Here is a 72,089-nt window from a genome sequence, read left to right on the forward strand (position 1 = left end):
ATCAGTTCTCAGATTCCACAAAAACATTGCTAGCAAATGGCTCCACGAAATGCACGTGTAATTCAGTGAGCTGAAGTCACACATCACAAAGCAGTTTCTCAGAGAGCTTCTTTCTTTTTTTTATCTGAGGATCTTTCCTTTGTAACCGTAGGCTTCATTGCACTAAGATGTATCTGATGGCAGATTTCAAGAAAAGTCTATCAGCAAACTGATCAATGAAGAGGAAAGTGTATCTCTGTTAGTTGCCTTCACACATCACAATGCAGTTTCCCAAAATGCATCTTTTCAGTTTTTATCTGTGGATATTTCCTCAATGAGCTCCCAAATATCACTTACAGATTCCACAAAAAGAGTGTTGGCAAACTGCTAAGAGAAGGGAAAGGAGAATCTCTGTGTGATGAATTCACACATCTGAAAACAAGTTCTCAGAAAGCTTCTTTCTAGTTGTAATCTGAGGATACTTCTTTTTTTTACCATAGGCCTCAATGCGCTCCCAAATATCACTTTGCAGATTCCACGAAAACAGGTAGCAAACTACTTCATGAAGACTAAGTTGGAACTCTGTGAGATGAATTCACTAATCACAAAGAAGTTTCTCAGAAAGCTTCTTTCACGTTTTTATCTGGATATTTCCTTTGTCCTTATATTCTTGAAAGCGATCTGAAAAATCAGTTCTCAGATACTACAGAAAAACGGCTAGCAAACGGCTCCATGAAATACAGGTGTAACTCAGTGAATTGAAATCACACATCACAAAGCATTTTCTCAGAAAGCTTCTTTCTAATTTTTATCTGAGGATATTTCTTTTGTCACCTTAAGCTTCATTGCACTAAGAAGGGTCTGATTACAGATTTCAAAAAAACTGTGTTAGCCAACTAATCAATGAAGAGGAAAATATATCTCTGTGAGTTGCATTCACACATCACAATGCAGTTTCTCAGAACACTTCTTTCATTTTTTTATCTGTGTATATTTCCTTTTTCACCATAGGCCTCAATGCACTCCTAAATATCACTTTACAGATTCCACGAGAACAGTGTTAGCAAAAGGGTTCATGAAGAGGAAAATGTAACTGTGTGAGATGAATTCACACATCACAAAGAAGTTTCTTAGAAAGCTTCTTTCTCACTTTTATCTGAGGATATTTCCTATGGCCGCATATTCTTCAAAGCGTTCCGAAATGTCAGTTATCAGATTCCACAAAAACATTGCTAGCAAACGGCTCTACAAAATACTGGTATAATTCAGTGAGCTGAATTCACACATCACAAAGCAGTTTATCAGACAGCTTCTTTCTTGTTTTCATCTGGGGATCTTTCATTTGTCACCATAGGCTTCATTGCGCTAACAAGTATCCAATGGCAGATTTCAAGAAATGTTAGCAAACTGATCAATGAAGAGAAAAGTGCATCTCTGTGAGTTGCATTCACACATCACAATGTACTTTCTCAGAATGCTTCTTTCCAGTTTTTATCTGTGGATATTTCCTTTTTCACCAGAGGCCTCAATGCGCTCCTATATATCACTTTACAGACTCAACGGAAACAGTGCTAGCACACTGCTACAAGAAGGGAAAGGTGAATCTCTGTGTGATGAATTCACACATCAGAAAGCAAGTTCTCAGAAAGCTTCTTTGTAGCCATTATCTGAGGATACTTCCATTTTCACCATAGGCCTCAACGCGCTCCCAAATATTACTTTGCAGATTTCATGAGAACAATGAGAGCATAATGTTTAATGAAGAATAAGTTGTAACTCAGTGAGATGAATTCATATATCACAAAGAAGTTTCTTAGAAAGCTTCTTTCACGTTTTTATCTGAGGATATTTCCTTTGTCCTTACACTCTTCAATGATATCCGAACTATCAGTTCTCAGACACCACAAATACAAGACTAGCAAACGGCTCCACCAAATACAGGTGTAAGTCACTGAGTTGAATTCACACATCACAAAGCAGTTTCTCAGAAACTTTCTTTCTACTTTTTCTCTGAGGATACTTCCTTTGCCCCTCAAAGCTTCATTGCACTAAGAAGTATCCGATGGCAGATTTCAAGAAAACTGTGTTAGCAAACTGATCAATGAAGAGGAAAATGTATCTCTGTGAGTTGCATTCACACATCACAATGCAGTTTCTCAGAAGGCTTCTTTCCAGTTTTTATCTGTGGATATTTCCTTTTTCACTGTAGGCCTCAATACACTCCCAAATATCACTTTACAGATTCCATGAGAACAGTGTTAGCAAAAGGCTTCATGAAGAGGAAGGTGTAACTGTGTGAGATGTATTCACACATCACAAAGAAGTTTCTTAGAAAGCTTCCTTCTCGATTTTATCTGAGGATATTTCCTATGGCTGTATACTCTTCAGAGTTATCCGAAATATCAGTTCTCAGATTTCACAAAAAGATTGTTAGCAAACGGCTCTACAAAATACTGGTGTAATTCAGTGAGCTGAATTCACACATCACAAAGCAGTTTATCACACAGCTTCTTTCTTCTTTTTATCTGAGGATCTTTCCTTTGTCACCATAGGCTTCGTTGCACTAAGAAGTATCCGATGGCAGATTTCAAGAAAACATTGATAGCAAAGTGATCAAGGAAGAGGAAAGTGTACCTCTGTGAGTTGCATTCACACATCAAATGTAGTTTCTCAGAACGCTTTTTTCCAGTTTATATCTGTGGATATTTGTTTTTTAACCAGAGGCCTCAATGCGCTCCTATATACCACTTTACAGATTTCACGAAAACAGTGCTAGCACACTTCTACAAGAAGAGAAAGGTGAATCTCTGTGTGATGAATTCACACATCAGAAAGCAAGTTCTCAGAAAGCTCCTTAGCAGTTATTATCTGAAGACACTTCCTATTTCATCATAGGCCTCAACGTGCTCCCAAATATCACCTTGCAGATCCCATGAGAACAGTGTGAGCAAACTACTTCATGAAGAATAAGTTGTAACTCTGTGAGATGAATTAATATATCACAAAGAAGTTTCTCAGAAAGCTTCTTTCACCTTTTTATCTGAAGATATTTCCTTTGTCCCTTATATTCTTCAAAGCGTATCGAAAAATCAGTTCTCAGACACACACAAAAACAGCTAGCAAATGGTTCCATGAAATACAGGTGTATCTCAGTGAATTGAAATCACACATCACAAAGCAGTTTCTCAGAAAGCTTCTTTCTAGTTTTTCTCTGAGGATATTACCTTTGCACCCTAAGCTTCATTGCATTAAGAAGTATCCGACGGCAGATTTCAAGAAAACTGTGTTAACAAACTGATTAATGAAGCCTACGGAGACAAACGAAATATCTTCAGATAAAAAGTAGAAAGAAGCTTTCTGAGAAACTGCTTTGTGATGTGTGAATTCAACTCACTGAGTTACAGCTGTATTTCATGGAGCTGTTTAATAGTCCAGTTTTTGTTGAATCTGAGAACCGATATTTCGGATTGTTTGGAGGAGTATACAGCCAAAGGAAATATCGCCAGATAAAAACAAGAAAGAAGATTTCTGAGAAATGTCTTTCTGATCTCTGAGTTCATCTCACAGAGTTCCATTTTTCTGTTCATGTAGCTGTTTGCTGACGCTCTTCTCATGGAATCTGCAAAGTGATATATGGGAGCGCATTGAGGGATACAGTGAAAAAGGAAATATCTTCAGATAAAAACTGAAAGGAAGGGTTCAGAGAAACTTCTCTGTGACCTGTGCATTCATCTCACAGAGTTCCACGTTTCTGTAAATGTAGCTGTTTGCTCTGTTTGCTGACACTCTTCTCGTAGAATCTGCTAAGTGATATTTGGGAGCGCATTGACGGCTACAGTGAAAAAGGAAATATCTTCAGATAAACATTGAAAAGAAGTATTCTGAGAAGCTGCATTGTGACGTGTGAATGCAACTTCCAGAGTTACACTTTTCTGTTCACTGATCAGTTTGCTAACACAGTTTACTTGAAATCTGCAGTGGGATATTTCTTTGCCCCGTGAAACTTATGGTGACAATGGATATATCTTCAGATAAAAAGTAGAAAGAAGCTTTCTGAGAAACTGCTTTTTGATGTGTGAATTCAATTCACTGAGTTATAGCTGTATTTCATAGAGATGTTTGCTAGTCCAGTTTTTTTTTTTTGAATCTGAGAGCTGATATTTTGGATCGCTTGGAGGAGTATACAGCAAAAGGAAATATCCTCAGAAAAAAACGAGAAAGAAGATTTCTGAGAAATGTCTTTCTGATCTCTGAGTTCAACTCACAGAGTTCCACCTTTCTGTTCATGTAGCTATTTGCTAACACTCTTCTTGAGGAATCCGCTAAGTGATATTTGGGAGTGCATTGACGGTTACAGTGAAAAAGGAAATATATTCAGATAACAACTGAAAGGAAGCTTTCTGAGAAACTGCATTGTGACGTGTGATTGCAACACACAGAGTTACACTTTTCTGTTCATTGATCATTTTGCTAACACAGTTTTCTTGAAATCTGCAGTGGGATATTTCTTAGAGCAATGAAGCTTACGGTGACAAAGGAAATATCTTCAGATAAAAAGTAGAAAAAAACCTTTCTGAGAAACTGCTTTGTGATGTGTGAATTTAACTCACTGAGTTACAGCTGTATTTCAGGAGCTGTTTGCTAGTCCAGTTTTTCTTGAATCTGAGAGTCGATATTTCAGATCGCTTGGAGGACTATACAGCTGAAGAAGTTATCCCCAGAAAAAAACGAGAAAGAAGATTTCTGAGAAATGTCTTTCTGATCTCTGAGTTCATCGCACAGAGTTTCACTTTTCTGTTCATGTAGCGGTTTGCTAAAACTCTTCCCGTGGAATTTGCAAAGTGATATTTGGGAGCGCATTGAGGGATACAATGAAAAAGGAAATAATCTTCAGATAAAAACTGAAAGGAAGTGTTCTGAGAAACTTCTAAATGACCTGTGCATTCGTCTCACAGTGTTCCACCTTTCTGTTCATGTAGCTGTTTGCTAACACTCTTCTCATGGAATCTGCTAAGTGATATTCGGGAGCGCATCGACAACTACAGTGAAAAAGGAATTATCTCACATAAAAACTGAAAAGGAGCGTTCTGAGAAAATGCATTGTGACGTGTGAATGCAAATCACAGAGTTACACCTTTTGGTTCATCAATTTGCTAACACAGTTTTCTTGAAATCTGCAGTGGGATATTTCTTTGCCCAATGAAGCTTACGGTGACAAAGGAAATATCTTCAGATAAAAAGTAGAAAGAAGCTTTCTGAGAAACTGCTTTGTGATGTGTGAATTCAACTCACTGAGTTACAGCTGTATTTCATGGAGCTGATTGCTAGTCCACTGTTTGTTGAATCTGAGAACTGATATTTCAGATGACTTAGAGGAGAATACAGCCAAAGGACATATCCCCAGAAAAAAATGAGAAAGAAGATTTCTGAGAAATTACTTTCTGATCTCTGAGTTCATCTCACAGAGTTCCACATTTCGGTTCATGTACTTGTTTGCTAACAGTCTTCTTGTGGAATCGACAAAGTGATATTTGGGAGCACGTTGAGGGTGACAGTGAAAAAGGAAATATCTTCAGATAAAAACTGATAGGAAGCATTCTGAAAAAATTCTATGTGACCTCTGCATTCATCTCACAGAGTTCCAACTTTCGATTCATGTAGCTGTTCACTAAAAGTTTTCTCGTGGTATCTGCTAAGTGATATTTTTGAGCACATTGAGGGCTACAGTGAAAAAGGAAATATCTTCAGTTAAAAACTGAAAGGAAGGGTTGAGAGAAACTTCTCTGTGACCTGTGCATTCATCTCACAGAGATCCACCTTTCTGTTCGTGTAGGTGTTTGTTAACATTCTTCTCAGCCGGGCACGGTGGCTCAAGCCTGTAATCCCAGCACTTTGGGAGGCCGAGGTGGGCGGATCACAAGGTCAGGAGATCGAGACCATACTAGGTAATGCAGTGAAACCCCGTCTCTACTAAAAATACAAAAAATTAGCCGGGCGAGGTGGGGGGAGCCTGTAGTCCCAGCTACTCGGGAGACTGAGGAAGGAGAATGGCAGGAACACGAGAAGTGGAGCTTGCAGTGAGCTGATTCGTGCCACTGCACTCCAGCCTGGGTGACAGAACAACACTCCATCTCACAAAAAAACAAAAAAACAAACAAAAAAAACCCACTCTTCTCGTGGAATCTGCAAAGTGATATTTGGGAGCGCATTGAGGGATGCAGTGAAAAAGAAAATATCTTTAGATAAAAAATGAAAGGAAGCGTTCTGAGAAACTTCTATGTGACCTGTGCATTCATCTCACAGAGTTCCACCTTTCTGTTCATGTAGCTGTTTGATAACACTCTTCACGTGGAATCTGCTAAGTGATATTTGGGAGCGCATTGATGGCTATAGTGAAAAATTAAATATATTCAGATAAAAACTGGAAAGAAGCATTCTGAGAAACTGCATTGTGACAAGTGAATGTAACACACAAAGTTGCACTTTTCTCTTCATTGATCAGTTTGTTACACAGTTTTCTTGAAATCTGCTTTGGGATATTTCTTTGCCCAATGAAGCTTATGGTGACAAAGGAAATATCCTCAGATAAAAAGTAGAAAGAAGCTCTCTGAGAAACTGCTTTGTGATGTGTGAATTCAACTCACTGAGTTACAGCTGTATTTCCTGGAGCTGTTTGCTAGTCCAGTTTTTGTTGAATCTGAGAACCGATATTTCAGATCGCTTGGAGGAGTATACAGCCAGAGGAAATATCCCCAGATAAAAACGAGAAAGAAGATTTCTGAGAAATGTCTTTCTGATCTCTGAGTTCATCTCACAGAGTTCCATCTTTCTGTTCATATAGCTGTTTGTTAACACTCTTCTCGTGGAATCTGCAAAGTGATATTTGGGAGCGCATTGAGGGATACAGTGAAAAAGGAAATATCTTCAGAAAAAAACTGAAAGGAAGCATTCTGAGAAACTTCTATGTGACCTGATCATTCATCTCACAGAGTTCCACCTGTCTGTTCATGTGGCTGTTTCATAAAACTCTTATCGTGGAATCTGCTAAGTGATATTTGGGAGCGCATTGACGGCTGCAGTGAAAAAGGAAATATCTGCAGATAAAAACTGGAAACAAGCGTTCTGAGAAACTGCATTGTGACATGTGAATACAACACACAGAGTTGCAATTTTCTGTTCATTGATCAGTTTACTAACACAGTTTTCTTGATCTGCTTTGGGATATTTCTTTGCCAAATGAAGCTAACGGTGTCAAAGGAATTATCTTCAGATAAAAAGTAGAAAGAAGCTTTCTGAGAAACTGCTTTGTGATGTGTGAATTCAACTCACTGAGTTACAGTAGTATTTCATGGAGCTGTTTTTTCTAGTCCAGTTTTTGTTGAATCTGAGAACCGATATTTCGGATAGCCTGGAGGAGTATAGAGGCAAAGGAAATATCCCCAGATAAAAACGAGAAAGAAAATTTCTGAGAAAATGTCTTTTTGATCTCTGAGTTCATCTCACAGATTTCTATCTTTTTTTTTTCATGTAGCTATTTGCTAACACTTTTCTAGTGGAATCTGCAAAGTGATATTTGGGAGCACTTTGAAGGATACAGTGAAAATGGAAATATCTTTAGATAAAAACTGAAAGGAAGTGTTCTGAGAAACGTCTATATGACCTGTACATTCATTTCACAGAGTTCCACCTTTCTGTTCATGTAGCTGTTTGCTAAACTCTTCTCGTGGAATCTGCTAAGTGATATTTGGGAGCGCATTGACGGCTACAGTGAAAACGGAAATATCTTCAGATAAAAAGTGAAAAGAAGCATTCTGAGAAACTGCATTGTGACGTGTGAATGCAACTCAGAGAGTTGTGCTTTTCTGTTCATTGATTAGTTTGCTAACACAGTTCTTTTGAAATCTTCAGTGGGATATTACTTTGCCCAATGAAGCTAATGGTGACAAAGGAAATATCTTCAGATAAAAAGTAGAAAGAAGCTTTCTGAGAAACTGCTTTGTGATGTGTGAATTCAACTCACTGAGTACAGCAGTATTTCATTGAGCTGTTTGCTAGTCCACTTTTTGTTGAATCTGAGAACCAATATTTCAGATCGCTTGGAGGAGTATACAGCCAAAGGAAATATCCCCAGATAAAAACGAGAAAGTAGATTTGTGACAAATATCTTTCTGATCTCTGAATTCATCTCACAGAGTTCCACCTTTCTGTTCATGTAGCTGTTTGCGAACACTCTTCTCGTGGAATCTGCAAAGTGATATTTGGGACCACATGGAGGGTTACAGAGAAAAAGGAAATATCTTCAGATAAAATGTGAAAGGAAGCATTCTGAGAAACTTCTATGTGACCTGTGCATTCATATTACAGACTTCCACCTTTCTGCTCATGTAGCTGTTTGGTAACACTCTTCTCGTGGAATCTACTAAGTGATATTTGGGAGCGTACTGAGGGATACAGTGAAAAAGGAAATATCTTCAGATAAAAACAGAAAAGAAGCGTTCTGAAAAACTGATTTGTGACATGTGAATGCACCTCACAGAGTTGCCCTTTTCTGTTCATTGATCAGTTTGCTAACACAGTTTTTTTGAAATCTGCAGTGCGATATTTCTTTGCCCAATGAAGCTTACAGTGACAAAGGAAATATCTTCATATAAAAAGTAGAAAGAGGATTTCTGAGAAACTGCTTTGTGATGTGTGAATTCAACTCACTGAGTTATAGCTGTATTTCATGGAGCTGTTTGCTATTCCAGTTTTTGTTGAATCTGAAAACCGATATTTCGGATCACTTGGAGGAGTATACAGCCAAAGGAAATATCGCCAGATAAAAACGAGAAAGAAGATTTCTGAGAAATGTCTTTCTGATCTCTGAGTTTATCTCACAGAGTTCCACCTATCTGTCATGTAGCTGTTTGCTAACACTCTTCTCGTGGAATCTGTAAAGTGATATTTGGGAATGCATTGAGGGCTACAGTGAAAAAGGAAATATCTTCAGAAAAGAACTGTAAGGAAGCATTCTGACAAACTTCTATGTGACATGTGCATTCATCTCACAGAGTTCCACCTTTCTGTTCATGTAACTATGTGCTAACACTTTTCTCGTGGTATTTGCTCACTGATATTTGGTAGCACATAGAGGGCTACAGTGAAAAAGGAAATAACTTCAGATAAAAAGTGAAAAGAAGCATTCTGAGAAACTGCATTTGACGTGTGAATGCCACTTCCAGAGTCACACTTTTCTGTTCATTGATCAGTTTGCTAACACAGTTTTCTTGAAATCTGCAGTGGGATATTTCTTTGCCCAGTGAAGCTTATGGTGACAAAGGAAATATCTTTAGATAGAAAGTAGAAAGAAACTTTCTGAGAAACTGCTTTGTGAAGTGAGAATTCAACTCACTGAGTTACCGCTGTATATCTTGGAGCTGTTTGCTAGTCCAATTTTTGTTGAATCTGAGAACCGATATTTCAGATCAGTTGGAGGAGTATACAGCCAAAGGAAATATCCCCAGATAAAAACGAGAAAGGAGATTTCTGAGAAATCACTTTCTGATCTCTGAATTCATCTCACAGAGTTCCACCTTTCTGTTCATGTAGCTGTTTGCTAACACTCTTCTCGTGGAATCTGCAAAGTGATATTTCGACGGTTTGAGGGTTACAGAGAAAAAGGAAATATCTTCAGATAAAAAGTGAAAGGAAGCATTCTGAGAAACTTCTATGTGACCTGTGCATTCATCTCACAGAGTTCCACCTTTCTGTACATATAGCTGATTGCTAACACTTTTCTCGTGGTATCTGCTAAGTGATATTTGGGAGCACATAGAGGGCTACAGTGAAAAAGGAAATATCTTCAGATAAAAAGTGAAAAGGAGCATTCTGAGAAACTGCAATGTGACATGTGAATGCCACACTCATGTGTTACACTTTTCGGTTCATTGATCAGTTTGCGAACTAGGTTTTCTTGAAATCTGCAGTGGGATATTTCTTTGCCCAATGAAGCTTACAGTGACAAAGGAAATATCTTCAGATAAAAAGTAGAAAGAATCTTTCTGAGAAACTGCTTTGTGATGTGTGAATTAATCTCACTGAGTTACAGCTGTATTTCATGGAGCTGTTTGCTAGTTCACTGTTTGTTGAATCTGAGAACCGATATATCGGATCGCTTGGAGGAGTACACAGACAAAGGAAATATCCCCAGATAACAATGAGAAAGAAGACCTCTGATAAATGACTTTCTGATCTTTGAGTTCATCCCACAGAATTCCACCTTTGGGTTCATGTAGCTGTTTGCTAACAGTCTTCTCGTAGAATATGCAAAGTGATATTTTGGAGAGCATTTAGGGTTATAGTGAAAAAGGAAATATCTTCAGATAAAAACTGAAAGGAAGCATTTTGAGAAACTTCTATGGGACCTGCGCATTTATCTCACAAAGTTCCACATTTCTGTTCATGTAGCTGTTTGCTAACATTCTTCTCATGGAATCTGCTAAGTGATATTTGGGTGCTCATTGATGGCTACAGTGAAAATGGAAATATCTTCAGATAAAAAGTGAAAAGAAGCTTTCTGAGAAACACCATTGTAAAGTGTGAATGCATCTTCCACAGTTACACTTTTCTGTTCATTGATCGTTTGCTAACACAGTTTTCTTGAAATCTGCAGTGGGATATATCTTCGCCCAATGAAGCTTACAGTGACAAAGGAAATATCTTCAGATAAAAAGTAGAAAGAAGCTTTCTGAGAAACTGCTTTGTGATGTGTGAATTCAACTATGTGAGTTACAGATATATTTCATTGAGCTGTTTGCTAGTCCAGTTTTTGTTGAATCTGAGAAACGATATTTCGGATCGCTTGGAGGAGTATACAGCCAAAGGAAATATCCCAGATAAAAACGAGAAAGAAGGTTTCTGAGAAATGACTTTCTGATCTCTGACTTCATCTCACAGAGTTCCACCTTTCTGTTCATGTAGCTGTTTGCTAACACTCTTCTCGTGGAATCTGCAAAGTGATATTTTGGGACGCAATGAGGTTTACAGTGAAAAAGGAAATATCTTCAGATAAAAACTGAAAGGAGGCATCCTGAGAAACTTCTATGTGACCTGTGCATTCATCTCACAGAGTTCCACCTTTCTGTTCATGTAGCTGTTTGCTAACACTCTTCTCGTGTTATCTGCTAAGTGATATTGGGGAGTGCATTGAGGGCTTCAGTAAAAAAGGAAATATCCTCAGATAAAAACTGAAAAGAAGCGTTCTGAGAAACTTCGTTGTGACGTGTGAATGCAACATCCAGTGTTACACTTTTCTGTTCATTGATCAGTTTACTAATACAGTTTTCTTGAAATCTGCTTTGGGATATTTCTTTGCCCAATGAAGCTTACAGTGACAAAGGAAATATCTTCAGATGAAAAGTAGAAAGAAGCTTTCTGAGAAACTGCTTTGTGATGTGTGAATTCAACTCACTGAGTTACAGCTGTATTTCATGGAGATGTTTGCTAGTCCAGTTTTTGTTGAATCTGAGAACTGATATTTCGGATCGCTAGGAGGAGTATACAGCCAAAGGAAATATCCCCAGATAAAAACGAGAAAGAAGATTTCTGAGAAATGTCTTTCTGATCTCTGAGTTCATCTCACAGATTTTCACCTTTCTGTTCACGTAGCTGTTTAATAACACTCTTCTCGTGGAATCTGCTAAGTAATATTTGGGAGCACATTGATGGCTACAGTGAAAAAGGAAATATCTTCAGATAAAAAGTGAAAAGAAGCGTTCTGAGAAACTGCATTATGACGTGTGAATGCAACTCACAGAGTTACAGTTTTCTGTTCATTGATCACTTTGCTAACACAGTTTTCTTGAAGATTATGGTGACAAGGGAAATATCTTCAGATAAAAAGTAGAAAGAAGCTTTCTAAGAAACTGCTTTGTGATGTGTGAATTCAACTCACTGAGTTACAGCTGTATTTTATCTGGTCCTGCCTAGTCCAGTCTTTGTTGAATCTGAGAACTGATATTTCGGATCGCTAGGAGGAGTATACAGCCAAAGGAAAAATCCCCAGATAAAAACGAGAAAGAAGATTTCTGAGAAATGACTTTCTGATCTCTGAGTTCATCTCACAGAGTTCCAGTTTTCAGTTCTTGTAGCTGTTTGCTAACACTCTTTTCGTGGAATCTGCAAAGTGATATTTGGGACCGCATTGAGGGTTACAGAGAAAAAGGAAATATCTTAAGATAAAAACTGAAAAGAAGCATTCTGAGAAACTTCTGTGTGACTTGTGAATTCATCTCACAGAGTTCCACCTTTCTGTCTGTGTAGCTGTTTGCTAACACTTTTCACGTTGTATCTGCTAAGTGATATTTGGGAGCGCATTGAGGGCTACAGTGAAAAAGGAAATATCTTCAGATAAAAACTGAAAAGAAGCATTCTGAGAAACTGCAATGTGACATGTGAATGCAACTTCCAGAGTTACACATTTCTTTTCATTCATCAGTTTGCTAACACAGTTTTCTTGAAATCTGCTTTGGGATATTTCTTTGCCCAATGAAGAAGGGAATATCTTACAGTGAAGAAGGAAATATCTTACAGTGAAGAAGGAAATATCTTCAGATAAAATGTACATAGAGGCTTTTTGAGAAACTGCTTTCTGATGTGTGAATTCAACTCACTGGGTTAAAGCTGTATTTCCTGGAGGTGTTTGCTAGTCCGGTTTTTGTTGAATCCAAAAACCAATATTTCGGATCACTTGGAGGAGTATACAGCCAAAGGAAATATCACCAGATAAAAACGAAAAAGAAGATTTCTGAGAAATTACTTTCTGATCTCTCAGTTCATCTCACAGAGTTCCACCTTTCTGTTCATGTAGCTCTTTGCTCGCAGTCTTCTCTTGGAATCTGCTAAGTGATATTTGGGAGTGCATTGACCCCTACAGTGAAAAAGGTAATATCTTCAGATAAAAACTGAAAAGAAGCGTTCGGAGAAACTGCATTGTGACATGTGAATGCAACACACAGAGTTGCAATTTTCCGTTCATTGATCAGTTTGCTAACACAGTTTCCTTGAAATCTGCAGCAGGATATTTCTTTGCCCAATGAAGCTAACGGTGACAAAGGAAATATCTTCAGATAAAAAGTACAAAGAAGCTTTCTGAGAAACTGCTTTTTGATGTGTGAATTCAACTCACTGTGTTACAGCTGTATTACGTGGAGCTGTCTCGTAGTCCAGGTTTTGATGAATCTGAGAATCGATATTTCGGATTGCTTGGAGGAGTATACAGCCAAAGGAAATGTCACCAGATCAAAACAAGAAAGAAGATATCTGAGAAATGACTCTCTGAACTCTGAGTTCACCTCACGGAGTTCAACATTTCTGTTCACATAGCTGTTTGCTAACACTCTCCTCGTGGAATCTGCTAAGTGAAATTTGGGAGTGTATTGAGGGCTACAGTGAAAAAGGAAATATCTTCAGATAAAAACTGAAAAGAAGCATTCTGAGAAACTACATTGTGACGTGTGAAGGCAACTCATAGAGTTACACTATTCTGTTAATTGATCAGTTTGCTAACACAGTTTTCTTGAAATCTGCAGTAGGATATTTCCTTGCCCTATGAAGCTTATGGTGACAAAGGAAATATCTTCAGGTACACACTAGAAAGAGGCTTTCTGAGAAACTGCTTTATGAAGTGTGAATTCAACTCACTAAGTTACAGCTGTATTTCATGGAGCTGATTGCTAGAACAGTTTTTGTTGAATCTGAAAACCGATATTTCGGATCGCTTGGAGGAGTATACAGCCAAAAGAAATATCCCCAGATAAAAACGAGAATGAAAATTTCTGAGAAATGCCTTTCTGATCTCTGAGTTCATTTCACAAAAGTCCATGTTTCTGTTCATGTAGCTGTTTGCTAACACTCTTCTGGTAGAGTCTGCTAAGTGATATTTTGAGCACATTGACGGCTGCAGTGAAAAAAGATATATCTTCAGAAAAAACTGAAAAGAAGCGTTCTGAGAAACAGAATTGATACCTGTGAATGTAACTCACAGAGGTACCATTTTCTGTTCATTGATCAGTTTGCTAACACAGTTTTCTTGAAATATGCAGTGGGATATATCTTCGCCCAATGAAGCTTACAGTGATAAAGGAAATATCTTCAGATAAAAAGTAGAAAGAAGCTTTCTGAGAAACTGCTTTGTGATGTGTGAATTCAACGCACTGAGTTACAGCTGTATTTCATGGAGCTGTTTGTTAGACTAGTTTTTGTTGAATCTGAGAACCGATATTTCTGATCACTTGGCGGAGTATACAGCCAAAGGAAATATCGCCAGATAAAAACGAGAAAGAAAATTTCTGAGAAATGTCTTTCTCATCTCTGAGTTCATCTCACAGAGTTCCACCTTTATGTTCATATAGCTCTTTGCTCACACACTTCTCGTGGAATCAGCTATTGGATGTCCTTTGATGGCTACAGTGAAAAAGGAAATATCTTCAGATAAAAACTGAAAAGAGGCATTCTGAGAAACTACATTGTAAGGGGTGAATGCAACCCACAGAGTTACACTTTTCTGTTCATTCATCAGTTTGCTAACACAGTTATCTTCAAATCTGTACTGTGATATTTCCTTGCCCAAAAAAGCTTTCGGTGACAAGGAAAATATCTTCAGGTAAAAAGTAGAAAAAAGCTTTCTGAGAAACTGCTTTGCGATGTGTGAATTCAACTCCCTGAGTTACAGCTGTATTTCGTGGAGTTGTTTGCTAGTCCTGTTTCTGGGGAATCTGAGAACTGATATTTCAGATCTCTTTGAAGACTATAGGGCCAAAGGAAATATCCTCTGATAAATATGAGAAAGAAGTTTTCTGAGAAACTTCTTTGTGATCTGTGAATTCATCTCAGAGAGTTACATATTTCCCCTCAAGAAGCCTTTCGCTAAGATTGTTCTTGTAGACTTTGCAAAGCGATATTTGGGAGCCAATAAAGGGCTATTCTGAAAAAGAAATTATCCTCAGATAAAAACTGGAAATAGGCTTTCTGAGAAACTGCTTCGTGATGTGTGACTTCTACTCACTGAGTTACAGCTGTATTTCCTGGAGCTGTTTGCTAGCCCTGTTTCTGTGGAATCTGAAAACTGATAGTTCAGATCCCTTTGAAGTCTATAAGGCCAAAGGAAATATCCTCCAATATAAATGAGAAAGAAGCTTTCTGAGAAACATCTTTGTGATCTGTGAACTCATCTCACAGAGATACAGCTTTCCCCTCAAGAAGCCATGCGCTATGACTGTTTTTATGGAATTTGCAAAGTGATATTTGGAAGCCCATGGAGGGCTATGATGAAAAAGAAAATATCCTCACATAAAAACTGGAAGGAAGATTTCTGAGAAACTGCTTTGAGATGTGTGACTTCCACTCACAGATTTACAACTGTATTTCATGGAGTCGTTTGCTAGCCCTGTTTCTGTGGAATCTGAGAACTGATATTTCAGATCCCTTTGAAGACCATAGGGTGAAAGGAAATATCCTCTGAATAAAAATGAGAAAAAATCTTTCTGAGAAACTTCTTTGTGATCTGTGAATTCATCTCACTGAGATACATCTTTCCCTTCAGGAAGCCAATTGCTAATACTGTTTTTGTGGAATTTGCAAAGTGATATGTGGAAGCCCAACGAGGCCTATGGTGAAAAAGAAAATATACTCAGATAAAAACGGGAAAGAAGCTTTCGAAGAAACTGCTTTGTGACGTGTGACTTCCACTCACAGATTTACAGATGTTTTTCTGGAGCCTTTTGCTAGCCCTGTTTCTGTGGAATCTGAGAACTGATATTTAGGATCCCTTTGAAAACTATAGGGTCCAAGGAAATATCCTCCAATCAATATGAGAAAGAAGCTTTCTTAGAAACTTCTTTGTGATCTGTGAATTCATCTTGCAGAGTTACAGCTTTCCACTCAAGAAGCCGTTCGCTAAGACTGTTTTTGTGGAATTTGCAAAGTGATATTTGGAAGCCCATGGAGGGCTATGGTGAAAAGGAAAATATCCTCAGATAAAAACTTGAAAGAAGCGTTCTGAGAAACTATATTGTGACCTGTGATTGCAACTCATAGAGTTACACTTTCCTTTTCATTGATCCATTAGCTAACACTGTGTTCATGAAATCTGCATTCGGATATTTCATAGCGCAATGAAGCTTACGGTGACAAAGGAAATATCCTCAAATAAAAACAAGAAAGAGCTTTGTGAGAAACATCTTTGTGATATGTGAATTCATCTCACCGAGTTACAACTTTGTCTTCTCGAAGCAGTTTGCTAACAGTGATTTGGGGATTATGAAAAGTGATATTTGGGAGCTCATTGAGGGCTATAGTGAAAAACTAAATATACTCAGATAAAAACGGTGAAGAAGATTTGTGAGAACCTGCTTTGGGATGTGTGACTTCCACTCACTGAGTTACAGCTGTATTTCATGGAGCCGTTTCCTAGACATGTTTCTGTGGAATCTCAGAACTGATATTTCGGATCCCTTTGAAGACTACAGGGCCATAGGAAATATCCTCTGATAAAAATGTAAAGAAGCCTTCTGAGATACTTCTTTGTGATCTATGAATTCATCTCACAGAGTTACATCTTTCCCCTAAAGAAGTCTTTTGGTAAGACTGTTCTTGTGGAATTCAGCATTCTGCTCAAGGAGCCGTTTGCTAAGACTGTTCTTGTGGAATTTTCAAAGTGATATTTGGAAGACAATGGAGGGCATTGGTGAATAAGAAAATAAATAGATAAAAACTGGAAAGAAGCTTTCGGAGAAACAGTTTTGTGAATATGACTTCCACTCACTGCGTTACACTGTATTTCATGGAGCCATTTGCTAGCCCTGCTGCTGTGGAATCTGAGAACTGATATTTTGGTTTCCTTTGAAGTCTATAGGGTCAAAGAAATATCCTCTGATAAAAATGAGAAAGAAGCTTTCTGAGAAACATCTCTGTAAAATGTGAATTCATCTTACAGAGATACAGCTTTCCTCTCAAGCAGCCGTGCACTAAGACTGTTCCTGTGGAATTTCCAAAGTGATGTTTGGAAGCCCATGGAGGGATATCGTGAAAAAGAAAAAATCGTCAGATAAAAACTGGAATGAAGCTTTCTGAGAAACTGCTTTGTGATGTGTGACTTCCACTCACTGAGTTACAGCTATATTTCGTAGAGCTGTTTGCTAGCCCTGTTTCTGTGGAATATGAGAACTGATATTCCGGATCCCTTTGAAGACTATAGGGCCAAAAGAAATATCCTCCGAAAAAAAGAGAAGGAAGTTTTCTGAGAAACTTCTTTGTGATCTGTGAATTCATCACACAGAGTTACAGCTTTCCCCTCAAGAAGCTGTTCCCTAAGTCAGTTCATGTGGAATTTGCAAAGTGGTATTTTTAAGCCCATGGAAGGCTATGGTGAAAAAGAAAATATCCTCAGATAAAAAATGGAAATTGCTTTGCGATATTTGACTTCCACTCACTGAGTTCCAGCTGTATTTCGTGGAGCTGTTTGCTAGCCTTATTTCTCTGGAATCTGAGAACTGATATTTCAGATCCCTTGGAAGACTATAGGGCCAAAGGAAATATTCTCCGATAAAAAAGAGAAAGAAGCCTTCTGAGAATCTTCTTTGTGGTCTGTGAATTCATCTCACAGAGTTACAGCTTTCTCTTCAAGAAGAGTCCTGTTTCTATGAAAGCTCAGAACTGATATTTCGGATTCCATTGAAGAGCATAGGAGCAACGGAAATATCCTCCGATAAAAAAGTGAAGGAAGCTTTCTGAGAAACTTCTTTGAGAACTGTGAATTCATCACACAGAGTTACCGCTTTCCTCTCAAGAAGGCGTTCGCTAAGACTTTTCCTGTGGAATTTGCAAAGTGATATTTAGAAGTCCATGGAGGCCTAGGGTGAAAAAGAAAATATCCTCAGATAAAAATTGGAAAGAAGTTTTCTGAGAAACTGCTTTGTGATGTGTGATTTCCACTCACCTAGTTACAGCTGAATTTCGTGGAGATGTTTGCTAGCGCTGTTTCTGTGGAATCTGAGAACTGATATTTCGGATCCCTTGAAGAGCATAGGGACAAAGGAAATATCCTCCAATGAAAACGAGAAAAAACGTTTCTGAGAAACTTCTTTGTGATCCATGAATTCATCACACAGAGTTACAGCTTTCCCCTCAAGAAGCCGTTTGCTAAGAGTGTTCTTCTGGAATTTTCAAACTGCTTTGTGATGTGTGACTTCCACTCACTGAGTTACAGCTGTATTTCATGGAAACTGTTGCTAGCCCTGTTTCTGTGGAATCTGAGAACTGATATTTCGGATCCCTTGGAAGACTATAGGGCCATAGCACATATCTTCCGATAGAAATGAGAAACAAGTTTTCTAAGAAACTTCTTTGTGATATGTGAATTCATCACACAGAGTTACAGCTTTCCCCTAAAGAACCGATTGCTAAGACTGTTCTTGTGGAATTTGCAAAGTGATATTTAGAAGCCCATGTAGGGCTTTGGTGAAAAAGAAAATATCCTCAGATAAAAACTGGAAGGAAGCTGTCTGAGAAACCATTCTCCAGTGTATGACTTCCACTCACTGAGTTACAGCTGTATTTCGTGGACCCGTTTGCTAGCCCTGTTTCTGTGGAATCTCAGAACTAAAATTTCGGATTCCTTTGTATAGTACAGGACCAAAGGAAATATCTTCCAATAAAAAGTGAAGGAACCTTTCTGAGAAATATGTTTGTGATATGAGAATTCATCTCACAGAGTTGCAGCTTTCCCCTCAAGAAGCTTTTCGCTAAGCCTGTTCTTGTGCAATTTGCAATATGATATTTGGAAGCCCATGGAGGGTTATGGTGAAAAAGAAAATATCCTCAGAGAAAAACTGGAAAAAAGCTTTCTGAGAAACTGCTTTGTGATGTGTGACTTCCACTCACTGAGTTACTGCTGTATTTCCTAGAGCCGTTTGCTAGCCCTGTTTCTGTAGATTCTGAGAACTGATATTTTGGATCCCTTGAAGAGTATAGGTACAAAGAAAATATCCTCCGATGAAATGAGAAAGAAACTTTATGAGAAACTTCTTTGTGATCTATGAATTCATCACACAGAGTTACAGCTTTCCCCTCAAGAAGCCGTTTTATAAGAATGTTCTTATGGAATTCGCAAAGTGATATTTGCAAGCCTTAGAGGGCTATGGTGAAAAAGGAAATATCCCCAGAGAAAAACTGAAAAGAAGCTTTCTGAAACACTGCTTTGTGATGTGTCACTTCCACTCACAGAGTTACATCTGTATTTCGTGGATCTCTTTGCTAGCCTTATCTCTGTGGAAACTGAGAACAGATATTTTGGAACCCTTTGAAGGCTACAGCGCCAAAGGAAATATCCTCCGATAACAAAGAGAAAGAAGCTTTCTGAGAAAGTTCTTTGTATTCTGTGAAAACATCTCACAGAGTTATAGCTTTCCCCTCAAGAAGCCTTTCGCTAAGACTGTTCTTGTGGAATTTGCAAAGTGATATTTGGAAGCCCATGGATGGCTATGGTGAAAAAGAAAATATCTTCAGATAAAAACTGGAAAGAAGCTTTCTGAGAAACTGCTTTGTGATGTGTGGCTTCCACTCACTGAGTTACACGTGTATTTCGTGGATATCTTTGCTAGCTCTGTTTCTGAGGTGTCTGAAAACTGATATTTCGCATTCTTGAATACTATAAGGCCAAAGGAAATATCCTCCGATAAAAATGAGAAAGAAGCTTTCTGAGAAACTTCTTTGTGATTGGTGAATTCATAACGCAGAGTTACAGTTTTCCCCTCAGGAAGCCGTTCGCTAAGATTGTTCTTGTTGAATTTTCATAATGATATTTGGAAGCCCATGGACGGCTATGGTGAAAAAGAAAATATCCTCAGAGAAAAACTGGAAAGAACTTTCTTGAGAAACTGTTTTGTCATGTGTGACGTCCACACACTGAGTTACAGATATATTTCGTGGAGCTGTTTGCTAGCCTTATTACCTTGGAATATGGGAACTGATATTAAGAATTCCTTAGAAGACTATAGGGCCAAAGGAAATATCCTTCGATAAAAATGAGAAAGAAGGTTACTGAGAAACTTCTTTGTGATCTGTGAATTCATCTCACAGAGATACAGCTTTCACCCTAGAAGCCGATCTTTAAGACTGTTCTAGTAGAATGTGCAAAGTGATATATCGAAGCCCATGGAGGGTTATGGTGAAAAAAACTATATCCTCAGATGAAAACTGGAAGGAAGCTTTCTGAGAAACTGTTATCTGATGTGTTACTGCTTCTCACTGAATTACAGATGTATTTCTTGCATCTGTTTGCTAGCCTTACATCTGTGAAATCTGAGAGCTAATATTTCAGATCCCTTGAAGACTACAGGGCCAAGGGAAATATCTTCGAAAAAAAATGAGAAAGAAGCTTTCAGAGAAATTTCTTTGTGATCTGTGAATTCATCTCAGAGTTACAGCTTCCCCTTAAGAAGCCGTTCGCTAAGACTGCTCTTGAGGAATTTGCAAAGTGATACATGGAAGCCCATTGAGGGCGATGGTGGAAAAGAAAATATTCTCAGAGAAAAACTAGAAAGAAGCTTTCTGAGAAACTGCTTTGTGATGTGTGACTTCCACTCACTGAGTAACAGCTGTATTTCATAGACCTGTTTGCTAGCCTTATTTCTGTGGAATCTGAGAACTGATATTTCGGTTCCATTTGAAGACTATAGTGCCAAAGGAAATACCCTCTGATAAAAATGAGAAAGAAGCCTTTTGAGAAACTTCCTTGTGATCTGTGAATACATCACAGAGAGTTACAGCTTTCCCCTCAAGAAGCCTTTCGATGAGACTGTTCTTGTGGAATTTGTAAAGTGGTATTTGGAAGCCCATGGAGCGCTATGGTGAAAAAGATAATATCCTCAGATAAAAACTGGAAAGAAGCTATCTGATAAACTGCTTTGTGTTCTGTTAATTCATCTCACAGAGTTGCATCTTTCCCCTCAAGAAGTCGTTCGCTAAGACTGTTCTTGTGGAATTTGCAATATGATATTTGGAAGCCCAAAGAGGGCTATGACAAAAAAGAAAATATCCTCAGATAAAAAGTTGAAAGAAGCTTTCTAAGGAACTGCTTTGTATTCTGTTAATTCATCTCACAGAGTTACAGCTTTCCCCTCAAGAAGTCGTTGGCTAAGACTGTTCTTGTGCAATTTGCAAAGTGATATTTGGAAGCCCATAGAGGGCTATGGTGAAAAAGAAAATATCCTCGGATAAAAACTGGAAAGAAGCTTTCTGAAAAACTACTTACTGATGTGTGACTTCCACTCACTGAGTTACAGCTGTATTTCGTGGAGCTGTTTGCTAGCCTTATTTCTGTGGAATCTGAGAACAGATATTTCGGATCCCTTTGAAGACTATAGGGCCAAAGGAAATATCCTCCAATAAAAAAGAGAAAGGCGCTTTCTGAGAAACTTCTTTGTGATCTGTGAATTCATCTCACAGAGTTACAGCTTTCCCTTCAAGAAGCCGTTCACTAAGACTGTTCTTGTGGAATTTGCTAAGTGATATTTAGAAGCCCATGTTGGGCTATGGAGAAAAAGAAAATATGCTCAGATAAAAACTGGAAAGAAGCTTTCTGAGAAACTGCTTTGTGTTCTGTTAATTCACCTCACGGAGTTCCAGCTTTCCCCTCAAGAAATCGTTCGCTAAGACTGTTCTTGTGGAATTTGCAAAGTGATACTTGGATGCCCATAGAGGGCTATGGTGAAAAAGAAAATATCATCAGATTAAAACTTTAAAGAAGCTTTCTGAGAAAATACTTTGTTATTTGTGACTTCCACTCACTGAGTTACAGCTGTATTTCATGGAGCTGTTTGCTAGCCTTATTTCTGTGGAATCTGAGAACTGATATTTCGGATCCTTTTGAACACTATATGGCCAAAGGAAATATCCTTCGATAAAAATGAGAAAGTAGTTACCTGAGAAACTTCTTTGTGATCTAAGAATTCATCACACAGAGTTACAGCTTTCCCCTCAAGAAGCCTTTCACTAAGACTGTTCTTGTGGAATTTGCAAAGTGATATTTGGAAGCCCATAGAAGGCTATGGAGAAAAAGAATATATCCTCAGATAAAAACTGGAAAGAGGATTCTTGAGAAACTGCTTTGTGATGTGTGAGTTCCACTCACTGAGTTACAGCTGTATTTCATGGAGCTGTTTGCCAACATTATTTCTGTGGAATCAGAGAACTGATATTTCGGATCCCTTTGAAATTTTTAGGGCCAAAGGGATTAGCCTCAGAGAAAAAAGAGAAAGAAGCTTTCTGAGAAACTTCTTTGTGTTGTGTTAATTCATCTCAAAGAGTTACAGTTTTCCCCTCAAGAAGCCTTTCACTGATTCCACTTTATGGAAATTGCAAATGATATTTGGAAATCCATGGTGGGCTACGTTGAAAAAGAAAATATCCTTGGATAAAAACTGGAAAGAAGCTTTCTAATAAACTGTTTTGTTTTCTGTTAATTCATCTCACAGAGTTACAGCTTTCCATTCAGGAAGCCTTTCACTAAGACTGTTCTTGTGGCATTTGCAAAGTGAGACTTCGAAGCTCATGGAGAGCTAGGGTGAAAAAGAAAAAATCCTCAGATTAAAATTGGAAAGAAGCTTTCTGAGAAACTGCTTTGTGTTCCATAAATTGATCTCATGGAGTTACAGTTTTCCCCTCAAGAAGCCGTTCGGTAAGACTGTTCTTGTAGAATTTTCCTAGTGATACTTGGAAGGCCAAGGTGGGCAATTTTGAAAAAGAAAATATCATCAGATAAAAACTGGAAACAAGTTTTCTGAGAAACTACTTTGAGATCTATTAATTCGTCTCACAGATTTACAGCTTTCCCCCCAAGAAGCCGTTCGCTAAGAATGTTCTTGTGGAATTTGCAAAGTGATATTTGGAAGCCCATGGAGGGCTATGGTGAAACAGAAAATATCATCAGATAAAAACTGGAAACAAGTTTTCTGAGAAACTACTTTGTGCTCTATTAATTCGTCTCACAGAGTTACAGCTTTCCACTCAAGAAGCCGTTCGCTAAGAATATTCTTGTGGAATTTACAAAGTGATATTTAGAAGCCAATAGAGGACTACTGTGAAAAAGAAATTATCCTCAGATATAAAATGGAAAGAAGATTTCTGAGAAACTGCTTTGTGATATGTGGCTTCCACTCACTGATTTACAGCTGTATTTCGTGGAGCTGTTTGCTAGCATTGTTTCTGTGCAATCTAAGAACTGATATTTCGGATACCTTTGAAGACTATAGGGCCAAAGGAAACATCCTCTGCTAAAAATGAGAAAGAAATTTACTGAGAAACATCTTTGTGTCTGTTAATTCATCTCACAGAGTTACAGATTTCCCCTCATGAAGTGTTTCGCTAAGACTGTTCTTGAGGAATTTGCAAAGTGATATTTGGAAGCCCATAGAAGGCTATGGTGAAAAAAAAATATACTCTGATAAAAACTGGAAAGACGCTTTCTGAGAAACTGCTTTGTGATGTGTGAATTCCACTCACTGAGTTACAGCTGTATTTCGTGGTGCTGTTTGCTATATTATTTCTGTGGAATCTGGGAACTGATATTTCCGATCTCTTTGAAATTTTTAGGGACAAAGGAGATATCCTCCGATAAAAAATAGAAAGAAGCTCTCTGAGAAACTTCTTTGTGATGTGTGAATTCATCTCAAATAGTGACAGTTTCCCCCTCAAGAAGGCTTTCGCTAATTTCACTTTGTGGAATTTGCAAAGTGATATTTGGAAGCCCATCGAGGGCTGTGGTAAAAAAGAAAATATACTCAGATAAAAACTGGAAATAAGCATTCTGAGAAACGTGTCTGTGATCTGTGAATTCATCTCCCAGAATTACAGCTTACCCCTCAAAAAGCCTTTTGCTAAGACTGTTCTTCCGGAATTTGCAAAGAGATATTTGGAAGCCCATGGTGGGCTATGTTGAAAAAGAAAATATCCTCTGGTAAAAACTGGAAAGAAGCTTTCCCAAAAACTGCTTTGTGATGTATGACTTCCACTCACTGATTACAAGAGTATTTCGTGCAGCTGTTGGCTAGCCTTATTTTGTGGAATCTAAGAACTGATATTTCGGATCCCATTGAAGAGTATAGGGCCAAAGGAAATATGCTCCAATAAAAATGAGAAAGAAGCTTTTCACAGAGTTACAGCTTTCACCTCAAGAAGCCTTTCGCTAAAACTCTTCCTGTGGAATTTGCAAAGTGATATTTAGAAGCCCATGGAGGGCTATGGTGAAAAACAAAATATCCTCAGATAAAAACTGGAAAGAAGTTTTCTGAGAAACTAGTTTGTGTTATGTTAATTCATCTCACAGTGTTACTGCTTTCCCCTCAAGAAGCCGTTCACTAAGGCGGTTCTTGTGGAATTTGAAAAGTGAAATTTGGAAGCTAACAGAGGGCTATCGTGAAAAAGAAAATGTACTCAGATAAAAACTGGAAAGAAACTTTCTGAGAAACTGCTTTGTAATGTGTGACTTCCACTCACTGAGTTACAGTTTAATTTCGTGGGGCTGTTTGCTAGCCTTATTTCTGTGGAATCTGAGAACTGATATTTCGGATCCCTTTGAAGACTACAGGGGCATAGGAAACATCCTCCGCTAAAAATGAGAAAGAAGCTTCCTGAGAAACTTCCATGTGATCTGTGAATTAATCACACAGAGTGACAGCTTTCCCCTCAAGAAGCCTTTCACTAAGACTGTTCTTGTGGAATTTCACAGTGATACTAGGAAGCCCATAGAGGGCTTTGGTGAAAAAGAAAATATCCTCAGAAAAAAACTGGAAAGAAGATTTATGAGAAACTGCTTTGTGATGTATGACTTCCACACATTGAGTTACAGCTTTATTTCGTGGAACTGTTTGCTAGCCTTATTTCTGTGCAATCTGAGAACTGATATTTCGGTTCCATTTAAAGACTATAGGGCCAAAGGAAATACCTTCCGATAAAAATGAGAAAGAAGCCTTTTGAGACACTTCCTTGTGATCTGTGAATTCATCTCACAGAGTTCCAGCTTTCCCCTCAAGAAGCCTTTCGCTGAGACTGTTCTTGTGGAATTCGGAAAGTGGCATTTGGAAGCCCATGGAGCGCTATGGTGAAAAAGATAATATCCTCAGATAAAAACTGGAAAGAAGATTTCTGAGAAACTACTTTGTGTTCTGTTAATTAGTCTCACAGAGTTTCATCTTTCCCCTCAAGAAATCGTTCGCTAAGACTGTTCTTGTGCAATTTTCAATGTGATATTTGGAAGCCCAAAGAGGGCTATGGCGAAAAAGAAAATATCCTCAGATAAAAAGTTGAAAGAAGCTTTCTAAGGAACTGCTTTGTATTCTGTTAATTCATCTCACAAAGTTACAGCTTTCCCCTCAAGAAGTCGTTGGCTAAGACTGTTCTTGTGCAATTTGCAAAGTGATATTTGGAAGGCATAGAGGGCTATGGTGAAAAAGAAAATATCCCCAGAGAAAAACTGGAAAGAAGCTTTCTGAAAAACTACTTCGTGATGTGTGACTTCCACTCACTGAGTTACAGCTGAATTTCGTGGAGCTGTTTGCTAGCCTTATTCCTGTGGAATCTGAGAACAGATAATTCGGATACCAATGAAGACTATATTGAATAAGGAAATATCCTCTGATAAAAAAGAGAAAGGCATTTTCTGAGAAACTTCTTTGTGATCTGTGAATTCATCTCACAGAGTTACAGCTTTCCCTTCAAGAAGCCGTTTGCTAAGACTGTTCTTGTGGAATTTGCAAAGTGATATTTAGAAGCCCATGTTGGGCTATGGAGAAAAAGAAAATATACTAAGATAAAAACTGGAAAGAAACTTTCTGAGAAACTGCTTTGTGTTCTCTTAATTCACCTCATGGATTTCCAGTTTTCCCCTCAAGAAGCCGTTCGCTAAGACTGTTCTTGTGGAATTTGCAAAGTGATACTTGGATGCCCATAGAGGGCTATGGTGAAAAAGAAAATATCCTCAGATTAAAATTTTAAAGAAGCTTTCTGAGAAAATACTTTGTTATTTGTGACTTCCACTCACTGAGTTACAGCTGTATTTCATGGATCTGTTTGCTAGCCTTGTTTCTGCGGAATCTGAGAACTGATATTTCGGATCCCTTTGAATACCATAGGGCCAAAGGAAACATACTTCGATAAAAATGAGAAAGAAGCTATCTGAGAAACTTCTTTGTGATCTGAGAATTCTTCGCACAGTGTTACAGCTTTCCCTTCAAGAAGCCTTTCACTAAGACTGTTCTTGTGGAATTTGCAAAGTGATATTTGGAAGCCCATGGAAGGCTATGTTGAAAAAGAATATATCCTCAGATAAAAACTGGAAAGAGGCTTTTTGAGAAACTGCTTTGTGATGTGTGAGTTCCACTCACTGAGTTACAGCTGTATTTCATGAAGCTGTTTGCTAACATTATTTCTGTGGAATCAGACAACTGATATTTCGGATCCCTTTGAAATTTTTAGGGCCAAAGGGAATAGCCTCAGAGAAAAAAGAGAAAGAAGCTTTCTGAGAAACTTCTTTGTGATGTGTTAATTCATCTCAAAGAGTTACAGTTTTCCCCTCAAGAAGCCTTTCACTGATTCCACTTTATGGAAATTGCAAATGATATTTGGAAGTCCATGGTGGGCTATGGTGAAAAAGAAAATATCCTCAGATAAAAAGTGGAAGGAACATTTCTGACAAACAGCTTTGTGTTCTGTTAATTCATCTTCCAGAGTTACAGCTTTCCCCTCAAGATGCCGTTCGCTAAGACTGTTCTTGTGTCATTTGCAAAGTGATATTTGGAAGCCCATAGAGGGCTATGGTGAAAAAGAAAATATCCTCAGATAAAAACTGGAAAGAAGCTTCCTGAGAAACCGCTGTGTGATGTGGGACTTCCACTCACTTAATTACAGCATTATTTCTTGGAGCTGTTTTCTAGCCTTATTTCTGTGGAATCTTAGAACTGATCATTCGGATCCCTTTGAAGACTACAGGGCAAAAGGAAATATCCTCCGAAAAAAAGGAGAAGAATCTCTCTGAGAAACTTCTTTCTGATCTGTGAATTCATCTCACAGAGTTACAGCTTTTCTCTCAAGGATCCTTTCGCTAAGTCTGTTCTTGTGGAATTTGGAAAGTGATATTTGGAATTCCATGGAGGGCTATGGTGAAAAAGAAAATATCCTCAGATAAATACTGGAAGGAAGCTTTCTGAGAAGCTGCTTTGTGTTCTGTTAATTCATGTCACAGAATTACAACTTTCCCCTCAAGAAGTCGTTCGCTAAGGCATTTCTTGTGGAATTTGCAAAGTGATATTTGGACACCCATAGAGGGCAATGGTGAAAAAGAAAATATCCTCAGATAAAACCTGGAAAGAAGTTTTCTGCGAAACTGCTTTGTGATGTGTGACTACCACTCACTGAGTTACAGCTGTATTTCGAGGAGCTGTTTGCTAGCCTTCTTTCTGTGGAATCTGAGAACTGATAATTCGGATCCCTTTGAAGACTATAGGGCCAATGGAAATATTCCCCGAGAAAAATGAGAAAGAAGCTTTCTGAGAAACTTCTTTGTGATGTGTGAATTCATCCCACAGAGTTACAGCTTTCCCCTCAAGAAGCCTTTCGCTAAGACTGTTCTTGTGGAATTTTCAAAGTGATATTTAGAAGCCCAAGGAGGGCTATGGTGAAAAAAAAAAATATCCTCAGATTATAACTGGAAACAAACTTTTGGAGAACTGCTTTGTCTTCTGTTAATTCATCTCACTGAGTTATAGCTTTCCCCTCTAGAAGCCGTTCGCTAAGACTGTTCTTATGGAATATACAAAGTGATATTTTTTAGCCCATAGAAGGCTATGGTGAAAAAGAAGATATCCTCACATAAAAACTGGAAGGAAGCTTTCTGAGAAACTGCTTAGTGTTCTGTGAATTAATCTCACAGAGTTACAGCTTTCCCCTAAAGAAGCTATTTGCTAAGACTGTTCTTGTGGAATTTACAAGGTGATATTAGGAAGCCCATAGAGGGCTATGGTGAAAAAGAAAATATTCTCACATAAAAAATGGAAAGAAGCTTTCTGAGAAACTGCTTTGTGATGTGTGACTTCCACTCACAGACTTACAGCTACATTTTCCTGGATCTGTTTGCCAGCCTTATTTCTGTGGAATCTGAGAACTGATAACTCGGATCCCTTTGAAGACTATAGGGCCAATGGAAATATCCTCCGATTAAAATGAGAAAGAAACATTCTGAGAAACTTCTTTGTGATCTGTGAATTCATCTCACAGAGTTACAATTTTCCTCTCAAGAAGCCTTTCACTAAGACTGTTTTTGTGGAATTTGCAAAGTGATATTTGGAATCCCACGGAGGGCTATGCTGAATAAGAAAGTATTCTCAGATAAAAACTGGAAAGCAGGTTTCTGAGAAGCTGCTTTGTGTTCTGTTAATTCATCTGACACGAGTTACAGCTTTCTCCTTAAGAAATCATTCGCTAATACTGTTCTTGTGGAATTTGCAAAGTGATATTTGGAAGCCCATAGAGGGCTATGGTGAAAAAGAAAGTATCCTCAGATAAAAACTGGAAAGAAGCATTCTGAGAAACTGCTTTGTGATGTGTGAATTCCACTCACTGAGTTGCTGCTGTATTTCATAAAGCTCTTTGCTGGCTTTATTTCTGTGCAATCTGAGAACTGTTATTTCTGATGCCTTTGAAGACTATAGGGCCAAAGGAAGTATCCTCTGAGAAAAATGAGTATGAAGCTTTCTGAGAAACTTCTTTGTGATCTGTGAATTCATCTCACAGAGTTACAGTTTCCCCTCAAGAAGCCTTTCGCTAAGACTGTTTTTGTGGAATGTGCAAATTGATATTTGGAAGCCCATGGACGGCTAAGGTGAAAAAGAAAATATCCTCAGTAAATACAGGAAATAAGCTTTCTGAGAAACTACTTTGTGTTCCTTTAATTCATCTCACAGAGTTTCAGCTTTCCCCTTAAGAAGTAGTTCACTGAGACTGTTCTTGTGGAATTTACAAAGTGATATATGGAAGCCCCTAGAGGACTATGGTGAAAAGGAAAATATCCTCAGATAAAAACTGGAAAGAAGCTTTCTGAGAAACTGCTTTATGATAGGCGACTTCCACTCACAGAGATACAGCTGTATTTTGTCGAGCTGTTTGCTAGCCTTATTTCTCTAGAATCTGAGAACTAATATTTCGGATCCCTTTGAAGCCTATAAGGCGAAAGGAAATATCCTCTGAAAAAATTGAGAAAGAAGTCTTCTGAGAATCTTCTTTGTGATCTGTGAATTCATCTCACAGAGTTATAGCTTTCTCTTCAAGAAGCCTTTCACTATGACTGTTCTTGTGCAATTTGCAAAGTGATATTTGGAAGTCCATGGAGGGCTATGGTGAAAAAGGAAATATCCTCAGGTAAAAACCGGAAAGAAGCTTTCTGAGAAACTGCTTAGTGTTCTGTTAATTCATCTCACCCAGTTACAGCTTTCCCTTCAAGAAGCCGTTCGCTAAGCCTGTTCTTGTGGAATTAGCAAAGTGATATTTGGAAGCCCCTAGAGGGCTATGGTGAAAAAGAAAATATTGCTATAAATTTCCCTTACACACTGCTTTAAATGTGTCCCAGAGATTCTGGTATGTTGTATCTTTGTTCTTGTTGGTTTCAAAGAACATCTTTATTTCTGCCTTCATTTCATTATGTACCCAGTAGTCATTCAGGAGCAGGATGTTCAGTTTCCATGTAGCTGAGCGGTTTTGATTGAGTTTCTTAGGCCTGAGTTCTAGTTTGATTGCACTGTGGTCTGAGAGACAGTTTGTTACAATTTCTGTTCTTGTACATTTGCTGAGGAGTGCTTTACTTCCAATTATGTGATCAATTTTTGAATAAGTGCGATGTGGTGCAGAGACTACTCATCTGACAAAGGGCTAATATCCAGAACCTACAAAGAACTCAAACAAATTTACAAGAAAAAAACAAACAACCCCATCAAAAAGTGGGCAAAGGATATGAACAGACAGTTCTCAAAAGAAGACATTCATTCAGCCAACTGACACATGAAAAAATGCCCATCATCACTGGCCATCAGAGAAATGAAAATCAAAACCACAATGAGATACCATCTCACAACAGTTAGAATGGCGATCATCAAAAAGTCAGGAAACAGCAGGTGCTGGAGAGGATGTGGAGAAATAGGAACACTTTTACACTGTTGTTGGGATTGTAAACTAGTTCAACCATTATGGAAAACAGTATGGCGATTCCTCAAGGATCTAGAACTAGACGCACCATATGACCCAGCCATCCCATTACTGGGTATATACCCAAAGGATTATAAATCATGCTGCTATAAAAACACATGCACATGTATGTATATTGCGGCACTATTCACAATAGCAAAGACTTGGAATCAACCCAAATGTCCATCAGTGACAGACTGGATTAAGAAAATGTGGCACATATACACCATGGAATGCTATGCAGCCATAAAAAAGGATGAGTTTGAGTCCTTTGTAGGGACATGGATGCAGCTGGAAACCATCATTCTCAGCAAAGTATCGCAAGAAGAGAAAACCAATCACCGCCTGTTCTCACTCATAGGTGGGAAATGAACAATGAGAGCAGTTGGACGCGGGAAGGGGAACATCAGTGACAGACTGGATTAAGAAAATGTGGCACGTATACACCATGGAATACTATGCAACCATAAAAAAGGATGGGTCTGTGTCCATTGTAGGGACGTGGATGCAGCGGGAAACCATCATTTTAGCAAACTATCACAAGAAGAGAAAAACAAAAACACTGCATATTTTCACTCACAGGTGGGCACTGAAAAACGAGATCACTTGGACTCGGGAAGGGGGTCATCACACACCGGGGCCTATCATGGGGAGGGGGGAGGGGGGAGGGATTGCATTGGGAGTTATACCTGATGTAAATGATGAATGGATGGGTGCTGACGAGTTGATGGGTGCAGCACAGCAACATGGCACAAGTATACATATGTAACAAACCTGCATGTTATGCACGTGTACCTTAGAACTTAAAGTATAATAATAATAAAAAATAAATTAAAAAAAAGAAATTATCCTCAGATAAAAACTGTAAAGAAGCTTTCTGAGAAACTGTTTTGTGGTGTGCGATTTCCACTCACTGAGTTACAGCTGTATTTCTTGGAGCTGTTTGCTAGCTTTATTTCTGTGGAATCAGAGAACTGATGTTTCGGATCCCTTTGAAGATTACAGGGTCAAAGGAAATATCCCCTGATAAAAATGAGAAAGAAGCTTTCTGAGAAACTTCTTTGTGATCTGTGAATTCATCTCAAAGATTTAAGCTTTCCCCTCAAGAAGTCTTTCACTAAGACTGTTCTTGTGGAATTTGCAAAGTGATATTTGGAAGCCCTTGGAAGGCTATGGTGAAAAACAAAATATCCTCAGACAAAAACTGGAAAGAAGCTTTCCAAGAAACTGCTTTGTATTCTGTTAATTCGTCTCACAGAGTTACAGCTTTCCATTCAAGAAGCCGTTCGCTAAGCCTGTTCTGGTGGAATTAGTAAGGTGATATTTGGAAGCCCATAGAGGGCTATTGTGAAAAAGAAAATATACTCAGATAAAAACTGGAAAGAAGCTTCCTGAGAAAATGTTTTGTGATCTGTGACGTCCACTCAGTGAGTTACAGCTGAATTTTGTGGAGCTGTTTGCTAGCCTTATTTCTGTGGAATTCGAGAAATGATATTTCGGATCCCTTTGAAGAGTATAGGGCCAATGGAAATACCCTCCGATCAAAATGAGAAAGAAGCTTTCTGAGAAACTTCTTTGTGATCTGTGAATTCATCTCACAGAGTTACAGCTTTCCCCTCAGAAAGCCGCTGGCTAAGCCTGTTCTTGTGGAATTCGCATAGTGATATTTGGAAGCCCATAGAGGGCTATGGTGAAAAAGAAAATATCCTCAGAGAAAAACTGGAAAGAAGCTTTCTGAGAAACTGCTTTGTGATGTGTGACTTCCACTCACAGAGTTACATCTGTATTTCGTGGATCTCTTTGCTAGCCTTATTTCTGTGGAATCTGAGAACTGATATTTCGTATCCCTTTGAAGACTATAGGTCCAAAGGAAATATCCTCCGAGAAAAATGACATAGAAGCTTTCTGAGAAACTCCTTTGTGATCTGTGAATTTATCTCACAGAGTTACAGCTTTCTCCTCCAGAAGCCTTTCACTAATACTGTTCTTGTGGAATTTGCAAAGTGATATTTGGGAGGCCAAGGAGGGCTATGCTGAAAAAGAAATTACCCTCAGATAAAAACTGGAAACAAGCTTTCGGAAAAACTTCTTTCTGTTCTGTGAATACATCACACAGAGTTACACCTTTCCCTTCTAGAAGCCGTTCGCTAAGACTGTTCTTGTGGAATTTGCAAAGTGATATTTGGAATCACATGGAGGTCTATGGTGAAAAAGAAAATATCCTCAGAGAAAAAAGAAGCTTTCTGAGAAACTTCTTTGTGATTTATGAATTCATTTCCCAGATTTACAGCTTTCCCCTCCAGAAGCCGATCGCTAAGACGGTTCTTGTGGAATTTAAAAAGTGATATTTGGAAGCCCATGGATGGCTATGGTGAAAAAGAAAATAACCTCAGATAAAAACTGGAAAGAAGCATTCTGAGAAAATGCTTTGTGATGGGTGACTTACACTCACTGAGTTACAGCAGTGTTTCGTGGAGCTGTTTACTAGCCTTATTTCTGTGGAATCTGAGAACTAATATTTCAGATCCCTTTGAAGACTATACGGCCAAAGGAAATATCCTAAGAGAAAAATGAGAAAGAAGATTTTGGAGAAACTTCTTTGTGATCTGTGAATTCATATCATAGAGTTACAGGTCTCCCCTCAAAAAGCCTTTCATCAAACTGTTCTTGTGGAATTTGCAAAGTGATATTTGAAAGCCTATGGAGGGCTACGGTGAAAAAGAAAATATCCTCCGAGAAAAACTGGAAAGAAACTTTCTGAGAAACTGCATTGTGTACTGTGAATTCATCTCACAAAAACTGCTTTGTGTTCTGTGAATTCAATTCACAGTGTTCCAGCTTTCCTTTCAAGAAGCCATTCAATAAGACTGTTCTTGTGGAATTTGCAAGGTGATATTAGGAAACCCATGGAGGGCTATGGTGAAAAAGAAAATATCCTCAGATAAAAACAGAAAAGAAGCTTTCTGAGAAACTTTTTTGTGATCTGTGACTCCCACTCACTGAGTTACAGCTGTATTTCGTGGAGTTGTTTGCTAGACTTAATTCTGTGGAATCTGAGAACTAATATTTCAGATCACTTTGAAGACTATAGTGAAAAAGGAAATATCCTAAGAGAAAAATGAGAATGAAGCTTTTGGAGAAACTTCTTTGTGATCTGTGAATTCATATCATAGAGTTACAGGTTTCCCCTCAAGAAGCCTTTCGTCAAGACTGTTCTTGTGGAATTTGCAAAGTGATATTTGAAAGCCCATGTAGGGATATGGTGAAAAAGAAAATATCCTCAGATAAAAAAATGGAAAGAAGCCTACTGAGAAACTGCTTTGTGATATGTGGCTTCCACTCACTGAGTTACAGCTGTATTTCATGGAGCTGTTTGCTGACCTTATTTCTGTGGAATCTGAGAACTGATATTTCTGGTCTCTTTGATGACTATAGGGCCAAAGAAAATATCCTCCGAGAAAAATGAAAAGGAAGCTTTCAGAGAAACTTCTTTGTGATCTGTGAATTCATCTCACAGAGTTACAGCTTTCCCCTCAAGAAGCCTTTCACCAAGACTGTTGTTGTGTAATTTGCAAAGTGATTTTTGGAAGCCAATGGAGGGCTATGGAGAAAAAGAAAATATCCTCAGATTAAAAACTGGAAGGAAGCTTTCTGAGAAACTGCTTTGAGTTTGAATTTATCTCACAGAGTTACAGCTTTCCACTCAAAAAGCCGTTCGTTAAGACTGTTCTTGTGGAATTTGCAAAGAAAAACTTGGAAGCCCAGAGAGGGCTATGGTGAAAAAGAAAATATCCTCAGATAAAAACTGCAAAGAAGCTTTCTGAGAACATTCTATGTGATCCATGAATTCAGCTCACAGAGTTACAGATTTCGCCTCAAGTAGCCTTTCGCTAAGACTGTTCTTGTGGAATTTGCAATGTGATATTTGGAAACCCATGAAGGGCTATGGTGAATAAGAAAATATCCTCAGATAAAAACTGGAAAGAAGCTTTCTTAGAAACGGCTTTGTTTTCTGTTAATTCATCACAGAGTGTTACAACTTTTTCCTCAAGAAGCCGATCGCTAAGACTGTTCTTGTGGAATTTAAAAGCTGATATTTTGTAGCCCATAGAGGGCTATGGTGTAAAAGAAAATATCCTCAGATAAAAACTGGATAGAAGCTTTCTGCGAAATTGCTTTTTGACGTGTGACTCCCACTCAATGAGTTACAGCAGTGTTTCTTGGAGCTGTTTGCTAGCCTTATTTCTATGGAATCTGAGAACTGATATTTCAGATCCCTTTGAAGACTCTGGGGCCAAAGGAAATCTCCTCCAAGAAAAATGAGAAAGCAGCTTTCTGAGAAACTTCTTTATGTTCTGTGAATTCATTTCACAGAGTTACAGCTTTCCAGTCAAGAAGCTTTTCGCTAAGACTGTTCTTGTGTAATTTGCAAGGTGATATTTGGAAGACCATGGAGGTCTATGGAGAAAAAGAAAATATCCTCAGATAAAAACTGGAAAGAAGCTTTCTGAGAAACTTCTTTGTGTTCTGTGAATTCATCTCACAGCGTTACAGCTTTCCCCTGAAGAAGCCTTTCGCTAAGACTGTTCTTGCGGAATTTGCAAAGTGATATTTGGAAAGCCATGGAGGTCTATGGAGAAAAAGAAAATATCCTCGGAGAAAAAATGGAAAGAAGCGTTCTGAGAAACTGCTTTGTGTTCTGTGACGTCATCTCACAGAGTTACAGCTTTCCTCTCAAGGAGCCATTCGCTAAGACTGTTCTAGTGGAATTTACAAAGTGATATTTGGAAGCTCATAGAGGGCTATGGTGAAAAAGAAAATTTCCTCAGATTAAAACTGAAAAGGAGCTATCTGAGAAACTGCTTTGTGATGTGTGACTTCCACTCACTGAGTTACAGCTGTATTTCGTGTAGCTGTTTGCTAGCCTTATTTCTGTGGAATCTGAGAACTGATAGTTCAGATCCCTTTGAAGACTGTAGGGCCAAAGGAAATATCCTCAGAGAAAAATGAGACAGAAGCATTCTGAGAAACTTTTTTGTGATCTTTCAATTCATCTCACAGAGTTACAGCTTTCCCTTCAAGAAGCCTTTCAAGAAGACTGTTCTTGTGGAATTTGCAGAGTGATATTTGGAAGCCCATGGAGGGCTCTGGTGAAAAAGGAAATATCCTCAGATAAAAACTTCAAAGAAGTTTTCGGAGAAACTGCTTTGTGTTCAGTGAATTCATCTCACAAAGTTACAGCTTTCCCTTCAAGAAGCCGTTGACTAATACTTTTCTTGTTGAATTTCAAAGAGATATTTAGAAGCCCATAGAGGGCTATGGTGAAAAAAAAAATATCCTCAGGTAAAAACTGGAAAGAAGCTTTCTGAGACACTGCATTGTGTTCAGTGAATTCATCTCACAGAGTTACAGCTTTCCCCTGAAGAAGCCATTCGCTAAGAATGTTCTTGTGGAATTTGCAAAGAGATATTTGGAAGCCCATAGAGGGCTATGGTGAAAAAGAAAATATCCTCAGATAAAAACTGGAAAGAAGGTTTCTGAGAAACTGCTTTGTGATGTGTGACTTCCACTCTCTGAGTTACAGCTGTATTTCCTGGAGCTGTTTGCTGGCCTTCTTTCTGTGGAATCTGAGAAGTGATATTTCGGATCCCTTTGAGGACTCTTGGGCCAAAGGAAATATCCTCCGGGAAAAATGAGACAGAAACTTTCTGCGAAACTTTTTGGTGATCTTTGAAATCATCTCACAGAGTTACAGATTTCCCCTCAAGAAGCCTTTCGCTAAGACTGTTCTTGTGGAATTTGCAAAGTGATATTTGGAACCATGGAGAGCTATTGAGAAAAAGAAAATATCCTCTTATAAAACCTGGAAAGAAGCTTTCTGAGAAACTACTTTGTGCTCTGTGAATTCATCTCACAGAGTTACAGCTTACCCTTCAAGAAGCCTTTCGCTAAGACTGTTCTTGTAGAATTTGCAAAGAGATATTTGGAAGCCCATAGAGGGCTATGGTGAAAAAGAAAATATCCTCAAGTAAAAACTGGAAAGAAGATTTCTGAGAACCTTCTATGTGATCTGTAAATTCATCTCACAGAGTTACAGCTTTTGCCTCAAGAAGCCTTTCGATAAGATTGTTTTTGTGGAATTTGCAATGTGATATTTGAAATCCCTTGAAGGGCTACGGTGAAAAAGAAAATATCCTCAGATAAAAACTGGAAAGAACCTTTCTGGGAAACTGCTTTGTTTTCTGTAAATTCATCACAGAGTGTTACATCTTTCCCCTCAAGAAGCCGATCGCTAAGACTCCTCTTGTGGAATTTAAAAACTGATATTTGGTAGCCCATAGAGGGCTATGGTGTAAAAGAAAATATCCTCAGATAAAAACTGGAAAGAAACTTTCTGAGAAATTGCTTTTTGATGTGTGACTTCCACTCACGGAGTTACAGCAGTGTTTCTTGGAGCTGTTTGCTAGTCTTATTTCTATGGAAACTGAGAACTGATATTTCGGATCCTTTTGAAGACTCTAGGGCCAAAGGAAATATCCTCTGAAAAATGAGAAAGAAGCTTTCTGAGAAACTTCTTTGCGATCTGTGAATTGATCTCACAGAGTTACAGCTTTCCCTCAAGAAGACATTCCCTAAGACTGTTCTTGTGGAATTTGCAATGTGATATTTAGAAGCCCATGAAGGGCTATGGTGAAAAAGGAAATATCCTCAGATGAAAACTGGAAAGAAGCTTTCTGAGAAACTACTTTGTGATGTGTGACATCCACTCACTAAGTTACAGCAGTATTTCGTGGAGCTGTTGGCTAGTCTTATTTCTGTGGAATCTGAGAACTGATATTCTGGATCCCATTGAAGACTCTAGTGCCAAAGGAAATATCCTTAGGGAAAAATGAGAAAGATATTTTCTGAAAAACTTCTTTGTGATCTGTAAATTCATCTCACAGAGTTACAGCTTTAACCCTCAAGAAGCCTTTCGATAAGACTGTTCTTGTGGAATTTGCAAAGTGATATTTGGAAGCCCATGCAGTTCTATAGAGAAAAAGAAAATATCCTCAGATAAAAACTGGAAAGAAGCTTTCTGAGAAACTGATTTGTGTTCTGTGGATTCATCTCACAGAGTTATAGCTTTCCCCTCAAGACAACATTCGCTAAGACTGTTCTTGTGGAATTTGCAAAGTGATATTTGGAAGCTCATAGAAGACTATGGTGAAAAAGAAAATATCCTCAGATAAAAACTGGAAAGAAGCTTTCTGAGAAACTGCCTTGTGATGTGTGACTTCCACTCACTGAGTTACAGCTGTGTTTCGTGGAGCTCTTTGCTAGCCTTATTTCTGTGGAATCTGAGAACTGATATTTCGGATCCCTTTGAAGACTACAGGGCCAAAGGAAATGTTCTCCAAGAAAAATGAGAAAGAAGCTTTCTGAGAAACTTATTTATGATCTGTGAATTCATCTCACAGAGTTACAGCTTTTCCCTCAACAAGGCGATCGCTAAGACTGATATTGTGGAATTTAAAAAGTGATATTTGGAAACCCTTAGGGGGCTCTGGTGAAAAAGAAAATATCCTCAGATAAAAACTGGAAAGAAGTTTTCTGAGAAACTGCTTTGTGTTCTGTGAATTCATCTCAGAGAGTTACAGCTTTCCCCTCAAGAAGCCATTCACTAAGACTGTTCTTGTGGAATATGCAAAGAGATATAAGGAAGCCGATAGAGGGCTATGGTCAAAAAGAAAATATCCTCAGATAAAAAAAGGAAAGAAGTTTTCTGAGAACCTTTTTTGTGTTCTGTGAATTCATCTAATAAAGTTACAACTTTCCCCTCAAGAAGTCGTTCGCTAAGACCGTTCTTGTGTAATTTGCAAAGTGATATTTGGAAGCCCGTAGAGGGCTATGAGGATAAAGAAAATACCTCAGATAAAAACAGAAAAGAAGCTTTCTGAGAAACTGCTTTGTGATGTGTGATTTCCACTCACTGAGTTACAGCTATATTTCGTGGAGCTGATTGATAGCCTCATTTCTGTGGAATCTGAGAACTGATATCTCGAATGACTTTGAAGACTATAGGGCCAAAGGAAATATCCTCTGAGAAAAAGGAGAAAGAAACACTCTGAGAAACTTCTTTGTGATCTGTGAATTCCTCTCACAGAGTAACAGCTTTCCCCTCAAGAAGCCGTTCACTAAGACTGTTGTTGTGGAATATGGAAAGATATATTTGGATGCCACTAGAGGGATATGGTGAAAAAGAAAATATCCTCAGATAAAACTGGAAAGAAGTTTTCTGAGAAAATGCTTTGTGATGGGTGATTTCCACTCACTGAGTTACAGCAGTGTTTCGTGGAGCGGTTTGCTAGCCTTATGTCTTTGGAATCTCAGAAACTAATATTTCGGATCCCTTTGAAGAATCTAGGGCCAAAGAAAGAATCCTCCTAGAAAAATGAGACAGAAGCTTTCTGAGAAACTTCACTGTGATCTGTGAATTCATTTCAGAGAGTTGCAGGTTACCCCTCAAGGAGCCTTTGGCTAAGACTGTTCTTGTGGAATTTGCAAAGTTATATTTGGAAGCCAAAGGAGGGCTAAGCAGAAAAAGAAAATGTCCTAAGATAAAAATTGGAAAGAAGCTTTCTGAGAAACTTCTTTGTGTTCTGTTAATTCATCTCACAGAGTTACAGCTTTCCCCTCAAGAAGCCATTCGCTAGGACTGTTCTTCTGGAATTTACAAAGTGATATTTGGAAAACCATAGAGGGTTATGGTGAAAAAGAAAATATCTTCAGATTAAAACTAGAAAGAAGCTTTCTGAGAAACTGCTTTGCGATGTGTGACTTCCACTCACTGAGTTACAGCAGTATTTCGGGGAGCTGTTTGCTAGTCTTAATTCTGTGGATCTGAGAACTGATATTTCGGATCCCTTTGAAGGCTACAGGGCCAAAGGAAATATCCCCCAAGAAAAATGAGAAAGAAGCTTTCTGAGAAACTTCTTTGTGATCTCTGAATTCATCCCACAGAGTTACTGCTTTCCCCTCAAGAAGTCGTTCCCTATGACTGTTCTTGTGGAATTTAAAAAGTGAAATTTGGAAGCCCATGAAGCTCTACGGTGAAAAAGAAAATATCCTCAGAGGAAAACTTGCAAGAAGCTTTCTGAGAAAGTACTTTGTGTTCTGTACAGCTTTCCCCTCAAGAAGCCATTCGCTAAAACTGTTCTTGTGGAGTTTAAAAATTGATGTTGGGAAGCTCATAAGGGGCTATGTTGAAAAAGAAAACACCTCAGATAAAAACAGGAAAGAAGCTTTCTCAGAAACTGCTTTGTGATGTGTTACTTCCACTCACTGAGTTTCGTGGAGCTCTTCGCTAGCCTTATTTCTGTGGAATCTGAGAACTGATATTTCGGATCCCTTTGAAGACTATAGGGCCAAAGGAAATATCCTCGGATAAAAAGGAGAAAGAAGCTTTCTAGGCCGGGCGCGGCGGCTCAAGCCTGTAATCCCAGCACTTTGGGAGGCCGAGGTGGGCGGATCACAAGGTCAGGTGATCGAGACCACATTGAAACCCCGTCTCTACTAAAAATACAAAAAATTAGCCGGGCGCAGTGGCGGGCGCCTGTAGTCCCAGCTACTCAGGAGGCTGAGGCAGGAGAATGGCGGGAACCCGGGAGGCGGAGCTTGCAGTGAGCAGAGATCGCGACACTGCACTCCAGCCTGGGCAACAGCGTGACACTCCGTCTCAAAAAAAAAACAAAAAAAAAAAAAAGAAGCTTTCTGAGAAACTTCTTTGTGTTCTGTGAAATCATCTCACAGATTCACAGCTTTTCCCTCAAGAAGCCGTTCGCTAAGCCTGTTCTTGTGGAATTTGCAAAGTGATATTTGGAAGCCCATGGAGGGCTATCATGAAAAAGGAAATATCCTCAGATGAACACTGGAAAGAAACTTTCTGAGAAACTGCTTAGTGTTCTGTTAATTCATCTCACAGCGTTACAGCTTTCCCCTCAAGAAGCCGTTCGCTAAGCCTGTTCTTCTGGAATTTGCAAAGTGATATTTGGAAGCCCATAGACGGCGATGGTGAAAAAGAGAATATCCTCAGAGAAAAACTGCAAAGAAGATTTCTGAGAAACTGCTTTGTGACGTGTGACTTCCACTCACTGAGTTACAGCTGTATTTCCTGGATCTGTTTGCTAGCCTTATTTCTGTGGTATCTGAGAACTGATATTTCAGATCCCTTGAAGACTATAGTGCCAAAGGAAATATCCTCCGATAACAAAGAGAAAGAAGCTTTCTGAGAAACTTCTTTGTGTTCTGTGAAATCATCTCACAGAGTTACAGCTATTCCCTGCGGAAGCCTTTCAGTAAGCCTGTTCTTGTGCAATTTGCAAAGTGATATTTGGAAGGCCATGAAGGGCTATATTGAAAAAGAAAATATCCTCAGATAAAAACTGGAAAGAAGCTTTCTGAGAAACTGCTTAGTGTTCTGTTAATTCATCTCACTGAGTTACAGCTTTCGCCTCAAGAAGCTCTTCGCTAAGAGTGTTCTTTTGGAATTGGCCAAGTGATATTTGAAAGCCCATAGTGGGGTTGGGTGAACAAGAAAATATCCTCAGAGAAAAACTGGAAAGAAGCTCTCTGAGAAACTGCTTTGTGATGTGTGACTTACCCTCACAGAGTTACAGCTGTATTTCGTGGAACTGTTTGCTAGCCTTTTTTCTGTGGAATCTGTGGACTGATATTTCAGATCCCTTTGAAGACTATAGGGTCAAAGGAAATATCCTCCGATAAAAAAGAGAAAGAAACTTTCTGAGAAATTTCTTTGTGTTCTGTGAAATCGTGTCACTGAGTTACAGCTTTCCCCTCAAGAAGCCATTCGAAAGACAGATCTTGGGGAATTTGCAAAGTGATATTTGTAAGCCCCCAGAGGTCTATGATGAAAAAGAAAATATTCTAAGAGAACCACTGGAAAGAAGTTTTCTGAGCAACTGCTTTGTGATGTGTGACTTCCACTCACAGAGTTACAACTGTATTTCGCGGCGCTGTTTGCCAGCCTTATTTATGTGGAATCTGAGAACTGATATTTCGGATCCCTTTGAGGACTCTAGGTTCAAAGCAATTATCCTCCAATAGAAAAGAGAAAGAAGCTTTCTGAGAAACTACTTCGTGTTCTGTGAAATCATCTCACAGGGTTACAGCTTTCCCCTCAAGAAGCCGTTTGCTAAGACTGTTCTTGTGGAATTTGAAAAGTGATATTTTGAAGCCATTAGAGGGCTATGGTGAAAAAGAGAATATGCTCCGAGAAATACTGGAAAGAAGCTTTCTCAGAAACTTCTTTGTGTTCTGTGAAATCATCTCACAGATTTACAGATTTCCAATCAAGAAGCCTTTCGCTAAGACTGTTCTTGTGGAATTTGCAAAGTGATATTTGGAGGCCCATGGAGGGCTACGGTGAAAAAGAAATTATCCTCAGATAAAAACTGGAAAGAAGCTTCTGAGAAACTGCTCAGTGTTCTGTTGATTCATCTCACAGAGTTACAGCTTTTCCCTCAAGAAGCCGTTTGCTAAGACTGTTCTTGTGGAATTGGCAAAGTGATATTTGGAAGCCCATAGAGACCTATGGTGAAAAAGAAAATATCCTCAGAGAAAAAGTGTAAAGAAGCTTTCTGAGAAACTGTTTTATGATGTTTGACTTCCACTAACTGAGTTACAGCTGTATTTCGTGGAGCTGTTTGCTAGCCTTATTTCTGTGGAAGATGAGAACCGATATTTTGGATAACTTTGAAGAATATAGGGTCAAAGGAAATATCCTCCGATAGAAAAGAGAAAGAAGCATTTTTAGAAACTTCTTTGTGTTCTGTGAAATCATCTCACAGAGTTACAGCTTTCCACTCAAGAAACCTTTCACTAAGATTGTTCTTGTGGAATTTGCAAAGTGATATTTGGAAGGCCTTGGAGAGCTATGGTGAAAAAGAATCTATCCTCAGATAACAACTGCAAAGAAGCTTCTGAGAAAGTTCTTAGTGTTCTGTGAATTCATCTCACAGAGTTACAGCTTGTCCCTCAAGAAGCCGTTCACTAAGACTGTTCTTGTGGAATTTTCAAAGTGATATTTGGAAGCCCATAATGGCTATGGTGAAAAAGAAAATATCCTCAGAGAAAAAGTGTAAAGAAGCTTTCCGAGAAACTGCTTTATGATGTGTGACTTCCACTCACAGAGTTACAGCTGTATTTCGAGGAGCTCTTTGCTATCCTTATTTCTGTGGACTCTGAGAACTGATATTTCGGATCCCTTTGAAGACTATAGGGCCAAAGGAAGTATCCTCCGGTAGAAAAGAGGAAGAAGCTTTCTGAGAAACTTCTTTGTGTTCTGTGAAATCATCTCACAGAGCTACAGCTTTCCCCTCAAAAAGCCGATCGCTAAGACTGTTCTAGTGGAATTTGCAAAGTGATATTTGGATGCCCATGGAGGGGTATGGTGAAAAAGAAAATGTCCTCAGAGGAAAACGGAAAGAAGCTTTTTGAGAAACTGCTTAGTGATCTGTTAATTCATGTCACTGAGTAATAGCTTTCCCCTCAAGAAGCCGCTCGCTACAACTGTTCTTGTGTAATTTCCAACGTTTATTTGGAAGCCCACACAGGGCTAAGGTGAAAAAGAAAATATCTTCAGAGACAAACTGGAAAGAAGCTCTCTGAGAAACTGCTTTGTTATGTGTGATTTCCGCTGACAGAGTTACAGCTGTATTTCATGAAGGTGTTTGTTAACATAATTTCTGTGGCATCTGAAAAATGATATTTCGGATCTCTTTGAAGACTACAGGGTCAAAGGAAATATCCTCCGACAAAAAAAAAAAGAAGCTTTCTGAGAAACTCCTTTGTGTTCCGTGAAATCATATCACTGAGTTACAGCTTTCCCCTCAAGAAGCCGTTCCCAAAGACTGTTCTTGTGAAGTTTTCAAAGTGATATTTGGAAGCCCCTAGAGGGCTATGGTGAAAAAGAAAGTATCCTCAGATAAAAACTGGAAAGAAGCTTTCTGAGAAACTGCTTAGTATTCTGTTGATTCACCTCACGGAGTTACAGCTTTCCCCTCAAGAAGCCGTTCTCTAAGACTGTTCCTGTGGAATCTGCAAAGTGATATTTGAAACCCATAGAGGGCTATGGTGAAGAAGAAAATATCCTCAGAGAAAAACTGGAAAGAAGCTTTCTGAGAAACTGCTTTGTGATGTGTGACTTCCACTCAGAGAGTTACAGCCGTATTTCATGGAGCTCTATGCTAGCCTTATTTCTGTGGAAGCTTAGAAGTGATATTTCGGATCCCTTTGAAGACTGTAGGGCCAAAGGAAATATCCTCCGACAAAAAAGAGAAAGAAGCTTTATGAGAAACTTCTTTGTGTTCTGTGAAATAATCACGCAGAGTTACAGCTTTCCCATCAAGAAGGCTTTTGCTAAGACTGTTCTTGTGGCATTTGCAAAGTGATATTTGGAAGGCCATGGAGGGCTTAGATGAAAAACAAGCTATCCTCAGATAAAAACTGGAATGAAGCTTTCTGAGAAACTGCTTAGTGTTATTTTAATTCATCTCATAGAGTTACAGCTTTCCCCTCCAGAAATGGTTCGCTAAGACAGTTCTTGTGGAATTGGCAAAGTGATATTTGGAAGCCCTTAGAGAGCTATGGTGAAAGGGAAAATATCCTCTGAGAAAAACTGGAAAGAAGCTTTCTGAGAAACTGCTTTGTGATGTGTGACTTCCACTCACAGAGTTACAGCTGTATTACGTGGAGCTGTTTGTTAGCCTTATTTCTGTGAAATCTGAGAACTGATAATTCGGTTCCCTTTGAAGGCTGTAGAGCCTAAGGAAATATCCTCAATGGAAAAGAGAAAAAAGCCTTCTGAGAAACTTCCTTGTGTTCTCTGAAATGATCTCACAGAGTTACAGCTATTCTCTGCGGAAGCCTTTCGCTAAGACTATTCTTGTGGAATTTGCAATGTGATATTTGGAAGCCCACAGAGGGCTATATTGAAAAAGAAAATATCCTCAGAGAAAACCTGGAAAGAAGCTTTCTGAGAAACTGCTTAGTGTTCTGTTAATTCATCTCACTGAGTTACAGCTTTCCCGTTAAGAAGCCATTCGATAAGACTGTTCTTGTGGAATCTGCAAAGTGATATTTGAAAGCCCATAGAGGGGTTTGGTGAAAAAGAAAATATCTTCAGAGAAAAACTGGAAAGAAGTTTCTGAGAAACTGCTCAGTGTTCCCTTAATTCATCTCACAGAGTTACAGCTTTTCCCTCAAGGAGCCGTTCGGTAAAACTATTCTCGTGGAATTGGCAAAGTGATATTTGGAAACACATAGATGGCTATGGTGAAAAACAAAATATCCTCAGAGAAAAACTGGAAAGAAGCTTTCTCAGAAACTGCTTTGTGATGTGTGACTTCCACTCAAAGAGTTAAAGCTGTATTTCGTGGAGCTCTTTGCTAGCCTTATTTCTGTGGAATCTTAGAAGTGATATTTCGGATCCCTTTGAAGTCTATAGGGCCAAAGGAAATAACTTCCGATAGAAAAGAGAAAGAAGATTTCTGAGAAACATCTTTGTGTTCTGTGAAATCATCTCACAGAGTTACGGCTTTCCCCTCAAGAAGACTTTCGCTAAGACTGTTTTTGTGGAATTTGCAAAGTGATATTGGGAAGCCCACGGAGGGCTTTGATGAAAAACAAGCTATCCTCAGATAAAAACTGGAAAGAAGCTTCTGAGAAACTGCTTAGTGTTCTGTTAATTCAACTCACAGAGTTACAGCTTCCCAATCAAGAAGTCGTTTCCTGAGATTGATCTTGTGGAATTTGCAAAGTAATATTTGGACGCCCATAGAGGTCTATGGTGAAAAAGAAAATATCCTCAGAGAAAAACTGGAAAGAAGCTTTCTGAGAAAACGAAATGCTTTGTTATGTGTGACTTCCACTCACAGAATTACAGCTGTATTTCGTGGAGCTGTTTGCTAGTCTTGTTTCCGTGGAATCTGAGAACTGATATTTCTGATCCCTTTGAAAACTATAAGGCCAAGGAAATATCATCCGATAAAAAAGAGGAAGAAGCTTTCTGAGAAACTGCTTAGTGTTCTGCTAATTAATCTCACAGGGTTACAGCTTTCCGCTCAAGAACCCGTTCGCTAAGACTTTTCTTGTGCAATTTGCAAAGTGATATTTGGAAGCCCTTAGAGGGCTACGGTGAAAAAGAAATTATCTTCAGATAAAAATTGGAAAGAACATTCTGAGAAACTGGTTAGTCTTCTGTTAATTCATCTCACAGATTTACGCTTTCCCCTCAAGAAGCCATTTGCTAAGACTGTTCTTGTCGAATTTTCAAAGTGATATTTGGAAGCCCATGGTGCTCTATGGTGAAAAAGAAAATATCCTCAGGTAAAAACTGGAAAGAAGCTTTCTGAGAAACTGCTTAGCGTTCTGTTAATTCTTCTCACAGCGTTACAGGTTTCCCCTCAAGAAGCCGTTCGCTAAGACTGTTCTTGTGAAATTTGCAAAGTGATATTTGGAAGCCCATAGAGGGCTATGATGAATAAGAAAATATCCTCAGAGCAAAACTGGAAAGAAGCTTTCTGAGAAACTGTTTTGTAATGTGTGACTTAAACTCACAGAGTTACAGCTGTATTTCGTGGAGTTGTTTGCTAGCCTTATTTCTTTTGAATCTGAGAACTGATATTTCGGATACCTTTGAAGACCATAAGACCAAAGGAAATATCCTCCCGTAGAAGAGAGAAAGAAGCATTCTGAGAACTTCTTTGTGTTCTGTGAAATCGTCTCACAGAGTTACAGCTTTTCTCCAGGAAGCCATTCGCTAAGACTCTTCTTGTGGAATTTGCAAAGTGATTTGGAATCCCATAGAGAGCTATGGTGAAAAAGACAATATCCTCAGACATAAACTGGAAAGAAGCTTTCTGAGAAACTGCTTAGTGTTCTGTTAATTCATGTCACAGAGTTACAGCTTTCCCCTCAAGAAGCCGTTCTCTAAGACTGTTCCTGTGGAATTTGCAAAGTGATATTTGGAAACCCACAGAGGGCTATCGTGAAGAAGAAAATACCCTCTGAGAAAAACTGGAAAGAAGCTTTCTGAGAAACCGCTTTGTGATGATTGACCTCCACTCACAGAGTTATAACTGTATTTCGTGTAGCTACTTGGTAGCCTTACTTGTGTGGAATATGAGAACTGATATTTCGGAACCCTTTCAAGACTATGGAGCCAAAGGAAATATATCCTCCGACAGAAAAGAGAAAGAAGCTTTCTGAGAAACTTCTTTGTGTTCGGTGAAATCATCTCACAGAGTTAGACCTTTCCCCTCTAGAAGCCTTTCGCTAAGTCCGTTCTTGTGGAATTTCAAAAGTGATACTTGGAAACCCATGGAGGGCTATGGTGAAAAAGGAAATATCCTCAGTTAAAAACTGGAAAGAAGCTTTCTGAGAAACTGCTTAGTGTCTGTTAATTCATTTCACAGAGTTACTGCTTTCCCCTCAAGAAACCGTTTGCTAAGACTGCTCTTGTGGAATTTGCAAAGTGATATTTGGAAGCCCATAGAGGGCTATGGTGAAAAAGAAAATAACCGCAGAGAAAAAATGGAAAGAAGCTTTCTGAGAAACTGCTTTGTGATGTGTGATTTCCACTAACAGAAATACAGCTGTATTGCGTGGATCTGTTTGCTAGCCTTATTTTTGTGGAATCTGAGAACTGATATTTCGGATCCCTTTCAAGACTATAGGGTCAAAGGAAATATCCTCAGTTAAAAATTGGAAAGAAGCTTTCTGAGAAACTGCTTTGTGTCCTTTGAAATCATCTCACAGAGTTATAGCTTTCCCCTCAAGAAGCCATTCTCTAAGACTGTTCCTGTGGAATTTGCAAAGTGATATTTGAAACCCACAGAGGGCTATGGTGAAGAAGAAAATATCCTCTGAGAAAAAATGGAAAGAAGCTTTCTGATAAATCGCTTTGTGATGTGTGACCTCCACTCACAGAGTTATAGCTGTATTTCATGGAGCTGTTTGCTAGCCTTACTTGTGTGGAATACGAGAACTGATATTTCGGAACCCTTTCAAGACTATGGGGCCAAAGGAAATATATCCTCCGACAGAAAAGAGAAAGAAGCCTTTTGAGAAACTTCTTTGTGTTTGGTGAAATCATCTCACAGAGTTAGAGCTTTCCCCTCAAGAAACCTTTTGCAAAATCCGTTCTTGTGGAATTTGGAAAGTGATAATTGGAAGCCCATGGAGGGCTACAGGAAAAATAAAATATCCTCAGATAAAAACTGGAAAGAAGCTTTCTGAGAATCTGCTTAGTGTTCTCTTAATTCATTTCACACAGTTACTGACTTCCCCTCAAGAAACGGTTCGCTAAGACTGTTCTCGTGGAATTTGCAAAGTGATATTTGGAAGCCCATAGAGGGCTACGGCGAAAAAGAAAATATCCTCAGAGAAAATCTGTAAAGAAGTTTCCGAGAAACTGCTTTGTGATGTGTGACTTCCACTCACAGAGTTACAGCTGTATCTCATGGAGCTGTTTGTTACCCTTATTTCTGTGGAATCTGAGAACCGATATTTCGGATCCCTTTGAAGACTATAGGGCCAAAGGAAATATCCTCCGAAAAAAAAGAGAAAGAATCTTTCTGAGAAACATCTTTGTGTCCTTTGAAATCATCTCACAGAGTTACAGCTTTCCCCTCAATAAGACTTTCTCTAAGGCTGTTCTTGTGAAATTTGCAAGGTGATATTTGGAACCCCATGGACGGCTATGGAGAAAAAGAAATTATCCTCAGATAAAAACTGGAAAGGAGCTTTCTGAGAAACTGCTTAGTGTTCTGTTAATTCATCTCACAGACCTACAGCTCTCCCCTCAAGAAGCCGTTTGCTAAGACTGTTCTTGTGGAATTGGCAAAGTGATATTTGAAAGCCCATAGAGGATTTCGGTGAAAAAGAAAATATCAGCTTTCTGTGAAACTGCTTTGTGATGTATGTCTTCCACTCACAGAGTTACAGCTGTATTTTGTGGAGCTGTTTGCTAGCCTTTTTTCTATGGAATATGAGAACTGATATTTCGGATCCCTTTGAAGACTATAGGGCCAAAGGAAATATCCTCCAACAGAAAAGAGAAGGAAGCTTTTGGAGAAACTTCTTTGTGTTCTCTTGAAATCATCTCACAGCGTTACAGCTTTTCCCTCAAGAAGCCTTTCGCTAAGACTGTTCTTGTGTAGTTTGCAAAGTGTTGTTTGGAAGCCTAAAGAGTGCTACGGGGAAAGAGAAAATATCCTCAGGGAAAAGCTGGAAAGAAGCTTTCTCAGAAACTGCTTACTGTTCTGTTAATTCATCTCACTGAGTTACAACTTTCCCCTCAAGAAGCCGTTCGCTAAGACTGTTCTTGTGGAACTTGCAAAGTGATATTTACAAGCCCATAGAGGGCTATGGTGAAAAAGAATATAACCTCAGACAAAAACTGGAAAGAAGCTTTCTGTGAAACTACTTTGTGATGTGTGACTTCAACTAACAGATTTACAGCTGTATTTCATGGAGCTGTTTGCTAGCCTTATTTCTGTGGAATTTGAGAACTGATATTTCGTTTCCCTTTGAAGACAAAAGGCTAAGGGAAATATCCTCGGACAAAAAAAAGAAAGAAGCTTTCTGAGAAACTTGTTTGTGTTCTGTGAAATCATCTCACAGTGTTACAGCTTTCCCGTCAAGAAGCCTTTCGCTAAGACAGTTCTTATGGAATTTGCAATGTGATATTTGGAAGCCCATAGAGGGCTACGGTGAAAAAGAAAATATCCTCAAAGAAAAACTCTAAACAAGCTTTCTGAGAAACTCCTTTATAATATGGGACTCCCACTCACAGAGTTACAGCTGTATTTCGTGGAGCTGTTTGCTAGCCTTATTTCTGTGGATACTGAGAACTGATATTTTGGATTCTTTTGAAGACTATAGGGCCAAAGGGAATATCCTCCGATAGAAGAGAGAAAGAAGCTTTCTGAGAAACTTCTTTGCGTTCCTTGAAGTCATCTCATAGACTTACAGCTTTCCTTTCAAGATGCCTTTCACTAAGACTGTTATTGTGGAATTTGCAAGTGATATTTGGAAGCCCAAGGAGTGCTACCGTGAAAAAGAAAACATCCTCAGATATAAACTGGAAAGAAGATTCTGAGAAACTGCTTAGTGTTCGGTTAATTCATCTCTAAGAGTACAGATTTCCCCTCAAGAAGCCATTCACTAAGCCTGTTCTTGTGGAATTTGCAAAGTGATATTTGGAAGCCCATAGAGGGCTACAGTGAAAAACAAAATATCCTCAGAGAAAACCTGGAAAGAAGCTTTCTAAGAATCTGCATTGTGATGTGTGACTTCCAATCAAAGAATTACAGCTGTATTTCGTGGAGCTGTTTGCTAGCTTTATTTCTGTGGAATCTGAGAACTGATATTTCGGATTCCTTTGAAGACTATAGGGTCAAAGGAAATATCCTCCAATAGAAAAGAGAAAGAGGCTTTCTGAGAAACTTCTTTGTGTTCTGTGAAATCATCTCACAGAGTTACAGCTTTCCCCTGAAGAAGCCGTTCGCAAAGACTGTTCTTGTGGAATGTGCAAAGTGATATTTGGAAGCCCCTAGAGGGCTATGATGAAAAAGACAATATCCTCAAAGAAAAACTGTAAAGAAGCTTTCTGAGAAACTGCTTAGTGTTCTGTTAATTCATCTCACTGAGTTACAGCTTTCCCCTCAAGAAGCCGTTCTCTAAGACTGTTCTTGTGGAATTTGCAAAGTGATATTTGGACATCTCACAGAGTTACAGCTTTCCCATGAAGAAGCCTTTCGCTAATAGTGTTATTATGGAATTTGCAAAGTGATATATGGAAACGCTTGGTAGGCTATGGAGAAAAAGAAAATATCATCAGAGAAAAACTGAAAGAAGATTTCTGAGAAACTACTTTGTGTTCTGTTAATTCAACTCACAGAGATACAGCTTTCCCCTCAGAAGCCGTTCGCTAAGTCTGTTCTTGTGTAATTTGCAAAGTGATATTTGGAAACCCATAGAGGGCTTGGTAAAAAAGAAAATATCTTCATACAAATACAGGAAAGAAGCTTTCTGAGAAACTGCTTTGTGATGTGTGACTTCCAATCACAGAGTTACAGCTGTATTTCATGGAGCTGTTTGATAGCCTTATTTCTGTGGAATCTGAGAACTGATATTTCAGATCCCTTTAAAGACTAAAGGGCAAAGGGAAATATCCTCGGACAAAAAACAGAAAGAAGCTTTCTGAGAAACTGGTTTGTGTTCTGTGAAATCATCTCACATAGTTACAGCTTTCCCATCAAGAAGGCATTCGCTAAGACTGTTCTTGTGGAAATTGCAAAGTGATATTTGAAAGCCCATGGAGGGCTACGATATAAAAGAAAATATCCTCAGATAAAAACTGGAAAGAAGCTTTCAGAGAAACTGCTTAGTGTTCTGTTAATTCATTTCACAGAGTTATAGCTTTCCCCTGAAGAAGCCGTTCGCTAAGACTGTTCTTGTGGAATATGTAAAGTGATATTTGGAAGCCCATAGAAGGCTATGGTGAAAATGAAAATATCCTCAGAGAAATACTCTAAACAAGCTTTCTGAGAAACTGCTTTATGATATGTGACTTCCACTCACAGAGTTACAGCTGTATTTCTTGGAGCTGTTTGCTAGCCTTATTTCTGTGGAATCTGAGAGCTGATATTTCGGAACCCTTTGAACACTATAGGGACAAAGGTAATATCCTCCGATAGAAAAGAGAAAGAAGCTTTCTGAGAAACTTCTTCGTGTTTTGTGAAATCATCTCACAGTGTTACACCTTTCCCCTCAAGAAGCCTTTCGCTAAGACTTTTCTTGTGGAATTTCCAAAGTGATATTTGGAAGCCCATGGATGGCTACGGTGAAAACGAAAATATCCTCAGATAAAAACTGGAAAGAAGCTTTCTGAGAAACTGTTTAGTGTTCTGTTAATTCATTTACAGAGTTAGAGCTTTATCCTCAAGAAGCCGTTCGTTAAGACTGTTCCTGTGGAATTTGCAAAGAGATATTTCGAAGGTCATAGACGGCTATGGTGAAAAAGACAATATCCTCAGAGAAAAACTAGAAAGAAGCTTTCTGAGAAACTGCTTTGTGATGTGTGACTTCCACGCACAGAGTTATAGCTGTATTTCGTGGAGCTGTTTGCTAGTCTTATTTCTGTCGATTCTGAGAACTGATATTTTGGATCCCTTTGAAAACTATAGAGCCAAAGGGAATATCCTCCGATAGAAGAGAAAAAGAAGCTTTTTGAGAAACTTCTTTGTGTTATGTGAAATCATCTCACAGAGTTACAGCTTTCCTTTCAAGATGCCTTTCGCTAAGACTGTTCTTGTGGAATTTTCACAGTGATATTTGGAAGCCCATGGAGGGCTATGGTGAAAAAGAAATTATCCTCTGATATAAACTGGAAAGAAGATTCTGAGAAACCGCTAAGTGTTCGGTTAATTCATCTCTAAGAGTTACAGCTTTCCCCTCAAGAAGCCATTCACTCAGACTGTTCTTGTGGAATTCCCATAGTGATATTTGGAAGCCCATACAGGGCGATATTGAAAAAGAAAATATCCTCAGAGAAAAAATGGTAAGAAGTTTTCTGAGAAATCACTTTGTAATGTGTGACATCCACTCACAGAGTTACAGCTGTATTTCGTGGAGCTGTTTGTTACCCTTATTTCTGTGGAATCTGAGAAACAATATTTCGGATCCCTTTGAAGACTATAGGGCGAAAGGAAATATACTTCGATAGAAAAGAGAAAGAGGCCTTCTGAGAAACTTCTTTGTGTTCTTTGAAATCATCTCACAGAGTTCCAGCTTTCCCCTCAAGAAGCCTTCGCTAAGACTGTTCTTGTGGAATTTGCAAAGTGATATTTGGAATCCGATAGAGGGCTATGGTGAAAAACAAAATAACATCAGATAAAAACTGGAAAGAATCTTTCCGAGAAACTGCTTAGTGTTTTGTTAATTGATCTCACTGAGTTACAGCTTTCCCCTCAAGAAGCCGTTTGCTTAGACTGTTCTTGTGGAATTGGCAAAGTGATATTTGAAGCCCATAGTGGGCTATAGTGAAAAAGAAAATATCCTGAGAGAAAAACTGGAAGGAAGCTTACTGAGAATCCGCTTTGTGATGTGTGACTTCCACTCACAGAGTTAGAGCTGTATTTCGTGCAGCTGCTTGCTAGACTGACTTGTGTGGAATATGAGAACTGATATTTCGGAACCCCTTCAAATGTATAAGGCCAAAGGAAATATCCTCCAACAGAAAAGGGAAAGAAGCTTTCTGAGAAATTTCTTTGTGTTCTGTGAAACCATCTCACAGAGTTACAGCTTTCCCCTCAGGAAGCCTTTTGCTAAGACTGTTATTGTGGAATTTGCCAAGTGATATCTGGAAGCCCATGGAGGGCTATGAAGAAAAAGAAAATATCATCAGAGAAAAAATGAAAAGAAGCTTTCTGAGAATCTTCTTAGTGTTGTGTTAATTCATCTCACAGAGTTACAGCTTGTCCCTCAAGAAGTCGTTAGCTAGGACTGTTCTTGTCTAATTTTCAATCGATATTTGGAAGCCCATAGACGGCTATGGTGAAAAAGAAAATATCCTCAGAGAAAAACTGGAAAGAAGCTTTCTGAGAAACTACTTTGTGATGTGTGACTTCCACTCACAGAGATACAGCTGTATTTCGTGGAGCTGTTTGCTACCCTTATTTCTGTGGAATTTGAGAACTGATATTTCGTATCCCTTTGAAGACTATAGGGCCAAAGGAAATATTCTCCGATAGAAAAGTGAAAGAAGCTTTCTGAGAAACTTCTCTGTGTTCTGTGAAATCATCTCACAGAGTTACCACTTTCCGCTCAAGAAGCCTTTCACTATGACTCTTCTTGTGGAATTTGCAAAGTGATATTTTGAAGCCCTTGGAGGGCTATGGTGAAAAAGAATTTATCCTCAGATAAAAAATGGAAAGAAGCTTTCTGAGAAACTGCTTTGTGATGTGGGACTTCCACTCATGGAGTTACAGCTGTATTTCGTGGAGCTGTTTGCTAGACTTATATCTGTGGAATCTGAGAACTGAGATTTCGAATCCCTTGGAAGACTATGGGGCCAAAGGAAATATTCTCCGATAAAAAAGAGAAAGAAGCTTTCTGAAAAACTTCTTTGTGTTCTGTGAAATCATTTCAGAGTTACAGCTTTCCCCTCAAGAGGCCTTTCGCGAAGACTGTTCTTGTGGAATTTGCAGTGTGATATTTGGACGCCCATGGAGGGCTATGGAGAAAAAGAAAATATCCTCAGAGAAATACGGGAAAGAAGCTTTCTGAGAGGCTTCTTTGTGTTCTGTTAATTCATCTCACAGAGTTACAGCTTTCCCATGAAGAAGCCTTTCGCTAAGACTTTATTGTTGTATTTGCAAAGTGATATCTGGAAACCCATGGAGGGCTATGCAGAAAAAGAAAATATCATCAGAGAAAAACTGAAAGAAGCTTTCTGAGAATCTTCTTAGTGTTGTGTTAATTCACCTCACAGAGTTACAGCTTGTCCCTCAAGAAGACGTTAGCTAGGACAGTTCTTGTTTAATTGGCAATCTGATATTTGGAAGCCCATAGAAGGCTATGGTGAAAAAGAAAATATCCTCAGAGAAAAACTGGAAAGAAGCTTTCTGAGAAACTGCTTAGTGTTCTGTTAATTCATCTCACAGAATTACAGCTTTCCCCTCAAGAAGCTGCTCTCTAAGACTGTTCCCGTGGAATTTGCAAAGTGATATTTGAAAGCCCATATAGGGTTATGGTGAAGTGGAAAATATCCTCAGAGAAAAACTGGAAAGAAGCGTTCTGAGAAACCGCTTTGTGATGTGTGACTTCCACTCACAGAGTTACAGCTGTATTTCGTGGAGCTGCTTGGTAGACTTTCTTGTGTGGAATATGAGAAGTGATATTTTGGAACCCTTTCAAGAGAATAGGGCCAAAGGAAATATCCTCCGGCTGAAAAGGGAAAGAAGATCTCTGAGAGACTTCTTTGTGTTCGGTGAAAGCATCTCACATAGTTACAGCTTTCCCATCAAGAAGGAATTCGCTAAGTCTGTTCTTGTGGAAATTGCACAGTGATATTTGAAAGCCCATGGAAGGCTACGATGAAAAAGAAAATATCCTCAGATAAAAACTGGAAAGAAGCTTTCTGAGAAACTGCTTAGTGTTCTGTTAATTCATTTCACAGAGTTATAGCTTTCCCCCCAAGAAGCCGTTCGCTAAGACTGTTCTTGTGGAATTTGTAAAGTGATATTTGGAAGCCCATAGAAGGCTATGGTGAAAATGAAAATATCCCCAGAGAAATACTCTAAACAAGCTTTCTGAGAAACTGCTTTATGATATGTGACTTCCACTCACAGAGTTACAGCTGTATTTCGTGGAGCTGTTTGCTAGTCTAATTTCTGTGGAATCTGAGAACTGATATTTTGGATCCTTTTGAAGGCTATAGGGCCAAAGGAAATATCCTCCGATAGAAAAGAGAAAGAAGCTTTCTGAGAAACTTCTTTGTGTTTTGTGAAATCATCTCACAGAGTTACACCTTTCCCCTCAAGAAGCCTTTCGATAAGACTTTTCTTGTGGAATTGGCAAAGTGATATTTGGAAGCCCGTGGATGGCTACGGTGAAAACGAAAATATCCTCAGATAAAAACTGGAAAGAAGCTTTCTGAGAAACTGTTTAGTGTTCTGTTAATTCATTTACAGATTTAAAGCTTTATCCTCAAGAAGCCGTTCGTTAAGACTGTTCCTGTGGAATTTGCAAAGTGATATTTCGAAGCTCATAGAGGGCTATGGTGAAAAAGACAATATCCTCAGAGAAAAACTTGAAAGAAGTTTTCTGAGAAACTGCTTAGTGTTCTGTTAATTCATCTCACAGAGTTACAGCTGTATATCGTGGAGCTGTTTGCTAGTCTTATTACTGTGGATTCTGAGAACTGATATTTTGGATCCCTTTGAAGACTATAGGGCCAAAGGGAATATCCTCCGATAGAAGAGAAAAAGAAGCTTTCTGAGAAACTTCTTTGTGTTCCGTGAAATCATCTCACAGAGTTACAGCTTTCCTTTCAAGATGCCTTTCGCTAAGACTGTTCCTCTGGAATTTTCACAGTGATATTTGCAAGCCCATGGAGGGCAATGGTGAAAAAGAAAATATCCTCTGATATAAACTGGAAAGAAGATTCTGAGAAACTACTTAGTGTTCAGTTAATTCATCTCTAAGAGTTACAGCTTTCCCCTCAAGAAGCTATTCTCTCAGACTGTTCTTGTGGAATTCCCATAGTGATATTTGGAAGCCCATACAGGGCGATGTTGAAAAAGAAAATATCCTCAGAGAAAAACTCGTAAGAAGTTTTCTGAAAAACCGCTTTGTGATGTGTGACATCCACTCACAGAGTTACAGCTGTATTTCATGGAGCTGTTTGTTACCCTTATTTCTGTGGAATCTGAGAACGGATATTTCGGATCCCTTTGAAGACTATAGGGCCAAAGGAAATATCCTCCCATAACATAAAAAAAGAAATTTTCGGAGAAACTTCTTTGTGATCTGTGATATCATCTCACAGAGTTCCAGCTTTCCCCTCAAGAAGCCTTTCGCTAAGACTGTTCTTGTGAAATTTGCAAAGTGATATTTGGAAGCCCATAGAGGGCTATGGTGAAAAACAAAATAACATCAGATAAAACTGGAAAGAAGCTTTCCGAGAAACTGCTTAGTGTTTCGTTAATTCATCTCACTGAGTTACAGCTTTCCCCTCAAGAAGCTGTTCGCTAAAACTGTTCTTGTGGAATTGGCAAAGTGATATTTGGAAGCCCATAGAGGGCTATGGTGAAAAACAAAATAACATCAGATAAAACTGGAAAGAAGCTTTCTGAGAAACCCCTTTGTGATGTGTGACTTCCACTCACAGAATTATAGCTGCATTTCGCGGAGCTGCTGGCTAGCCTTACTTGTGTGGAATATGAGAACTGATATTTCAGAACCCCTTCAAATGTATAGGGCCAAAGGAAATATCCTCTGACAGAAAAGGGAAAGAAGCTTTCTGAGAAATTTCTTTGTGTTCTGTGAAATCATCTCACAGAGTTACAGCTTTCCCCTCAAGAAGCCTTTCACTAAGACTGTAATTGTGGAATTTGCCAAGTGATATCTGGAAGCCCATGGAGGGCTATGAAGAAAAAGAAAATATCATCAGAGAAAAAATGAAAAGAAGCTTTCTGAGAATCTTCTTAGTGTTGTGTTAATTCATCTCACAGAGTTACAGCTTGTCCCTCAAGAAGTCGTTAGCTAGGACTGTTCTTGTTTAATTGGCAATCTGATATTTGGAAGCCCATAGACGGCTATGGTGAAAAAGAAAATATCCTCAGAGAAAAACTGGTAAGAAGGTTTCTGAGAAACTGCTTAGTGTTCTGTTAATTCATCTCACAGACTTACTGCTTTCCCCTCAAGAAACCGTTTGCTAAGACTGTTCTTGTGGAATTGGAAAGTGATATTTGGAAGCCCATAGAGGGCTATGGTGAAAAAGAAAATATCCTCAGAGAAAAACTGGAAAGAATCTTTCTGAGAAACTGTTTTGTGATGTGTGACTTCCACTCACAGATTTACAGCTGTATTTCGAGGAGCTGTTTGCTAGCCTTATTTAGTGGAATCTGAGAACTGATATTTCGGATCCCTTTGAAGACTATAGGGCCAAAGGAAATATCCTTCGATAAATACGAGAAAGAAGCTTTCTGAGAAACTTCTTCATGTTCTGTGATATCATGTCACAGAGTTACAGCTTTCCCATGAAGAACCCTTTCGTTAAAACTCTTATTGTGGAATTTGCAAAGTGATATCTGGAAGCCCAAGGAGGGCTATGGAGAAAAAGAAAATATCGTCAGATAAAAACTGGAAAGAAGCTTTCAGAGAATCTTCTTAGTGTTGTGTTAATTCATCTCACAGAGTTACAGCTTTTCCCTCAAGAAGTCGTTAGCTAAAACTGTTCTTGTTTAATTGGCAATGTGATATTTGTAAGCCCTTAGACGGCTAGGGTGAAAAAGAAAATATCCTCAGAGAAAAACCGGAAAGAAGTTTTCTGAGAAAGTCCTTTGTGTGTGTTACTTCCACTCACAGAGTTACAGCTGTATTTCGTGGAGCTGCTTGCTCGCCTTACTTCTGTGGAATGTGAGAACTGACCTTTCAGATCCCTTTGAAGACTATAGAGCCAAAGGAAATATATTCCGATAAAAAAGAAAGAAAGTTTCTGAGAAACTTCGTTGTGTTGTGTGAAATCATCTCACAGAGTTACAGCTTGCCCCTCAAGAAGACGTCCGCTAAGACTGTTCTTGTGGAAATTGCAAAGTGATATTTGGAAGACCTTGGAGGACTATGGTGAAAAAGAAATTATACTCAGACAAAAACTGTAAAGAAGCTTCGTGAGAAACTGATTAGTGTTCTGTTAATTCATCTCAAAGAGTTACAGCTTTACTTTGAAGAAGTCGTTCGTTAAGACTCTTTTTGTGGAACTGGCAAAGCGATATTCGGAAGCCCGTAGAGGACTATGGTGAAAAGGAAAATATCCTCAGAGAAAAACTGGAAAGAAGCTTTCTGAGAAGCTTCTTTGTGATGTGTGACTTACACTCACAGAGTTACAGCTGTATTTCGTGGAGCTGTCTTCTGTCCTTATTTCTGTGGATTCTGAAAACTGATTTTTCGGATCCCTTTTGAAACTATAGGGCCAAAGGAAATATCCTCCAATAGAAAAGAGAAAGAAGCTTTCTGAGAAACTTCTTTGTGTTCTGTGAAATCATCTCACAGAGTTACAGCTTTCTTTGCAAGAAGCCTTTCGCTAAGACTGTTCCTGTGGAAATTGAAAAGTGATATTTGGAAACCCATGGAGGGCTAGGCTGAAAAAGAAAATGTTGTGACATAAAAGCTGGAAAGAAGCTTCTGAGAAACTGCTTAGTGTTCTGTTAATTCATCTCACAGAGTTACAGCTTTCCCCTCAAGAAGCCGTTCGTTAAGACTGTTCTTGTGGAATTGGCAAAGTGATATTTGGAAGTGCATAGACGGCTATGGTGAAAAAGAAAATATACTCAGAGAAAAATTGGAAAGAAGTTTCTGTGAAATTGCTTTTTAATGTGTGACTTCCACTCACAGAGTTAAAGCTGTATTTCATGGAGATGTTTCTTAGCCTTATTTCTATGGAATCTGAGAACTGGTATTTCGGATCCCTTTGAAGACTATAGGGCCAAAGGAAATATCCTCCAATAACAAACAGTAAGAAGCTTTCTGAGAAACTTCTTTGTGTTCTGTGAAATCATCTCACAGAGTTACAACTTTTCCCTCAAGAAGCCTTTCGCTTAGACTATTCTTGGGGAATTCGGAAAGTGATATTTGGACGCCCATCTGGGGCTACGATGAAGAAGAAAATATCTTCAGATAAAAACTGGAAAGAAGTTTTCTGAGAAACTGTTTAGTGTTTTGTTCATTCATCTCACAGAGTTACAGCTTTCCCCACAAGAAGCTCTTCGCTAAGACTGTTCTTGTGTAATTTGCAAAGTGATATTTGGAAGCCCTTAGAGGGGTATGGTGAAAAAGAAAATATCATCAGAGAAAAACTGGAAAGAAGCTTTCTGAGAAACTGCTTTGTGATATGTGACTTCCACTCACAGACTTACAGCTGTATTTCATGGAGCTGTTTGCTATCCTTATTTCTGTGGAATCTGAGAACTGATATTTCGGATCCCATTGAACACTCTAAGGCCAAAGGAAATATACTCCAATAGAAAAGAAAAGGAAGCTTTATGAGAAACTTTTTGTGTTCTGTGAAATCATCTCACAGAGTTACAACTTTCCCATCAAGAAGCCTTTCACTGAGACTGTTCTTGTGGAATTTGCAAGGTGATATTTGGAAGCCCATGGAGGGTTATGGTGAAAGAGGAATTATCCTCAGATAAAAACTGGAAAGGAGCTGTCTGAGAAACTGCTTAGTGTTCTGTTAATTCATCTAACAGAGATACAGCTTTCCCCTGAAGAAGCCGTTCACTAAGACTGTTCTTGTGGAATTGGCAGTCATATTTGGAAGCCCACAGACGGCTATGGTGAAAAAGAAAATATCCTCAGAGAAAAACTGGAAAGAAGCTTTCTGAGAAACTGATTTATGATGAGTGACTCCCACTCACAGAGTTACAGCTGTATTTCGTGAAGCTGTTTGCTAGCCTTATTTCTGTGGAATCTGAGAACAGATATTTCGGATCCCTTTGAAGACTCTAGGGCCAAAGAAATATCCTGTGGTAGAAAAGAGAAAGAAGCTTTCTGATTAACTTCTTTGGGTTCTGTGAAATCATCTAACAGAGTTACAGCTTTCCCCTGAAGAAGCCTTTCGCTAAGACTGTTCTTGTGGAATTTGCAAAGTGATACTTGGAAGCCCATGGAGGGCCATGGTGAAAAAGGGATTATCCTCAGATAAAAACTGGAAAGAATCTTCTGAGAAACTCCTTAGTGTTCTGTTACTTCATCTCACTGAGTTACAGCTTTCCCCTCAAGATTCCGTTCGCTAAGAGTGTTCCTGTGGAATTGGCAAAGTGATATTTGGAAGCCCTTAGACGGCAAAGGTGAAAAAGAAAATATCCTCAGAGAAAAATTGGAAAAAAAGCTTCCTGAGAAACTGCATTATGATGTGTGGCTTCCACTCACAGAGTTACAGCTGTATTTCATGGAGCTGTTTTCTAGCCTTATATCTATGGAATCTGAGAACTGATATTTTGGATCCCTTTGAAGTCTATAGGGCCAAAGGAAATATCCTCCGATAGAAAAGAGAAAGAAGCTTACTGAAAAACTTTATGTTCTGGGAAATCATTTTCCAGAGTTACAGCTTTCCCCTCAAGAAGCCTTTCGCTAAAACTGTTCTTGTGGAATTTGCAAAGTGATACTTGGAAGCTCATGGAGGGCCATGGTGAAAAAGGGATTATCTTCAGATAAAAACTGGAAAGAATCTTCTGAGAAACTCCTTAGTGTTCTGTTACTTCATCTCACTGAGTTCCAGCTTTCCCCTCAAGATTCCGTTCGTTAAGAGTGTTCTTGTGGAATTGGCAAAGTGATATTTGGAAGTCCATAGACGGCAATGGTGAAAAAGAAAATATCCTCAGAGAAAAATTGGAAAAAAAGCTTCCTGAGAAACTGCATTATGATGTGTGACTTCCACTCACAGAGTTACAGCTGTATTTCATAGAGCTGTTTGCTACCCTTATATCTATGGAATCTGAGAACTGATATTTCGGATCCCTTTGAAGTCTATAGGGCCACAGGAAATATCCTCCGATAGAAAAGAGAAAGAAGCTTACTGAAAAACTTCTTTATGTTCTGGGAAATCATTTTCCAGAGTTACAGCTTTCCCCTCAAGAAGCCTTTCGCTAAGTCTGTTCTTGTAGAATTTGCAAAGAGATATTTGGAAACCCATGGAAGGCTATGGTGAAAAAGATAATATCCTCAGAGAAAAACTGGAAGGAAGATTTCTGAGAAACTTCTTTGTGATGTGTAACTTCCACTCACAGAGTTACAGCTGTATTTCATGGAGCTGTTTGTTAGCCTTATTTCTGTGGAATCTGATAACTGATGTATCGGATCCCTTTGAAGACTATAAGGCCAAAGGAATTATCCTCCGATAAAAAGAGTAAGAAGCTTTCTGAGAAACTTCTTTGAGTCCTGTGAAGTCGTCTCACCGAGTTACAGCTTTCCCCTCAAGAAGCCTTTTCTAAGACTGTTTTGTGGAATTTGAAAGGTGATATTTGGAAGCCCATGAGGGCTATGCTGAAAAAGGAATTATCCTCAGATAAAAACTGGAAAGGAGCTGTCTGATAAACTGCTTAGTGTTCTGTAAATTCATCTGTCAGAGCTACAGCTTTCCCCTAAAGAAGTCGTTCGCTAAGCCTGTTCTTGTGGAATTTGCAAAGTGATATTTGGAAGCCCCGAGAGTGCTATGATGAAAAACAAAATATTCTCAGAGAAAAACTGGTAAGAAGCTTACTGAGAAACCGCTTGGTGATGTGTGACTTTCACTCAAAGAGTTACAGCTGTATTTCATGGAGCTGATTGTCAGCCTTATCTCTGTGAAATCTGAGAACTGATAATTCGGATCCCTTTGAAGACTGTAGAGCCTAGGGAAATATCCTCCAATGGAAACGAGAAAAAAGCATTCTGAGAAACTTCTTTGTGTTCTGTGAAATCATCTCACAGAGTTACAGCTCTTCCCTGCGGTAGCCTTTCACTAAGACTGTTCTTGTGGAATTTGCAATGTGATATTTGGAAGCCCATGGAGGGCTACTGTGAAAAAGAAAATATGCTCTGAGAAATACTGGAAAGAAGCTTTCTTAGAAACTTCTTTGTGATCTGTGAAATCATCTCACAGAGCTACAGCTTTCCTATCAAGAAGCCTTTCGCTAAGACTGTTTTTGTGAAATTTGCAAAGTGATATTTGGAGGCCCATGGAGGGCTACAGTGAAAAAGAAAATATCCTCAGATAAAAACTGGAAACAAGCTTCTGAAAAACTGCTCAGTGTTCTGTTAATTCATCTCTAAGAGTTACAGCTTTTTCCTCAAAAAGCCGTTCGCTAAGACTGTTCTTGTGGAATTGGCAAAGTGATTTTTTGGAAGCCCATTGAGGGCTATGGTGAAAAAGAAATTATCCTCAGAGAAAAAGTCTAAACAAGCTTTCTGAGAAACTACTTTATGATAGGTGATTTCCACTCACAGAGTTACAGCTGTATTTCGTGGAGCTGTTGCTAGCCTTATTTCTGTGGATTCTGAGAACGGATATTTTGGATCCCTTTGAAGACTCTAGGGCCAAAGGGAATATCCTCCGATAGAAGAGAGAAAGAAGCTTTCTGAGAAACTTCTTTGTGTTCTGTGAAATCATCTCACAGAATTACAGCTTTCCTTTCAAGATACCTTTCGCTAACACTGTTCTTGTGGAATTTGCATGGTGATATTTGGAAGCCCATGGAGGGCTATGGTGAAAAAGAAAATATACTCAGATATAAACTGGAAAGATTCTGAGAAACTGCTTAGTGTTCGGTTAATTCATCTCTAAGAGTTTCAGCTTTGCCCTCAGGAAGGCTTTTGCTCGGACTGTTATTGTGGAATTCCCAAAGTGATATTTGGAAGCCCATACAGGGCTATGGTGAAAAAGAAAATATCCTCAGAGAAAAACTGCAAAGAAACTTTATGAGAAACCGCTTTGTGATGTGTGACTTCCACTCACAGAGTTACAGCTGTAATTCGTGGAGTTGTTTGTCACCCTTATTTCTGTGGAATGCGAGAACTGATATTTCGGAACCCTTTGAAGATATAGGGCCAAAGGAAATATCCTTCGATAGGAAAGAGAAAGAAGCTTTCTGAGAAACTTCTTTGTGTTCCTTGAAATCATCTCACAGAGTTCCATAATTCCCATCAAGAAGCCTTTCGCTAAGCCTGTTCCTGTGGAATTTGCAAAGTGATATTTGGAAGCATATAGAGGGCTATGGTGAAAAAGAAAATATCCTCAGAGAAAAATTGGAACGAAGCTTTCTGAGAAACTACTTAGTGTTCTCTTAATTCATCTCACTGAGTTAGAGCTTTCCCCTTAAGTAGCCGTTCGCTAAGTCTGTTCTTGTGGAATTTGCAAAGTGATATTTGGAAGCCCATGGAGGGCTGTGGTGAAACAGAAAATATCTTCAGAGAAAAATTGGAAAGAAGCTTTCTGAGAAACTGCTTTGTAATGTGTGACTTCCACTCACTGAGTTACAGGTGTATTTCGTGGAGCTGTTTGCTAGCCTTATTTCTGAGGAATCTGAGAACTGATATTTCGGATCCCTTTGAAGACTACAGTGCCAAAGGAAATATCCTCCAATAAAAAAGAGAAAGAAGCTTTCTGAGAAACTTCTTTGTGTTCTGTGAAATCATCTCACAGAGTTACAGCTTTCCCCTGAAGATGCCATTCGCTAAGACTGTTCTTGTGGAATTTGCAAGTGATATTTGGAAACCCATGGAGGACTGTGGTGAAAAAGAAACTATCCTCAGATAAAAACTGGAAAGAAGCTTCTGAGAAACTGCTGAGTGTTCGGTTAATTCATCTCACTGAGTTACAGCTTTCCCCTCAAGAAGCCGTTCGCTAAGACTGTTCTTGTGGAATTTGCAGTGTGATATTTGGAAACCCATGGAGGGCTATGGAGAAAAAGAAAATATGTTCAGAGAAATACGGAAAGAAGCTTTCTGAGAGACTTCTTTGTGTTCTGTGAAATCATCTCACAGAGTTACAGCTTTCCCATGAAGAAGCCGTTCGCTAAGACTGTTATTGTGGAATATGCAAAGTGATATATGGAAGCCCATGTAGGGCTATGGAGAAAAAGAAAATATCATCAGAGAAAAACTGAAAAGAAGCTCTCTGAGAATCTTCTTAGTGTTGTGTGAATTCATCTCACAGAATTACAGTTTGTCCCTCAAGAAGTCGTAGGCTAGGACTGTTCTTGTTTAATTGGCAATCTGATATTTGGAAGCCCATAGACGGCTATGGTGAAAAAGAAAATATCCGCAGAGAAAAACTGGAAAGAAGATTTCTGAGAAACTACTTTGTGATGTGTGACTTCCACTAACAGGGTTTTAGCTGTATTTCGTGGAGCTGTTTGCTACCCTTATTTCTTTGGAATTTGAGAACTGATATTTCGTATCCCTTTGAAGACTATAGGGCCAAAGGAAATATTCTCCGATAGAAAAGAGAAAGAAGCTTTCTGAGAAACTTCTCTATGTTCTGTGAAATCATCTCAGAGAGTTACAGGTTTCTGCTCAAGAAGCCTTTCGTTAAGACTCTTCTTGTGCAATTTGCAAAGTCATATTTGGAAGCCCATGGAGGGCTATGGTGAAAAAGAAATTATCCTCAGATAAAAAAATGGAAAGAAGCTTTCTGAGAAACTGCTTTGTGATGTGGGACTTCAACTCATGGAGTTACAGCTGTATTTCGTGGAGCTGTTTGCTAGCCTTATTACTGTGGAATCTGAGAACTGATATTTCGGATCCCTTGGAAGACTATAGGGCCAAAGGAAATATCCTCTGATAAAAAAGAGAAAGAAGCTTTCTGAAAACTTCTTTGTGTTCTGTGAAATCATCTCACAGAGTTACAGCTTTCCCCTCGAGAAGCCTGTCGCTAAGACTGTTCTTGTGGAATTTGCAGTGTGATATTTGGAAGCCCATGGAGGGCTAAGGAGAAAAAGAAAATATCTTCAGATAAATACAGAAAGAAGCTTCTGAGAGACTTCTTTGTGTTCTGTGAAATCATCTCACAGAGTTACAGCTTTCCCATGAAGAAGCCTTTCGCTAAGACTGTTATTGTGGAATATGCAAATTGATTTCTGGAAGCCCATGTAGGTCTATGGAGAAAAAGAAAATATCATCATAGAAAAACTGAAAAGAAGCTTTCTGAGAATCTTCTATAGTTGTGTTAATTCATCTCACAGAATTACAGCTTGTAACTCAAGAAGTCGTTAGCTAGGACTGTTCTTGTTTAATTGGCAATCTGATATTTGGAAGCCCATAGATGGCTATGGTGAAAAAGAAAATATACTCAGAGAAAAACTGGAAAGAAGCTTTCTGAGAAACTACATTGTGATGTGTGACTTCCACTCACAGAGTTACAGCTGTATTTCGTGGAGCTGTTTGGTACCCTTATTTCTGTGGAATTTGAGAACTGTAATTTCGTATGCCTTTAAAGACTATAGGGCCAAAGGAAATATTCTCCGATAGAAAAGAGAAAGAAGCTTTCTGAGAAACTTCTCTGTGTTCTCTGAAATCATCTCAGAGAGTTACAGATTTCCGCTCAAGAAGCCTTTCGCTAAGACTGTTTTTGTGGAATTTGCAAAGTGATATTTGGAAGCCCATGGAGGGCTATGGTGAAAAAGAAATTATCCTTAGATAAAAAATGGAAAGAAGCTTTCTGAGAAATTGCTTTGTGATGTGGGACTTCCACTCATGGAGTTACAGCTGTATTTCGTGGAGCTGTTTGTTGGCCTTATTTCTCTGGAATCTGAGAACTGATATTTCGGATCCCTTGGAAGACTATAAGGCCAAAGGAAATATCCTCCAATAAAAAAGAGAAAGAAGCTTTCTGAGAAACTTCTTTGTGTTCTGTGAAATCATCTCACAGAGTTACAGCTTTCCCATGAAGAAGCCTTTCGCTAAGACTGTTCTTGTGGAATTTGCAGTGTGATATTTGGAAGCCCATGGAGGGCTATGGTGAAAAAGGAAATATCCTCAGATAAAAACTGGAAAGAAACTTTGTGAGAAAGTTCTCTGTGTTCTGTGAAATCATCTCACACAGTTACAGCTTTCCCCTCAAGCAGCCGTTCGCAAAGACTGTTCTTGTGGAATATGCAAAGTGATATTTGGAAGCCCCTAGAGGGCTGTGATGAAAAAGAAAATATTCGCAGAGGAAAAACTGGAAAGAAACTTTGTGAGAAACTGCTTAGTGTTCTGTTAATTCATCTGACAGACTTACAGCTTTCCCCTCAAGAAGCCGTTCTCTAAGAATGTTCCTGTGGAATTAGCAAACTGATATTTGGAAACCCATTGAGGGCTATGGTGAAGAGGAAAATATCCTCAGAGAAAAACTGGAAAGAAGCTTTCTGAGAAATCGCCTCACGATGTGTGACTTCCACTCACAGAGTTTCAGCTGTATTTCGTGGAACCGCTTGCTAGCCTTAATTGTGTGGAATATGAGAACTGATATTTCGGAACCCTTTCAAGACTATAGGGCCAAGGGAAATATCCTCCGACAGAAAAGGGAAAGAAGCTTTCTCAGAAATTTCTTTGTGTTCTGTGAAATCATCTCACAGACATACACTTTCCCCTCAGGAAGCCTTTCAATAAGACTGTTCTTGTGAAATTTGGAAAGTGATATTTGGACGCCCATGGAGGGCTACGGTGAAAAAGAAAATATCCTCAGTTAAAAACTGGAAGGAAGGTTTCTGAGAAACTGGTTTGTGATGTGTGACTTCCAATCAAAGAGTTACTGCTGAATTTCGTGGAGCTGTTTGCTTGCCTTATTTCTGTGGAATCTGAGAACTGATATTTCCAATCCCTTTGAAGACTATAGGGCCAAAGAAAATATCCTCTGGTAAATAATAAGAAGAAGCTTTCTGAGAAACTTCTTCGTGTTCTGTGAAATCATTTCACAGAATAACAGCTTTCCACTGAAGAAGCTTTCGCTAAGATTGTTGTTCTGGAACTTGCAATGTGATATTTGGAAGCCCATGGAGGGCTGTGGAGAAAAAGAAAATATCCTCAGAGAAAAACTGGAAAGAAGCTTTCTGAGAAACTGCTTCGTGTTCTTTTAATTCATTACACAGAGTTACAGCTTTCCCGTCAAGAAGCCGTTGGCTAAGCCTGTTCTTGTGGAATTTGCAAAGTGATGTCTGGAAACCCTTAGAGGGCTATGGTGAAGAGGAAAATATCCTCAGAGAAAAAGTGAAAAGAAGCTTTCTGAGTAACTGCTTTATGATATGTGACTTCCACTTACAGAGTTACAGCTGTATTTCGTGGAGCTTTTGATAGCCTTATATCTGTGGAAACTGAGAACTCATGTTTCGTTTCCCTCTGAAGACTACAGGGCCAAAGGAAATATCCTCAGATAGAAAAGAGAAAGAAGCTTTCTGAGAAACTTCTTTGTGTTTTGTTAAATCATCTCACAGAGTTACACCTTTCCCCTCAAGAAGCCTTTAGCTAAAACTTTTCTTGTGGAATTTCCAAAGTGATATTTGGAAGACCATGGATGGCTATGGTGAAAACGAAAATATCCTCAGAAAAAAAACTGGAAAGAAGCTTTCTGAGAAACTGTTTAGTGATCTGTTAATTCATTTACAGTGTTAGAGCTTTATCCTCAGGAAGCCGTTCATTAAGACTGTTCCTGTGGAATTTGCAAAGTGATATTTGGAAGCCCATAGAGGGCTATGGTCAAAAAGAAAATATCCTCAGAGAAAAACTGGAAAGAAGTTTTCTTAGAAACTGCTTGGTAATGTGTGACTTCCACTCACTGAGTTACAGCTGTATTTCAAGGAGCTGTTTGCTAGCCTTATTTCTGTGGAATCTGAGAACTGATATTTCGGATTCATTTAAGATTATAGGGCCAAAGGAAATATCCTGCGATAGAAAAGAGAAAGAAGATTTCTGAGAAACTTCTTTGTGTTCTGTGAACTCATCTCACAGAGTTACAGCTTTCCCCTCAAGCAGCCGTTCGCAAAGACTGTTCTTGTGAAATTTGCAAAGTGATATTTGGAAGCCCCTAGAGGGCTATGATGAAAATTAAAATATTCTCAGAGAAAAACTCAAAGAAGCTTTGTGAAAAACTGCCTAGTGTTCTCTTAATTGATCTCGCAGAGTTACAGCTTTCCCCTAAAGAAGCCGTTATCTAAGATTGTTCCTGTGGAATTTGCAAAGTGATATTTGGAAACCCATAGAAAGCTATGGTGAAGAGGAAAATATCCTCAGAGAAAAACTGGAAAGAAGCTTTCTGAGAAACCACTTTGTGATGTGTGACTTCCACTCACAGAGTTACAGCTGTATTTCGTTTAGCTGCTTGCTAGCCTTACTTGTTTGGAATATGAAAACTGATATTTCGGAATCCCTTCAAAAGTATAGGGCCAAAGGAAATATCCTCCGACAGTAAAGGGAAAGAAGCTTTCTGAGTAATTTATTTGTGTTCTGTGATATCATCTCATAGAATTACAGCTTTCCCCTCAGGAAGCCTTTCTCTAAGACTGTTCTTGTGGAATTTGGAAAGTGATATTTGGACGCCCATTGTTGGCTGCGGTAAAAAAGAAAATATCCTCAGTTAAAAACTGGAAAGAAGCTTTCTGAGAAAGTGCTTAGTGTTCTGTTAATTCATCTCACAGAGTTACTGCTTTCCCCTCAAGAAACCGTTCACTAAGACTGTTCTTGTGGATTTGGCGAAGTGATATTTGGAAGCCCATAGAGGGCTATGGTTAAAAAGAAAATATCCTCAGAGAAAAACTGGAAAAAATCTTTCTGAGAAACTGTTTTGTGATGTGTGACTTCCACTCACAGATTTACAGCTGTATTTCGAGGAGCTCTTTGCTAGCCTTATTTCTGTGGAATCTGAGAATTGATATTTCGGATCCCTTAGAAGACTACTAGGTCAAGAAAAATATCTTACGATAGAAAAGAGAGAAGCTTTCTGAGAAACTGCTTTGTGTTTCGTGAAATCATCTCAAAGTGTTGCAGCTTTCCCCTCAAGAAGCCTTTCGCTAAGACTGTTCTTGTGGAATTTGCAAAGTTATATTTGGAAGCCCATGGACGTCTATGGTGAAAAAGAAAATATCCTCCGATAAAAAGGGAAAGAAGCTTTCTGAGAAACTTGTTTGTTTTGTGTGAAATCATATCACAGAGTTACACCTTTACCCTCAAGAAGTCTTTCGCTAAGACTGTTCTTGTGGTATTTGCAAAGTGATATTTGGAAGCCCATGGAGGGCTACAGTGAAAAAGAAAATGTCCTCGGATTAAAACTGGAAAGAAGCTTTCTGAGAAACTGCTTTGTTTTCTGTTAATTCATATAACAGAGTTACAGCTTTCTGATCCAGAAGCCTTTCACTAAGACTGTTCTTGTGGAATTTGCAAAGTGATATTTGGAAACCCATAGTTGGATATGGTGAGAAAGAAAATATCCTCAGAGAAAAACTGGAAAGAAGATTGCTGAAAAACTGCTTTGTCATGTGAGACTTCCACTCACAGAGTTACAGCTGTATTTCGTGGAACACTTTGCTAGCCTTATTTCTGTGGAATCTGAGAACTGATATTTCGGAACCCTTTAAAGACTATAGGGCCAAAGGAAATATCCTCCTATAGAAAAGAGAAAGAAGCTTTCTGAGAAACTTCTTTGTGTTCGGTGAAATCATCTCACAGAGTTACAGTTTCCCCTCAAGAGGCTGTTCGCTAAGAGTGTTCTTGTTTAATTTGCAAAGTTATATTTGGAGGCCCATAGAGGGCTAAGGTGAAAAAGAAAATATCCTCAGAGAAAAACTGGAAGGAAGCTTTCTGAGAAACTTCTTTTCGATGTATGACTTTCACTCACTGAGTAACAGCAGTATTTCGTGGAGGTGTTTGCTGGCCTTATTTCTGTGGAATCTGAAAACTGATATTTCGGATCCCTTTGAAGACTAGAGGGCCAAAGGAAATATCCTCCGATAGAAAAGAGAAAGAAGCTTTCTGAGAAACTTCTTTGTGTTCAGTGAAATCATCTCACAGAGTTACAGCTTTTCCCTCCAGAAGCCCATTGCTACGACGGTTCTTTTGGAATTGGCAATGTGATATTTGGATGCCCATAGATGACTATGGAGAAAAAGGAAATAACCACAGATAGAAACTGGAAAGAAACTTTCTGAGAAACTGCTTTGTGTTCTGTGAATTCATCTCACAGTGTCACAGCTTTACCCTCAAGAAGCCGTTCGCTAAGACCGTTCTTGTTTAGTTTGCGAAGAGTTATAGGGCAGCCCTAGAGGGCTACAGTGTAAAAGAAATTATCCTCAGATAAAATTTTAAAGAAGCTTTCTGAGAAACTGTTTTGTGTTCTGTCTATTCGTCTCACAGAGTTACAGCTTTCGCCTCAAAAAGTCTTTCGCTAAGACTATTCAGGTGGAATTTGCAAAGTGATATTTGGAAGCCCATGGATTGCAATGGTGAAAAAGAAAATATCATCAGATAAAAATTGGAAAGAAGCTATATGAGAAACTGCTGTGTTTCCTGTTAATTCATCTCACACAGTTACAGCTTTCTCCTCAAGAAGCCGATTGCTAAGACTGTTCTTGTGGACTTTAAAAAGTGACATTTGGAAGCCCATGGAGGGCTATGGAGAAAAAGAAAATATCCTCAGATAAAAACTGGAAAGAAGTTTTCTGAGAAACTGCTTTTTGATGTGTGACTTCCACTCACTGAGTTACAGCAGGGTTTCTTGGAGCTGTTTGCCCGTGTTATTTCTGTTGGATCTGAGAACTGATATTTGGATCCCTTTAAAGACTATAGGGACAATGGAAATAACCTCTGAGAAAAATGAGAGAGAAGCTTTCTGATATACTTTTCTGTGATCTGTGAATTCATCTCACAGAGTTACAACTTTCCCCTCAAGAAGCCTTTCACTTAGACCCTTCTTGTGGAATTTCGAAAGTTATTTTAGAAAGCCCATGGAGGGTGTTTAGAAAAAGAAAATATCCTCAGAGAAAAACTGGAAAGAAGCTTTCTGAGAAACTGCTTTCTGTTCTTTGAGATCGTCTCACAGAGTTACAGGTTTCCCCTCAAGAGGACGTTCACTAAGACAGTTTTTGTGTAATTTAAAAAGTGATATTTTCAAGCCCATAGAGGGCTATGGTGAAAAAGAAAATATCCTCAGAGAAAAACTGGAAAGAAGCTTTATGAGAAACTGCTTTGTGATGTGGGACTTCCACTCATGGAGTTACAGCTGTATTTCGTGGAGCTGTTATCTAGCCTTATTTCTGTAGAATCTGAGAACGGATATTTCGGATCCCTTTGAAGACTGTAGGGCCAAACGAAATATCCTCCAAGAAAAATGAGAAAGACGCTTTCTGAGAAACCTCTTTGTGATCTCTGAATTCATCTCACAGAGTTACAGCTTTCGCCTCCAGAAGCTTTTGTTAAGACTGTTCTTGTGGAATTTGCAAAGTGATATTTCGAAGCCCATGGAGGACTATGGTGAAAAAGAAAATATCCTCAGATAAAAACTGGAAAGAAGCTTTCTGAAAAACAGCTTTGTGATGTGTGACTTCCACTCACAGAGTTACAGCTCTATTTCGTGGAGTTATTTGCTAGCCTTATTTCTGTGGAATCTGAGAGCTGATATTTCAGATCCCTTTGAAGACTCTAGGGCCAAAGGAAATATCCTCTGATAAAAAAGAGAAAGAAGGTTTTTGAGAAACTTATTTCTGTTCTGTGAAATCATCTCACAGAGTTACAGCTTTCAACTCAAGAAGCCTTTCCCTGAGATTGTTCTTCTGAAATTTGCAAAGTAATATTTGGAAGCCAAAGGAGGGCTATGGTGAAAAAGAAGTTATCCTCAGTTAAAAAATGGAAAGAAGCTTTCTGAGAAACTCTTCAGTGTTCCGATAATTCATTTCACAGAGTTACAGCTTTGCCTTCAAGAAGCTGTTCGCTACTACTGTTCTTGTGGAATTTGCAAAGCGATATTTGGAGGCCCATAGAGAGCCATGTTGAAAAAGAAAATATCTTTAGAGAAAAACTGTAAAGAAGGTTTCTGAGAAACTGCTTTGTGATGTGTGACTTCTACTCTCAGAATTACAGCTGTATTTCCTGCACCTGTTTGCTAGCCTTATTTCTGTGGAATCTGAGAACTGATATTTCGGATCCCATTGAAGAATATAGGGAAATATGAAGTATCCTCCGATAAAAAAGAGAAAGAAGCTTTCTGAGAAACTTCTTTGTGTTCTGTGAAATCATCTCACAGAGTTACAGCTTTCCGCTTAAGAAGCCTTTCGCTAAGGCTGTTCTTGTGGAATATGCAAAGTGATATTTCGAAGTCCCTGTTGGTCTATGGTGAAAAAGAAAATATCCTCAGAGAAAAATTGGAAAGAAGCTTTCTGAGAAACTGCTTAGTGTTCTGTTAATTCATCTCACAGAGTTACAGCTTTCCTCTCAGGAAGCCATTCGCTAAGACTGTTCTTGTGGAATTGGCAAAGTGATATTTGGAAGCCCATAGAGAGCTATGCTGAAAAAGAAAATATCCTCAGAGAAAAACTGGAAAGAAGATTTCTGAG

Source organism: Macaca mulatta, chromosome 6 (assembly GCF_049350105.2).
Source record: "Macaca mulatta isolate MMU2019108-1 chromosome 6, T2T-MMU8v2.0, whole genome shotgun sequence".
Lineage (NCBI taxonomy): Eukaryota > Metazoa > Chordata > Mammalia > Primates > Cercopithecidae > Macaca > Macaca mulatta.